The sequence below is a fragment of the Melanerpes formicivorus genome, unplaced genomic scaffold (assembly GCF_026170545.1).
Source record: "Melanerpes formicivorus ecotype bairdi unplaced genomic scaffold, bMelFor1.0.p_v2 SCAF_31, whole genome shotgun sequence".
NCBI lineage: Eukaryota > Metazoa > Chordata > Aves > Piciformes > Picidae > Melanerpes > Melanerpes formicivorus.
Genome location: NW_027142383.1, coordinates 172,475 through 244,563, shown reverse-complemented (window position 1 = coordinate 244,563; position 72,089 = coordinate 172,475).

Genomic DNA, 72,089 nt, shown 5'->3' with positions numbered 1-72,089 from the left:
TGGCCATCTGATCTAACTTCTGGAGACAGTCAAAATGCTCCTTAGAATTCTTCCCTACCTCTTTCCTTGGCCGAGATACATGCATTCATCTACAGCTGCATACAGCACTTCTGAGACAATTCGAATAGAAGCAAAACATTCTTGGGGTAAAACCTAAAAGGAAAAGCCGAGCACCACATTGCATTGGCCATCTGATCTAACTTCTGGAGACAGTCAAAATGGTCCTTGGCATTCTTCCCTACCTCTTTCCTCTGCCGAGATACATGCATTCAGCTACAGCTGCATACAGCACTTCTGAGACAATTCGAATAGAAGCAAAGCATTCTTGGGGTAAAACCTAAAGGGAAAAGCCTAGCACCACATTACATTGGGTATCTGGGCTAACTTCTGGAGACAGTCAAAATGCTTCTTAGAATTCTTCCCTACCTCTTTCCTCGGCCAAGATACATGCATTCATCTACAGCTGCATACAGCACTTGGGAGACAATTCGAATAGAAGCAAAACATTCTTGGGGTAAAACGTAAAGGGAAAACCTTAGCAGCACATTGCATTGGCCATCTAATCTAACTTCTGGAGACGGTCAAAATGCTCCTTAGAATTCTTCCCTACCTCTTTTCTTCGGCCGAGATACATGCATTCATCTTCAGCTGCATACAGCACTTGTGAGACAATTCGAATAGGAGCAAACCATTCTTGGGGTAAAACCTAAAGGGAAAAGCCTAGCACCACATTGCATTGGCCATCTGATCTCACTTCTGGAGACAGTCAAAATGCTCCTTAGAATTCTTCCCTACCTCTTTCCTCGACCGAGATACATGCATTCATCTACAGCTGCATACAGCACTTGTGAGACAATTTGAATAGAAGCAAAACATTCTTCGGGTAAAACCTAAAGGGAAAAGCCTAGCACCACATTGCATTTGCCATCTGATCTAACTTCTGGAGACAGTCAAAATGATCCTTAGAATTCTTCCCTACCTCTTTCCTCTGCCGAGATACCTGCATTCATCTACAGCTGCATACAGCACTTGTGAGACAATTCGAATAGAAGCAAACCATTCTTGGGGTAAAACCTAAAGGGAAAAGCCTAGCACCACATTGCATTGGCCATCTGATCTAACTTCTGGAGACAGTCAAAATGATCCTTAGAATTCTTCCCTACCTCTTTCCTCGACCGAGATACATGCATTCATCTACAGCTGCATACAGCACTTGGGAGACAATTCGAATTGAAGCAAAACATTCTTGGGGTAAAACCTAAAGGGAAAAGCCTAGCACCACATTACATTGGCCATCTGATCTAACTTCTGGAGAAAGTCAAAATGATCCTTAGAATTCTTCCCTACCTCTTTCCTCTGCCAAGATACATGCATTCATCTACAGCTGCATACAGCACTTGGGAGACAATTCGAATTGAAGCAAAACATTCTTGGGGTAATACTTAAAGGGAAAAGCCTAGCACCACATTGCATTGGCCATCTGATTTAACTTCTGGAGACAGTCAAAATGATCCTTAGAATTCTCCCTACCTCTTTCCTCGGCCGAGATACATGCATTCATCTACGGCTGCATACAGCACTTCTGAGACAATTCGAATAGAAGCAAAACATTCTTGGGGTAAATCCTAAAGGGAAAAGCCTAGCACCACATTGCATTGGCCATCTGATTTAACTTCTGGAGACGGTGAAAATGATCCTTGGAATTCTTCCCTACCTCTTTCCTCTGCCGAGATACATGCATTCATCTACTGCTGCATACAGCGCTTCGGAGACAATTCGAATATAAGCAAAACATTCTTGGGATAAAACCTAAAGGGAAAAGCCTAGCAATTCGAATAGGAGCAAAACATTCTTGGGGTAAAACCTAAAAGGAAAAGCCGAGCACCACATTGCATTGGCCATCTGATCTAACTTCTGGAGACAGTCAAAATGGTCCTTAGAATTCTTCTCTACCTCTTTCCTCGGCCGAGATACATGCATTCATCTACAGCTGCATACAGCACTTGGGAGACAATTCTAATAGAAGTAAAACATTCTTGGGGTAAAACCTAAAGGGAAAAGCCTAGCACCACATTGCATTGGCTATCTGAGCTAACTTCTGGAGACAGTCAAAATGCTTCTTAGAATTCTTCCCTACCTCTTTCCTCTGCCAAGATACATGCATTCATATACAGCTGCATACAGCACTTCTGAGACAATTCGAATAGAAGCAAAACATTCTTGGGGTAAAACGTAAAGGGAAAACCCTAGCGCTACGTTGCATTGGCCATCTGATCTAACTTCTGGAGACAGTCAAAATGATCCTTAGAATTCTTCCCTACCTCTTTCCTCTGCTGAAATACCTGCATTCATCTACAGCTGCATACAGCACTTGGTAGACAATTCGAATAGGAGCAAAACATTCTTGGGGTAAAACCTAAAGGAAAAAGCCTTGCACCACATTGCATTGGCCATCTGATCTAACTTCTGGACACAGTCAAAATGGTCCTTGGGATTCTTCCCTACCTCTTTCCTCTGCCGAGATACATGCATTCATCTACAGCTGCATACAGCCCTTGTGAGACAATTCAAATAGAAGCAAAACATTCTTGGGGTAAAACCTAAAGGGAAAAGCCTAGCACCACATTGCATTGGCCATCTGATCTAACTTCTGGAGACAGTCAAAATGATCCTTAGAATTCTTCCCTACCTCATTCCTCTGCTGAGATACCTGCATTCATATACAGCTGCATACAGCACTTCTGAGACAATTCGAATAGAAGCAAACCTTTCTTGGGGTAAAACGTAAAGGGAAAAGCCAAGCAATTCGAATAGGAGCAAAACATCCTAGGGGTAAAACCTAAAGGGAAAAGCCTAGCAATTCGAATAGGAGCAAAACATTCTTGGGGTAAAACCTAAAGGGAAAAGCCTAGCACCACATTGCATTTGCCATCTGATCTAACTTCTGGAGACAGTCAAAATGATCCTTAGAATTCTTCCCTTCCTCTTTCCTCTGCTGAGATACCTGCATTCATCTACAGCTGCATACAGCACTTGGGAGACAATTCGAATAGAAGCAAAACATTCTTGGGGTAAAACCTAAAGGGAAAAGCCTAGTACCACATTGCATTGGCCATCTGATCTAACTTCTGGAGACAGTCAAAATGCTCCTTAGAATTCTTCCCTATCTCTTTCCTCGACCGAGATACATGCATTCATCTACAGCTGCATACAGCACTTGTGAGACAATTCGAATAGGAGCAAACCATTCTTGGCGTAAAACCTAAAGGGAAAAGCCTAGCACCACATTGCATTGGCCATCTGATCTAACTTCTGGAGACAGTCAAAATGCTCCTTAGAATTCTTCCCTATCTCTTTCCTCGACCGAGATTCATGCATTCATCTACAGCTGCATGCAGCACTTGGGAGACAATTCGAATAGAAGCAAAACATTCTGTGGGTAAAACCTAAAGGGAAAAGCCTAGCACCACATTGCATTGGCCATCTGATCTTACTTCTGGAGACAGTCAAAATGATCCTTCGAATTCCTCCCTACCTCTTTCCTCTGCCGAGATACATGCATTCATCTACAGCTGCATACAGCACTTGGGAGACAATTCGAATAGAAGCAAAACATTCTTGGGGTAAAACCTAAAGGGAAAAGCCTAGCACCACATTGCATTGGCCATCTGATCGAACTTCTGGAGACAGTCAAAATGCTCCTCAGAATTCTTCCCAACCTCTTTCCTCAGCCGAGATACCAGCATTCATCTACAGCTCCATACAGCACTTGTGGGAAAATTCGAATAGAAGCAAAACATTCTTGGGGTAAAACCTAAAGGGAAAAGCCTAGCACCACATTGCATTGGCCATCTGATCTAACTTCTGGAGACAGTCAAAATGCTCCTTAGAATTCTTCCCTACCTCTTTCCTCTGCTGAGATACCTGCATTCATCTACAGCTGCATAAAGCACATGGGAGACAATTCGAATAGAAGCAAAACATTCTTGGGGTAAAACCTAAAGGGAAAAGCCTAGCACCACATTGCATTGGCCATCTGATCTAACTTCTGGAGACAGTCAAAATGGTCCTTGGGATTCTTCCCTACCTCTTTCCTCTGCCGAGATACATGCATTCATCTACAGCTGCATACAGCCCTTGTGAGACAATTCAAATAGAAGCAAAACATTCTTGGGGTAAAACCTAAAGGGAAAAGCCTAGCACCACATTGCATTGGCCATCTGATCTAACTTCTGGAGACAGTCAAAATGATCCTTAGAATTCTTCCCTACCTCATTCCTCTCCTGAGATACCTGCATTCATCTACAGCTGCATACAGCACTTGGGAGACAATTCGAATAGAAGCAAACCTTTCTTGGGGTAAAACGTAAAGGGAAAAGCCAAGCAATTCGAATAGGAGCAAAACATTCTTGGGGTAAAACCTAAAGGGAAAAGCCTAGCAATTCGAATAGGAGCACAACATTCTTGGGGTAAAACCTAAAGTGAAAAGCCTAGCACCACATTGCATTTGCCATCTGATCTAACTTCTGGAGGCAGTCAAAATGATCCTTAGAATTCTTCCCTACCTCTTTTCTTCGGCCGAGATACATGCATTCATCTACAGCTGCATACAGCACTTGGGAGACAATTCGAATAGAAGCAAAACATTCTTGGGGTAATACCTAAAGGGAACAGCCTAGCACCACATTGCATTTGCCATCTGATCTAACTTCTGGAGACAGACAAAATGATCCTTAGAATTCTTCCCTACCTCTTTTCTTCGGCCGAGATACATGCATTCATCTACAGCTGCATACAGCACTTGTGAGACAATTCGAATAGGAGCAAACCATTCTTCGGTTAAAACCTAAAGGGAAAAGCCTAGCACCACATTGCATTGGCCATCTGATCTCACTTCTGGAGACAGTCAAAATGCTCCTTAGAATTCTTCCCTACCTCTTTCCTCTGCCGAGATATATGCATTCATCTACAGCTGCATACAGCACTTGGGAGACAATTCGAATAGAAGCAAACCTTTCTTGCGGTAAAACCTAAAGGGAAAAGCCTAGCAATTTGAATAGGAGCAAAACATTCTTGGGGTAAAACCTAAAGGGAAAAGCCTAGCACCACATTGCATTGGCCATCTGATCTAACTTCTGGAGACAGTCAAAATGCTCCTTAGAATTCTTCCCTACCTCTTTCCTCTGCTGACATACCTGCATTCATCTACAGCTCCATACAGCACTTCTGAGACAATTCGAATAGAAGCAAAACATTCTTGGGGTAAAACCTAAAGGGAAAAGCCTAGAACCACATTGCATTGGCCATCTGATCTAACTTCTGGAGACAGTCAAAATGATCCTTAGAATTCTTCCCTACCTCTTTCCTCTGGCAAGATACATGCATTCATCTATAGCTGCATACAGCACTTGGGAGACAATTCGAATAGAAGCAAAACATTCTTGGGGTAAAACCTAAAGGGAAAAGCCTAGCACCACATTACATTGGCTATCTGAGCTAACTTCTGGAGACAGTCAAAATGCTCCTTAGAATTCTTCCCTACCTCTTTCCTCTGCTGACATACCTGCATTCATCTACAGCTGCATACAGCACTTCTGAGACAATTCGAATAGAAGCAAAACATTCTTGGGGTAAAACCTAAAGGGAAAAGCCAAGCACCACATTGCATTGGCCATCTGATCTCACTTCTGGAGACAGTCAAAATGCTCCTTAGAATTCTTCCCTACCTCTTTCCTCGACCGAGATACATGCATTCATCTACAGCTGCATAGAGCACTTCTGAGACAATTCGAATAGAAGCAAAACATTCTGGGGGTAAAACCTAAAGGGAAAAGCCTAGCACCACATTACATTGGCCATCTGATCTAACTTCTGGAGACAGTCAAAATGATCCTTCGAATTCCTCCCTACCTCTTTCCTCTGCCGAGACACATGCATTCATCTACACCTGCATACAGCACTTGGGAGACAATTCGAATAGAAGCAAAACATTCTTGGGGTAAAACCTAAAGGGAAAAGCCTAGCATCACATTGCATTGGCCATCTGATCGAACTTCTGGAGACAGTCAAAATGCTCCTTAGAATTCTACCCAACCTCTTTCCTCGGTCGAGATACCTGCATTCATCTACAGCTGCATACAGCACTTGGGAGACAATACGAATAGAAGCAAACCTTTCTTGGGGTAAAACGTAAAGGGAAAAGCCAAGCAATTCGAATAGGAGCAAAACATTCTTGGGGTAAAACCTAAAGGGAAAAGCCTAGCAATTCGAATAGGAGCACAGCATTCTTGGGGTAAAACCTAAAGGGAAAAGCCTAGCACCACATTGCATTTGCCATCTGATCTAACTTCTGGAGACAGTCAAAATGATCCTTAGAATTCTTCCCTACCTCTTTTCTTCGGCCGAGATACATGCATTCATCTACAGCTGCATACAGCACTTGTGAGACAATTCGAATAGGAGCAAACCATTCGCGGGGTAAAACCTAAAAAGAAAAGCCTAGCACCACATTGCATTTGCCATCTGATCTAACTTCTGGAGACAGTCAAAATGATCCTTAGAATTCTTCCCTACCTCTTTCCTCTGCCGAGATACCTGCATTCATCTACAGCTGCATACAGCACTTGGGAGACAATTCGAATAGAAGCAAAACATTCTTGGGGTAAAACCTAAAGGGAAAAGCCAAGCAATTCGAATAGAAGCAAAACATTCTTGGGGTAAAACCTAAAGGGAAAAGCCTAGCACCACATTGCATTTGCCATGTGATCTAACTTCTGGAGACAGTCAAAATGCTCCTTAGAATTCTTCCCTACCTCTTTCCTAGGCCGAGATACATGCATTCATCTACAGCTGCATACAGCACTTCTGAGACAATTCGAATAGAAGCAAAACATTCTTGGGGTAAAACCTAAAGGGAAAAGCCTAGCACCACATTGCATTGGCCATCTGATCTAACTTCTGGAGACAGTCAAAATGCTCCTTAGAATTCTTCCCTACCTCTTTCCTTGGCCGAGATACATGCATTCATCTACAGCTGCATACAGCACTTCTGAGACAATTCGAATAGAAGCAAACCATTCTTGGGGTAAAACCTAAAGGGAAAAGCCTAGCACCACATTGCATTGGCCATCTGATCTAACTTCTGGAGACAGTCAAAATGGTCCTTGGGATTCTTCCCTACCTCTTTCCTCTGCCGAGATACATGCATTCAGCTACAGCTGCATACAGCACTTCTGAGACAATTCGAATAGAAGCAAAGCATTCTTGGGGTAAAACCTAAAGGGAAAAGCCTAGCACCACATTACATTGGCTATCTGGGCTAACTTCTGGAGACAGTCAAAATGCTTCTTAGAATTCTTCCCTACCTCTTTCCTCTGCCAAGATACATGCATTCATCTACAGCTGCATACAGCACTTGGGAGACAATTCGAATAGAAGCAAAACATTCTTGGGGTAAAAAGTAAAGGGAAAACCCTAGCAGCACATTGCATTGGCCATCTAATCTAACTTCTGGAGACAGTCAAAATGCTCCTTAGAATTCTTCCCTACCTCTTTTCTTCGGCCGAGATACATGCATTCATCTTCAGCTGCATACAGCACTTGTGAGACAATTCGAATAGGAGCAAACCATTCTTGGGGTAAAACCTAAAGGGAAAAGCCTAGCACCACATTGCATTGGCCATCTGATCTCACTTCTGGAGACAGTCAAAATGCTCCTTAGAATTCTTCCCTACCTCTTTCCTCGACCGAGATACATGCATTCATCTACAGCTGCATACAGCACTTGTGAGACAATTTGAATAGAAGCAAAACATTCTTCGGGTAAAACCTAAAGGGGAAAGCCTAGCACCACATTGCATTTGCCATCTGATCTAACTTCTGGAGACAGTCAAAATGATCCTTAGAATTCTTCCCTACCTCTTTCCTCTGCCGAGATACCTGCATTCATCTACAGCTGCATACAGCACTTGTGAGACAATTCGAATAGAAGCAAACCATTCTTGGGGTAAAACCTAAAGGGAAAAGCCTAGCACCACATTGCATTGGCCATCTGATCTAACTTCTGGAGACAGTCAAAATGATCCTTAGAATTCTTCCCTACCTCTTTCCTCGACCGAGATACATGCATTCATCGACAGCTGCATACAGCACTTGGGAGACAATTCGAATTGAAGCAAAACATTCTTGGGGTAAAACCTAAAGGGAAAAGCCTAGCACCACATTACATTGGCCATCTGATCTAACTTCTGGAGACAGTCAAAATGATCCTTAGAATTCTTCCCTACCTCTTTCCTCTGCTGAGATACATGCATTCATCTACAGCTGCATACAGCTCTTGGGAGACAATTCGAATTGAAGCAAAACATTCTTGGGGTAAAACCTAAAGGGAAAAGCCTAGCACCACATTGCATTGGCCATCTGATCGAACTTCTGGAGACAGTCAAAATGATCCTTAGAATTCTTCCCAACCTCTTTCCTCTGCTTCGATACCTGCATTCACCTACAGCTGCATACAGCACTTGTGAGACAATTCGAATAGAAGCAAAATATTCTTGGGGTAAAACCTAAAGGGAAAAGCCTGGCACCACATTGCATTGGCCATCTGATCTGACTTCTGGAGACAGTCAAAATGATCCTTAGAATTCTTCCCTACCTCTTTTCTTCGGCCGAGATACATGCATTCATCTACAGCTGCGTACAGCACTTGGGAGACAATTCGAATAGAAGCAAACCATTCTTGGGGTAAAACCTAAAGGGAAAAGCCTAGCACCACATTGCATTGGCCATCTGATCTAACTTCTAGAGACAGTCAAAATGCTCCTTAGAATTCTTCCCTACCTCGTTCCCCGGCCGAGATACATGCATTCATCTACAGGCTCATAGACCACTTCGGAGACAATTCGAATAGAAGCAAAACATTCTTGGGGTAAAACCTAACGGGAAAAGCCTAGCACCACATTGCATTGGCCATCTGATCTAACTTCTGGACACAGTCAAAATGATCCTTAGAATTCTTCCCTACCTCTTTCCTCAGCCGAGATACCTGCATTCATCTACAGCTGCATACAGCACTTGGGAGACAATTCGAATAGAATCAAAACATTCTTGGGCTAAAACCTAAAGGGAAAAGCCTAGCACCACATTGCATTGGCCATCTGATCTAACTTCTGGAGACAGTCAAAATGGTCCTTGGGATTCTTCCCTACCTCTTTCCTCGGCCGAGATATATGCATTCATCTACAGCTCCATACAGCACTTCTGAGACAATTCGAAAAGAAGCAAACCTTCCTTGGGGCAAAACATAAAGGGAAAAGCCTAGCAATTCGAATAGGAGCAAAACATTCTTGGGGTAAAACCTAAAGGGAAAAGCCTAGCAATTCGAATAGGAGCAAAACATTCTTGGGGTAATACTTAAAGGGAAAAGCCTAGCACCACATTGCATTGGCCATCTGATTTAACTTCTGGAGACAGTCAAAATGATCCTTAGAATTCTCCCTACCTCTTTCCTCGGCCGAGATACATGCATTCATCTACGGCTGCATACAGCACTTCTGAGACAATTCGAATAGAAGCAAAACATTCTTGGGGTAAATCCTAAAGGGAAAAGCCTAGCACCACATTGCATTGGCCATCTGATTTAACTTCTGGAGACGGTCAAAATGATCCTTGGAATTCTTCCCTACCTCTTTCCTCTGCCGAGATACATGCATTCATCTACTGCTGCATACAGCGCTTCGGAGACAATTCGAATATAAGCAAAACATTCTTGGGATAAAACCTAAAGGGAAAAGCCTAGCAATTCGAATAGGAGCAAAACATTCTTGGGGTAAAACCTAAAGGGAAAAGCCTAGCACCACATTGCATTTCCCTTCTGATCTAACTTCTGGAGTCAGTCAAAATGATCCTTTGAATTCTTCCCTACCTCTTTCCTCTCCTGAGATACCTGCATTCATCTACAGCTCCATACAGCACTTCTGAGACAACTCGAATAGAAGCAAAACATTCTTGGGGTAAAACCTAAAGTGAAAAGCCTAGCAATTCGAATAGGTGCAAAACATTTTGGGGTAAAACCTAAAGGGAAAATCCTAGCGCCACATTGCATTGGCCATCTGATTTAACTTCTGGAGACAGTCAAAATGATCCTTAGAATTCTTCCCTACCTCTTTCCTCTGCTGAGACACCTGCATTACTCTACAGATGCATACAGCACTTCTGAGACAATTCGAATAGAAGCAAAACATTATTGGGGTAAAACCTAAAGGGAAAAGCCTAGCACCACATTGCATTGGCCATCTGATCTAACTTCCGGAGACAGTCAAAATGCTCCTTAGAATTCTTCCCTACCTCTTTTCTTCGGCCGAGATACATGCATTCATCTACAGCTGCATACAGCACTTGTGAGACAATTCGAATAGAAGCAAAACATTCTGGGGGTAAAACCTAAAAGGAAAAGCCGAGCACCACATTGCATTGGCCATCTGATCTAACTTCTGGAGACAGTCAAAATGGTCCTTAGAATTCTTCTCTACCTCTTTCCTCGGCCGAGATACATGCATTCATCTACAGCTGCATACAGCACTTCGGAGACAGTATCACAGTATCACTTAGGTTGGAAGGGACCTCGGGGATCATCGAGTCCAACCTATCAACACAGACCCCATGACTAGACCATGGCACCAAGTGCCACGTCCAATCTCCCCTTGAATGCCTCCAGGGTCGATGACTCAACCACCTCCCTGGGCAACCGGTTCCAATGCCGAATGACTCGCTCAGTGAAGAAGTTCCTCCTCACCTTGAGTCTGAACCTCCCCTGGCGCAGCTTGAGACTGTGTCCCCGTGTTCTGGTGCTGGTTGCCTGGGAGAAGAGGCCAACCCCCTCCTGGCTACAACCACCCTTTAGTTAGGTGTAGAGGGCAATGAGGTCACCCCTGAGCCTCCTCCTCTCTAGGCTAAACAATCCCAGCTCCCTCAGCCTCTCCTTATAGGGCTTGTGTTCAAGGCCTCTCACCAGCCTTGTTGCCCTTCTCTGGACACGCACAAGTGTTTTGATGTCCTTCTTAAACTGAGGGGCCCATGCATTCCTCTACAGCTGCATACAGCACTTCTGAGACAATTCGAATAGAAGCAAACCATTCTTGGGGTAAAACCTAAAGGGAAAAGCCTAGCACCGCATTGCATTGGCCATCTGATCTAACTTCTGGAGACACTCAAAATGCTCCTTAGAATTCTCGCTACCTCTTTCGTCGGCCGAGATACATGCATTCATCTACAGCTGCATACAGCTCTTGTGACACAATTCGAATAGAAGCAAACCATTCTTGGGGTAAAACCTAAAGGGAAAAGCCTAGCACCACATTGCATTGGCCATCTGATCTAACTTCTGGAGACACTCAAAATGCTCCTTAGAATTCTTCCCTACCTCTTTCCTCTGCCGAGATACATGCATTCATCTACAGCTGCATACAGCACTTGGGAGACAATTCGAATAGAAGCAAAACATTCTGGGGGTAAAACCTAAAGGGAAAAGCCTAGCACCACATTGCATTGGCCATCTGATCTAACTTCTGGAGACAGTCAAAATGCTCCTTAGAATTCTTCCCTACCTCTTTCCTCGGCCGAGATATATGCATTCATCTACAGCTGCATACAGCACATCTGAGACAAATCGAATAGAAGCAAACCATTCTTGGGGTAAAACCTAAAGGGAAAAGCCTAGCACCACATTGCATTGGCCATCTGATCTAACTTCTGGAGACAGTCAAAAAGAGCCTTAGAATTCTTCCCTACCTCTTTCCTCTGCCGAGATACATGCATTCATCTACAGCTGCATACAGCACTTCTGAGACATTTCGAATAGAAGCAAACCATTCTTGGGGTAACACCTAAAGGGAAAAGCCTAGCACCACATTGCATTGGCCATCTGATCTAACTTCTGGAGACAGTCAAAATGCTCCTTAGAATTCTTCCCTACCTCTTTCCTCTGCCGAGATACATGCATTCATCTACAGCTGAATACAGCACTTCTGAGACATTTCGAATAGAAGCAAACCATTCTTGGGGTAAAACGTAAAGGGAAAAGCCTAGCAACACATTGCATTGGCCATCTGATCTAACTTATGGAGACAGTCAAAATGATCCTTACAATTCTTCCCTACCTCTTTCCTCTGCCGAGATACATGCATTCATCTGCAGCTGCATATAGCACTTGGGAGACAATTCTAATAGAAGCAAAACATTCTTGGGGTAAAACCTAAAGGGAAAAGCCTAGCACCACATTGCATTGGCCATCTGATCTAACTTCTGGAGACAGTCAAAATGCTCCTTAGATTTCTTCCCTACCTCTTTCCTCTGCCGAGATACATGCATTCATCTACAGCTGCATACAGCACTGCTGAGACAATTCGAATAGAAGCAAAACATTCTTGGGGTAAAACCTAAAGGGAAAAGCCTAGCACCACATTGCATTGGCCATCGGATCTAACTTCTGGAGACAGCCAAAATGCTCCTTAGAATTCTTCCCTACCTCTTTCCTCTGCCGAGATACATGCATTCATCTACAGCTGCATACAGCACTGCTGAGACAATTCGAATAGAAGCAAAACATTCTTGGGGTAAAACCTAAAGGGAAAAGCCTAGCACCACATTGCATTGGCCATCTGATCTCACTTCTGGAGACAGTCAAAAAGATCCTTAGAATTCTTCCCTACCTCTTTCCTCTACCGAGATACATGCATTCATCTACAGCTGCATACAGCACTTTTGAGACAATTTGAATAGAAGCAAAACATTCTTGGGGTCAAACCTAAAGGGATAAGCCAAGCACCACATTGCATTGGCCATCTGATCTAACTTCTGGAGACAGTCCAAATGCTCCTTAGAATTCTCCCGATCCTCTTTCCTCGGCCGAGATACATGCATTCATCTACAGCTGCATACAGCACTTCTGAGAAATTCGAATAGAAGCAAAACATTCTTGGGGTAAAACCTAAAGGGAAAAGCCTAGCACCACATTGCATTGGCCATCTGATATAACTTCTGGAGACACTCAAAATGCTCCTTAGAAATCTTCCCTTCCTCTTTCCTCTGCCGAGATACATGCATTCATCTACAGCTGCATACAGCACTTCTGAGAAATTCGAATAGAAGCAAAACATTCTTGGGGTAAAACCTGAAGGGAAACGCGTAGAACCATATTACATTGGCCATCTGATCTAACTTCCGGAGACAGTCAAAATGATCCTTACAATTCTCCCTACCTCTTTCCTCTGCCGAGATACATGGATTCATCTACAGCTGCATACAGCACTTCTGAGACAATTCGAATAGAAGCAAACCATTCTTGGGGTAAAACCTAAAGGGAAAAGCCTAGCACCACATTGCATTGGCCATCTGATCTAACTTCTGGAGAGAGACAAAATGCTCCTTAGAATTCTTCCCTACCTCTTTCCTCGACCGAGATAATTGCATTCATCTACAGCTGCATACAGCACTTCTGAGACAATTCGAATAGAAGCAAAACATTCTTGGGGTAAAACGTAAAGGGAAAAGCCTAGCACCACATTGCATTGGCCATCTGATCGAACTTCTGGAGACAGTCAAAATGCTCCTTAGAATTCTTCCCAACCTCTTTCCTCAGCCGAGATACCTGCATTCATCTACAGCTGCATACAGCACTTGTGGGAAAATTCGAATAGGAGCAAACCATTCGCGGAGTAAAACCTAAAGGGAAAAGCCTAGCAATTCGAAAAGGAGCAAAACATTCTTGAGGTAAAACCTAAAGGGAAAAGCCTAGCACCACATTGCATTGGCCATCTGATCTAACTTCTGGAGACAGTGAAAATGATCCTTAGAATTCTTCCCTACCTCTTTCCTCTGCTGAGATACCGGCATTCATCTACAGCTGCATACAGCACTTGTGAGACAATTCGAATAGGAGCAAACCATTCGCGGAGTAAAACCTAAAGGGAAAAGCCTAGCACCACATTGCATTGGCCATCTGATCTAACTTCTGGAGACAGTCAAAATGCTCCTTAGAATTCTTCCCTACCTCTTTCCTCGACCGAGATACATGCATTCATCTACAGCTGCATACAGCACTTCTGAGACATTTCGAATAGAAGTAAACCATTCTTGGGGTAAAACCTAAAGGGAAAAGCCTAGCACCACATTGCATTGGCCATCTGATCTAACTTCTGGAGACAGTCAAAATGCTCCTTAGAATTCTTCCCTACCTCTTTCCTCTGCTGAGATACCGGCATTCATCTACAGCTGCATACAGCACTTGTGAGACAATTCGAATAGAAGCAAAACATTCTTGGGGTAAAACCTAAAGGGAAAAGCCTAGCGCCACATTGCATTGGCCATCTGATCTAACTTCTGGACACAGTCAAAATGATCCTTAGAATTCTTCCCTACCTCTTTCCTCGGCTGAGATACCGGCATTCATCTACAGCTGCATACAGCACTTGTGAGACAATTCGAATAGGAGCAAACCATTCGCGGGGTAAAACCTAAAGGGAAAAGCCTAGCACCACATTGCATTGGCCATCTGATCTAACTTCTGGAGACAGTCAAAATGCTCCTTAGAATTCTTCCCTACCTCTTTCCTCGACCGAGATACATGCATTCATCTACAGCTGCATACAGCACTTCTGAGACAGTTCGAATAGCAGCAAACCATTCTTGGGGTAAAACCTAAAGGGAAAAGCCTAGCACCACATTGCATTGGCCATCTGATCTAACTTCTGGAGACAGTCAAAATGCTCCTTAGAATTCTTCCCTACCTCTTTCCTCGACCGAGATACTTGCATTCATCTACAGCTGCATACAGCACTTGGGAGACAAGTCGAATTGAAGCAAACCATTCTTGGGGTAAAACCTAAAGGGAAAAGCTTAGCACCACATTACATTGGCCATCTGATCTCACTTCTGGAGACAGTCAAAATGATCCTTTTAATTCTTCCCTACCTCTTTCCTCTGCCGAGATACATGCATTCATCTACAGCTGCATACAGCACTTGGGAGACAAGTCGAATTGAAGCAAAACATTCTTGGGGTAAAACCTAAAGGGAAAAGCCTAGCACCACATTGCATTGGCCATCTGATCGAACTTCTGGAGACAGTCAAAATGCTCCTTAGATTTCTTCCCTACCTCTCTCCGTTGCTGAGATACATGCATTCATCTACAGCTGCATACAGCACTTCTGAGACAATTCGAATAGAAGCAAAACATTCTTGGGGTAAAACCTAAAGGGAAAAGCCTAGCACCACATTGCATTGGCCATCTGATCTAACTTCTGGAGACAGTCAAAATGCTCCTTAGGATTCTTCGCTACCTCTTTCCTCTGCTGAGATAAATGCATTCATCTACAGCTGCATACAGCACTTCTGAGACAATTCGAATAGAAGCAAACCATTTTTGGGGTAAAACCTATAGGGAAAAGCCTAGCACCACATTGCATTGGCCATCTGATCTGACTTCTGGAGACAGTCAAAATGCTCCTTAGAATTCTTTCCTACCTCTTTCCTCTGCCGAGATACATGCATTCATCTACAGCTGCATACAGCACTTGGGAGACAATTCGTAGAGAAGCAAAACATTCTTGGGGTAAAACCTAAAGGGAAAAGCCTAGCACCACATTGCATTGGCCATCGGATCTAACTTCTGGAGACAGCCAAAATGCTCCTTAGAATTCTTCCCTACCTCTTTCCTCTGCCGAGATACATGCATTCATCTACAGCTGCATACAGCACTGCTGAGACAATTCGAATAGAAGCAAAACATTCTTGGGGTAAAACCTAAAGGGAAAAGCCTAGCACCACATTGCATTGGCCATCTGATCTCACTTCTGGAGACAGTCAAAAAGATCCTTAGAATTCTTCCCTACCTCTTTCCTCTACCGAGATACATGCATTCATCTACAGCTGCATACAGCACTTTTGAGACAATTTGAATAGAAGCAAAACATTCTTGGGGTCAAACCTAAAGGGATAAGCCAAGCACCACATTGCATTGGCCATCTGATCTAACTTCTGGAGACAGTCAAAATGATCCTTAGAATTCTCCCGATCCTCTTTCCTCGGCCGAGATACATGCATTCATCTACAGCTGCATACAGCACTTCTGAGAAATTCGAATAGAAGCAAAACATTCTTGGGGTAAAACCTAAAGGGAAAAGCCTAGCACCACATTGCATTGGCCATCTGATATAACTTCTGGAGACACTCAAAATGCTCCTTAGAAATCTTCCCTTCCTCTTTCCTCTGCCGAGATACATGCATTCATCTACAGCTGCATACAGCACTTCTGAGAAATTCGAATAGAAGCAAAACATTCTTGGGGTAAAACCTGAAGGGAAACGCGTAGAACCATATTACATTGGCCATCTGATCTAACTTCCGGAGACAGTCAAAATGATCCTTACAATTCTCCCTACCTCTTTCCTCTGCCGAGATACATGGATTCATCTACAGCTGCATACAGCACTTCTGAGACAATTCGAATAGAAGCAAACCATTCTTGGGGTAAAACCTAAAGGGAAAAGCCTAGCACCACATTGCATTGGCCATCTGATCTAACTTCTGGAGAGAGACAAAATGCTCCTTAGAATTCTTCCCTACCTCTTTCCTCGACCGAGATAATTGCATTCATCTACAGCTGCATACAGCACTTCTGAGACAATTCGAATAGAAGCAAAACATTCTTGGGGTAAAATGTAAAGGGAAAAGCCTAGCACCACATTGCATTGGCCATCTGATCGAACTTCTGGAGACAGTCAAAATGCTCCTTAGAATTCTTCCCAACCTCTTTCCTCAGCCGAGATACCTGCATTCATCTACAGCTGCATACAGCACTTGTGGGAAAATTCGAATAGGAGCAAACCATTCGCGGAGTAAAACCTAAAGGGAAAAGCCTAGCAATTCGAAAAGGAGCAAAACATTCTTGAGGTAAAACCTAAAGGGAAAAGCCTAGCACCACATTGCATTGGCCATCTGATCTAACTTCTGGAGACAGTGAAAATGATCCTTAGAATTCTTCCCTACCTCTTTCCTCTGCTGAGATACCGGCATTCATCTACAGCTGCATACAGCACTTGTGAGACAATTCGAATAGGAGCAAACCATTCGCGGAGTAAAACCTAAAGGGAAAAGCCTAGCACCACATTGCATTGGCCATCTGATCTAACTTCTGGAGACAGTCAAAATGCTCCTTAGAATTCTTCCCTACCTCTTTCCTCGACCGAGATACATGCATTCATCTACAGCTGCATACAGCACTTCTGAGACATTTCGAATAGAAGCAAACCATTCTTGGGGTAAAACCTAAAGGGAAAAGCCTAGCACCACATTGCATTGGCCATCTGATCTAACTTCTGGAGACAGTCAAAATGCTCCTTAGAATTCTTCCCTACCTCTTTCCTCTGCTGAGATACCGGCATTCATCTACAGCTGCATACAGCACTTGTGAGACAATTCGAATAGAAGCAAAACATTCTTGGGGTAAAACCTAAAGGGAAAAGCCTAGCGCCACATTGCATTGGCCATCTGATCTAACTTCTGGACACAGTCAAAATGATCCTTAGAATTCTTCCCTACCTCTTTCCTCGGCTGAGATACCGGCATTCATCTACAGCTGCATACAGCACTTGTGAGACAATTCGAATAGGAGCAAACCATTCGCGGGGTAAAACCTAAAGGGAAAAGCCTAGCACCACATTGCATTGGCCATCTGATCTAACTTCTGGAGACAGTCAAAATGCTCCTTAGAATTCTTCCCTACCTCTTTCCTCGACCGAGATACATGCATTCATCTACAGCTGCATACAGCACTTCTGAGACAGTTCGAATAGAAGCAAACCATTCTTGGGGTAAAACCTAAAGGGAAAAGCCTAGCACCACATTGCATTGGCCATCTGATCTAACTTCTGGAGACAGTCAAAATGCTCCTTAGAATTCTTCCCTACCTCTTTCCTCGACCGAGATACTTGCATTCATCTACAGCTGCATACAGCACTTGGGAGACAAGTCGAATTGAAGCAAACCATTCTTGGGGTAAAACCTAAAGGGAAAAGCTTAGCACCACATTACATTGGCCATCTGATCTCACTTCTGGAGACAGTCAAAATGATCCTTTTAATTCTTCCCTACCTCTTTCCTCTGCCGAGATACATGCATTCATCTACAGCTGCATACAGCACTTGGGAGACAAGTCGAATTGAAGCAAAACATTCTTGGGGTAAAACCTAAAGGGAAAAGCCTAGCACCACATTGCATTGGCCATCTGATCGAACTTCTGGAGACAGTCAAAATGATCCTTAGAATTCTTCCCTACCTCTTTCCTCTGCTTAGATACCTGCATTCATCTACAGCTGCATACAGCACTTGTGAGACAATTCGAATAGAAGCAAAACATTCTTGGGGTAAAACCTAAAGGGAAAAGCCTTGCACCACATTGCATTGGCCATCTGATCTAACTTCTGGAGACAGTCAAAATGATCCTTAAATTCTTCCCTACCTCTTTCCTCTGCCAAGAGACATGCATTCATCTACAGCTGCATACAGCACTTGTGAGATAATTCGAATAGAAGCAAACCTTTCTTGGGGTAAAACGTAAAGGGAAAAGCCAAGCAATTCGAATAGGAGCAAAACATTCTTGGGGTAAAACCTAAAGGGAAAAGCCTAGCAATTCGAATAGGAGCACAACATTGTTGGGGTAAAACCTAAAGGGAAAAGCCTAGCACCACTTTGCATTGGCCATCTGATCTAACTTCTGGAGACAGTCAGAATGATCCTTCGAATTCCTCCCTACCTCTTTCCTCTGCCGAGACACATGCATTCATCTACACCTGCATACAGCACTTGGGAGACAATTCGAATAGAAGCAAAACATTCGTGGGGTAAAACGTAAAGGGAAAAGCCTAGCACCACATTGCATTGGCCATCTGATCGAACTTCTGGAGACAGTCAAAATGCTCCTTAGAATTCTTCCCAACCTCTTTCCTCGGTCGAGATACCTGCATTCATCTACAGCTGCATACAGCTCTTGTGAGAAAATTCGAATAGAAGCAAAACATTCTTGGGGTAAAACCTAAAGGGAAAAGCCTAGCACCACATTGCATTGGCCATCTGATCTAACTTCTGGAGACAGTCAAAATGATCCTTAGAATTCTTCCCTACCTCTTTCCTCTGCCAAGAGACATGCATTCATCTACAGCAGCATACAGGACTTGTGAGATAATTCGAATAGAAGCAAAACATTCTCGGGGTAAAACGTAAAGGGTAAAGCCTAGCACCACATTGCATTGGCCATCTGATTGAACTTCTGGAGACAGTCAAAATGATCCTTAGAATTCTTCCCAACCTCTTTCCTCAGCTTAGATACCTGCACTCATCTACAACTGCATACAGCTCCTGTGAGAAAATTCGAATAGAAGCAAAACATTCTTGGGGTAAAACGTAAAGGGAAAAGCCAAGCAATTCGAATAGGAGCACAACATTCTTGGGGTAAAACCTAAAGGGAAAAGCCTAGCACCACATTGCATTTGCCATCTGATCTAACTTCTGGAGACAGTCAAAATGATCCTTAGAATTCTTCCCTTCCTCTTTCCTCTGCTGAGATACCTGCATTCATCTACAGCTGCATACAGCACTTGGGAGACAATTCGAATAGAAGCAAACCTTTCTTGGGGTAAAACGTAAAGGGAAAAGCCAAGCAATTCGAATAGGAGCAAAACATTCTTGGGGTAAAACCTAAAGGGAAAAGCCTAGCACCACATTGCATTGGCCATCTGATCTAACTTCTGGAGACAGTCAAAATGATCCTTAGAATTCTTCCCTACCTCTTTTCTTCGGCCGAGATACATGCATTCATCTACAGCTGCATACAGCACTTCTGAGACAATTCGAATAGTAGCAAAACATTCTTGGGGTAAAACGTAAAGGGTAAAGCCTAGCACCACATTGCATTGGCCATCTGATTGAACTTCTGGAGACAGTCAAAATGATCCTTAGAATTCTTCCCAACCTCTTTCCTCAGCTTAGATACCTGCACTCATCTACAACTGCATACAGCTCCTGTGAGAAAATTCGAATAGAAGCAAAACATTCTTGGGGTAAAACCTAAAGGGAAAAGCCTAGCACCACATTGCATTGGCCATCTGATCTAACTTCTGGAGACAGTCAAAATGATCCTTAGAATTCTTCCCTACCTCTTTCCTCTGCCGAGATACCTGCATTCATCTACAGCTGCATACAGCACTTGTGAGACAATTCGAATAGAAGCAAACCTTTCTTGGGGTAAAACCTAAAGGGAAAAGCCTAGCACCACATTGCATTGGCCATCTGATCTAACTTCTGGAGACAGTCAAAATGATCCTTAGAATTCTTCCCTACCTCTTTCCTCGACCGAGATACATGCATTCATCTACAGCTGCATACAGCACTTGGGAGACAATTCGAATTGAAGCAAAACATTCTTGGGGTAAAACCTAAAGGGAAAAGCCTAGCACCACATTACATTGGCCATCTAATCTAACTTCTGGAGACAGTCAAAATGATCCTTAGAATTCTTCCCTACCTCTTTCCTCTGCCAAGATACATGCATTCATCTACAGCTGCATACAGCACTTGGGAGACAATTCGAATTGAAGCAAAACATTCTTGGGGTAAAACGTAAAGGGAAAAGCCTAGCACCACATTGCATTGGCCATCTGATCGAACTTCTGGAGACAGTCAAAATGATCCTTAGAATTCTTCCCAACCTCTTTCCTCTGCTTAGATACCTGCATTCACCTACAGCTGCATACAGCACTTGTGAGACAATTCGAATAGAAGCAAAATATTCTTGGGGTAAAACCTAAAGGGAAAAGCCTGGCACCACATTGCATTGGCCATCTGATCTGACTTCTGGAGACAGTCAAAATGATCCTTAGAATTCTTCCCTACCTCTTTTCTTCGGCCGAGATACATGCATTCATCTACAGCTGCGTACAGCACTTGGGAGACATTTCGAATAGAAGCAAAACATTCTTGGGGTAAAACCTAAAGGGAAAAGCCTAGCACCACATTGCATTGGCCATCTGATCTAACTTCTAGAGACAGTCAAAATGCTCCTTAGAATTCTTCCCTACCTCGTTCCCCGGCCGAGATACATGCATTCATCTAAAGGCTCATAGACCACTTCGGAGACAATTCGAATAGAAGCAAAACATTCTTGGGGTAAAACCTAACGGGAAAAGCCTAGCACCACATTGCATTGGCCATCTGATCTAACTTCTGGACACAGTCAAAATGATCCTTAGAATTCTTCCCTACCTCTTTCCTCTGCCGAGATACCTGCATTCATCTACAGCTGCATACAGCACTTGGGAGACAATTCGAATAGAATCAAAACATTCTTGGGCTAAAACCTAAAGGGAAAAGCCTAGCACCACATTGCATTGGCCATCTGATCTAACTTCTGGAGACAGTCAAAATGGTCCTTGGGATTCTTCCCTACCTCTTTCCTCGGCCGAGATATATGCATTCATCTACAGATCCATACAGCACTTCTGAGACAATTTGAATAGAAGCAAACCTTCCTTGGGGCAAAACGTAAAGGGAAAAGCCTAGCAATTCGAATAGGAGCAAAACATTCTTGGGGTAAAACCTAAAGGGAAAAGCCTAGCAATTCGAATAGGAGCAAAACATTCTTGGGGTAATACTTAAAGGGAAAAGCCTAGCACCACATTGCATTGGCCATCTGATTTAACTTCTGGAGACAGTCAAAATGATCCTTAGAATTCTCCCTACCTCTTTCCTCGGCCGAGATACATGCATTCATCTACGGCTGCATACAGCACTTCTGAGACAATTCGAATAGAAGCAAAACATTCTTGGGGTAAATCCTAAAGGGAAAAGCCTAGCACCACATTGCATTGGCCATCTGATTTAACTTCTGGAGACGGTCAAAATGATCCTTGGAATTCTTCCCTACCTCTTTCCTCTGCCGAGATACATGCATTCATCTACTGCTGCATACAGCGCTTCGGAGACAATTCGAATATAAGCAAAACATTCTTGGGATAAAACCTAAAGGGAAAAGCCTAGCAATTCGAATAGGAGCAAAACATTCTTGGGGTAAAACCTAAAGGGAAAAGCCTAGCACCACATTGCATTTCCCTTCTGATCTAACTTCTGGAGTCAGTCAAAATGATCCTTTGAATTCTTCCCTACCTCTTTCCTCTCCTGAGATACCTGCATTCATCTGCAGCTGCATATAGCATTTGGGAGACAATTGTAATAGAAGCAAAACATTCTTGGGGTAAAACCTAAAGGGAAAAGCCTAGCACCACATTGCATTGGCCACCTGATCTAACTTCTGGAGACAGTCAAAATGCTCCTTAGAATTCTTCCCTAGCTCTTTCCGTTGCTGAGATACATGCATTCATCTACAGCTGCATACAGCACTTGGGAGACAATTCGAATAGAAGCAAAACATTCTTGGGGTAAAACCTAAAGGGAAACGCCTAGAACCACATTGCATTGGCCATCTGATCTAACTTCTGGAGTCAGTCAAAATGCTTCTTAGGATTCTTCCCTACCTCTTTCCTCGGCCGAGATACATGCCTTCATCTACACCTGCATACAGCACTTGGGAGACAAATCGAATAGAAGCAAAACATTCTTGGGGTAAAACCTAAAGGGAAAAGCCTAGCACCACATTGCATTGGCCATCTGATCTAACTTCTGGAGACAGTCAAAATGATCCTTACAATTCTTCCCTACCTCTTTCCTCGGCCGAGATACATGCATTCATCTACAGCTGCATACAGCACTTCTGAGACAATTCGAATAGAAGCAAAACATTCTTGGGGTAACACCTAAAGGGAAAAGCCTAGCACCACATTGCATTGGCCATCTGATCTAACTTCTGGAGACACTCAAAATGCTCCTTAGAATTCTTCCCTACCTCTTTCCTCTGCCGAGATACATGCATTCATCGACAGCTGCATACAGCACTTCTGAGACAATTCGAATAGAAGCAAACCATTCTTGGGGTAAAACCTAAAGGGAAAAGCCTAGCACCACATTGCATTGGCCATCTGATCTAACTTCTGGAGAGAGACAAAATGCTCCTTAGAATTCTTCCCTACCTCTTTCCTCGACCGAGATACATGCATTCATCTACAGCTGCATACAGCACTTGTGAGACAATTCGAATAGAAGCAAACCATTCTTGGGGTAACACCTAAAGGGAAAAGCCTAGCACCACATTGCATTGGCCATCGGATCTAACTTCTGGAGACAGTCAAAATGCTCCTTAGAATTCTTCCCTACCTCTTTCCTCTGCCGAGATACATGCATTCATCTACAGCTGAATACAGCACTTCTGAGACATTTCGAATAGAAGCAAACCATTCATGGGGTAAAACGTAAAGGGAAAAGCCTAGCAACACATTGCATTGGCCATCTGATCTAACTTCTGGAGACAGTCAAAATGATCCTTACAATTCTTCCCTACCTCTTTCCTCTGCCGAGATACATGCATTCATCTACAGCTGAATACAGCACTTCTGAGACATTTCGAATAGAAGCAAACCATTCTTGGGGTAAAACGTAAAGGGAAAAGCCTAGCAACACATTGCATTGGCCACCTGATCTAACTTCTGGAGACAGTCAAAATGCTCCTTAGAATTCTTCCCTAGCTCTTTCCGTTGCTGAGATACATGCATTCATCTACAGCTGCATACAGCACTTGGGAGACAATTCGAATAGAAGCAAAACATTCTTGGGGTAAAACCTAAAGGGAAACGCCTAGAACCACATTGCATTGGCCATCTGATCTAACTTCTGGAGTCAGTCAAAATGCTTCTTAGGATTCTTCCCTACCTCTTTCCTCGGCCGAGATACATGCCTTCATCTACACCTGCATACAGCACTTGGGAGACAATTCGAATAGAAGCAAAACATTCTTGGGGTAAAACCTAAAGGGAAAAGCCTAGCACCACATTGCATTGGCCATCTGATCTAACTTCTGGAGACAGTCAAAATGCTCCTTAGAATTCTTCCCTAGCTCTTTCCGTTGCTGAGATACATGCATTCATCTACAGCTGCATACAGCACTTCTGAGACAATTCGAATAGAAGCAAAACATTCTTGGGGTAAAACCTGAAGGGAAACGCCTAGAACCACATTGCATTGGCCATCTGATCTAACTTCTGGAGTCAGTCAAAATGCTTCTTAGGATTCTTCCCTACCTCTTTCCTCGGCCGTGATACATGCCTTCATCTACACCTGCATACAGCACTTGGGAGACAATTCGAATAGAAGCAAAACATTCTTGGGGTAAAACCTAAAGGGAAAAGCCAAGCACCACATTGCATTGGCCATCTGATCTAACTTCTGGAGACAGTCAAAATGCTCCTTAGGATTCTTCCCTACCTCTTTCCTCTGCCGAGATCCATGCATTCATCTACAGCTGCATACAGCACTTCTGAGACAATTCGAATAGAAGCAAAACATTCTTGGGGTAAAACCTAAAGGGAAAAGCCTAGCACCACATTGCATTGGCCATCTGATCTAACTTCTGGAGACAGTCAAAATGATCCTTACAGTTCTTCCCTACCTCTTTCCTCGGCCGAGATACATGCATTCATCTACAGCTGCATACCGCACTTCTGAGACAATTCGAATAGAAGCAAAACATTCTTGGGGTAACACCTAAAGGGAAAAGCCTAGCACCACATTGCATTGGCCATCTGATCTAACTTCTGGAGACACTCAAAATGCTCCTTAGAATTCTTCCCTACCTCTTTCCTCTGCCGAGATACATGCATTCATCTACAGCTGCATACAGCACTTCTGAGACAATTCGAATACAAGCAAACCATTCTTGGGGTAAAACCTAAAGGGAAAAGCCTAGCACCACATTGCAATGGCCATCTGATCTAACTTCTGGAGAGAGACAAAATGCTCCTTAGAATTCTTCCCTACCTCTTTCCTCGACCGAGATACATGCATTCATCTACAGCTGCATACAGCACTTGTGAGACAATTCGAATAGAAGCAAACCATTCTTGGGGTAACACCTAAAGGGAAAAGCCTAGCACCACATTGCATTGGCCATCGGATCTAACTTCTGGAGACAGTCAAAATGCTCCTTAGAATTCTTCCCTACCTCTTTCCTCTGCCGAGACACATGCATTCATCTACAGCTGAATACAGCACTTGGGAGACAATTCGAATAGAAGCAAAACATTCTTGGGGTAAAACCTAAAGGGAAACGCCTAGAACCACATTGCATTGGCCATCTGATCTAACTTCTGGAGTCAGTCAAAATGCTTCTTAGGATTCTTCCCTACCTCTTTCCTCGGCCGAGATACATGCCTTCATCTACACCTGCATACAGCACTTGGGAGACAATTCGAATAGAAGCAAACCATTCTTGGGGTAAAACCTGAAGGGAAACGCCTAGAACCATATTACATTGGCCATCTGATCTGACTTCCGGAGACAGTCAAAATGATCCTTACAATTCTCTCTACCTCTTTCCTCTGCCGAGATACATGGATTCATCTACAGCTGCATACAGCACTTGGGAGACAATTCGAATACAAGCAAACCATTCTTGGGGTAAAACCTATAGGGAAAAGCCTAGCACCACATTGCATTGGCCATCTGATCTAACTTCTGGAGAGAGACAAAATGCTCCTTAGAATTCTTCCCTACCTCTTTCCTCGACCGAGATGCATGCATTCATCTACAGCTGCATACAGCACTTGTGAGACAATTCGAATAGAAGCAAAACATTCTTGGGGTAACACCTAAAGGGAAAAGCCTAGCACCACATTGCATTGGCCATCTGATCTAACTTCTGGAGACAGTCAAAATGCTCCTTAGAATTCTTCCCTACCTCTTTCCTCTGCCGAGATACATGCATTCATCTACAGCTGCATACAGCACTTGTGAGACAATTCGAATAGAAGCAAACCATTCTTGGGGTAACACCTAAAGGGAAAAGCCTAGCACCACATTGCATTGGCCATCTGATCTCACTTCTGGAGACAGTCAAAATGCTCCTTAGGATTCTTCCCTACCTCTTTCCTCTGCCGAGATACATGCATTCATCTGCAGCTGCATACAGCACTTCTGAGACAATTCGAATAGAAGCAAACCATTCTTGGGGTAAAACCTAAAGGGAAAAGCCTAGCACCACATTGCATTGGCCATCTGATCTAACTTCTGGAGACAGTCAAAATGCTCCTTAGAATTCTTCCCTACCTCTTTCCTCTGCCGAGATACATGCATTCATCTACAGCTGCATACAGCACTTCTGAGACTATTCGAATAGAAGCAAACCATTCTTGGGGTAAAAAATAAAGGGAAAAGCCTAGCACCACATTGCATTGGCCATCTGATCTCACTTCTGGAGACAGTCAAAATGCTCCTTAGAATTCTTCCCTACCTCTTTCCTCTGCCGAGATACATGCATTCATCTACAGCTGCATACAGCACTTCGGAGACAATTCGAATAGAAGCAAAACATTCTTGGGGTAAAACCTAAAGGGAAAAGCCTAGCACCACATTGCATTGGCCATCTGATCTAACTTCTGGAGACAGTCAAAATGATCCTTAGAATTCTTCCCTACCTCTTTCCTCGGCCGAGATACATGCATTCATCTACAGCTGCATACAGCACTTCTGAGACTATTCGAATAGAAGCAAACCATTCTTGGGGTAAAAAATAAAGGGAAAAGCCTAGCACCACATTGCATTGGCCATCTGATCTCACTTCTGGAGACAGTCAAAATGCTCCTTAGAATTCTTCCCTACCTCTTTCCTCTGCCGAGAGACATGCATTCATCTACAGCTGCATACAGCACTTCTGAGACAATTCGAATAGAAGCAAGACATTCTTGGGTAAAACCTAAAGGGAAAAGCCTAGCACCACATTGCATTGGCCATCTGATCTAACTTCTGGAGACAGTCAAAATGATCCTTAGAATTCTTCCCTACCTCTTTCCTCTGCTTAGATACCTGCATTCATCTACAGCTGCATACAGCACTTGTGAGACAATTTGAATAGAAGCAAAACATTCTTCGGGTAAAACCTAAAGGGAAAAGCCTAGCACCACATTGCATTTGCCATCTGATCTAACTTCTGGAGACAGTCAAAATGATCCTTAGAATTCTTCCCTACCTCTTTCCTCTGCCGAGATACCTGCATTCATCTACAGCTGCATACAGCACTTGTGAGACAATTCGAATAGAAGCAAACCTTTCTTGGGGTAAAACCTAAAGGGAAAAGCCTAGCACCACATTGCATTGGCCATCTGATCTAACTTCTGGAGACAGTCAAAATGATCCTTAGAATTCTTCCCTACCTCTTTCCTCGACCGAGATACATGCATTCATCTACAGCTGCATACAGCACTTGGGAGACAATTCGAATTGAAGCAAAACATTCTTGGGGTAAAACCTAAAGGGAAAAGCCTAGCACCACATAACATTGGCCATCTAATCTAACTTCTGGAGACAGTCAAAATGATCGTTAGAATTCTTCCCTACCTCTTTCCTCTGCCAAGATACATGCATTCATCTACAGCTGCATACAGCACTTGGGAGACAATTCGAATTGAAGCAAAACATTCTTGGGGAAAAACGTAAAGGGAAAAGCCTAGCACCACATTGCATTGGCCATCTGATCGAACTTCTGGAGACAGTCAAAATGATCCTTAGAATTCTTCCCAACCTCTTTTCTCTGCTTAGATACCTGCCTTCACCTACAGCTGCATACAGCACTTGTGAGACAATTCGAATAGAAGCAAAATATTCTTGGGGTAAAACCTAAAGGGAAAAGCCTGGCACCACATTGCATTGGCCATCTGATCTGACTTCTGGAGACAGTCAAAATGATCCTTAGAATTCTTCCCTGCCTCTTTTCTTCGGCCGAGATACATGCATTCATCTACAGCTGCGTACAGCACTTGGGAGACAATTCGAATAGAAGCAAACCATTCTTGGGGTAAAACCTAAAGGGAAAAGCCTAGCACCACATTGCATTGGCCATCTGATCTAACTTCTGGAGACAGTCAAAATGCTCCTTAGAATTCTTCCCTACCTCTTTCCTCTGCTGACATACCTGCATTCATCTACAGCTGCATACAGCACTTCTGAGACAATTCGAATAGAAGCAAAACATTCTTGGGGTAAAACCTAACGGGAAAAGCCTAGCACCACATTGCATTGGCCATCTGATCTAACCTCTGGACACAGTCAAAATGATCCTTAGAATTCTTCCCTACCTCTTTCCTCTGCCGTGATACCTGCATTCATCTACAGCTGCATACAGCACTTGGGAGACAATTCGAATAGAATCAAAACATTCTTGGGCTAAAACCTAAAGGGAAAAGCCTAGCACCACATTGCATTGGCCATCTGATCTAACTTCTGGAGACAGTCAAAATGGTCCTTGGGATTCTTCCCAACCTCTTTCCTCGGCCGAGATATATGCATTCATCTACAGATCCATACAGCACTTCTGAGACAATTCGAATAGAAGCAAACCTTCCTTGGGGCAAAACGTAAAGGGAAAAGCCTAGCAATTCGAATAGGAGCAAAACATTCTTGGGGTAAAACCTAAAGGGAAAAGCCTAGCAATTCGAATAGGAGCAAAACATTCTTGGGGTAATACTTAAAGGGAAAAGCCTAGCACCACATTGCATTGGCCATCTGATTTAACTTCTGGAGACAGTCAAAATGATCCTTAGAATTCTCCCTACCTCTTTCCTCGGCCGAGATACATGCATTCATCTACGGCTGCATACAGCACTTCTGAGACAATTCGAATAGAAGCAAAACATTCTTGGGGTAAATCCTAAAGGGAAAAGCCTAGCACCACATTGCATTGGCCATCTGATTTAACTTCTGGAGACGGTCAAAATGATCCTTGGAATTCTTCCCTACCTCTTTCCTCTGCCGAGATACATGCATTCATCTACTGCTGCATACAGCGCTTCGGAGACAATTCGAATATAAGCAAAACATTCTTGGGATAAAACCTAAAGGGAAAAGCCTAGCAATTCGAATAGGAGCAAAACATTCTTGGGGTAAAACCTAAAGGGAAAAGCCTAGCACCACATTGCATTTCCCTTCTGATCTAACTTCTGGAGTCAGTCAAAATGATCCTTTGAATTCTTCCCTACCTCTTTCCTCTCCTGAGATACCTGCATTCATCTACAGCTCCATACAGCACTTCTGAGACAATTCGAATAGAAGCAAAACATTCTTGGGGTAAAACCTAAAGTGAAAAGCCTAGCAATTCGAATAGGTGCAAAACATTTTGGGGTAAAACCTAAAGGGAAAATCCTAGCACCACATTGCATTGGCCATCTGATTTAACTTCTGGAGACAGTCAAAATGATCCTTAGAATTCTTCCCTACCTCTTTCCTCTGCTGAGACACCTGCATTCATCTACAGCTGCATACAGCACTTGTGAGACAATTCGAATAGAAGCAAAACATTCTGGGGGTAAAACCTAAAAGGAAAAGCCGAGCACCACATTGCATTGGCCATCTGATCTAACTTCTGGAGACAGTCAAAATGGTCCTTAGAATTATTCTCTACCTCTTTCCTCGGCCGAGATACATGCATTCATCTACAGCTGCATACAGCACTTCGGAGACAGTATCACAGTATCACTTAGGTTGGAAGGGACCTCGGGGATCATCGAGTCCAACCTATCAACACAGACCCCATGACTAGACCATGGCACCAAGTGCCACGTCCAATCTCCCCTTGAATGCCTCCAGGGTCGATGACTCAACCACCTCCCTGGGCAACCGGTTCCAATGCCGAATGACTCGCTCAGTGAAGAACTTCCTCCTCACCTCGAGTCTGAACCTCCCCTGGCGCAGCTTGAGACTGTGTCCCCGTGTTCTGGTGCTGGTTGCCTGGGAGAAGAGGCCAACCCCCTCCTGGCTACAACCACCCTTTAGTTAGGTGTAGAGGGCAATGAGGTCACCCCTGAGCCTCCTCCTCTCTAGGCTAAACAATCCCAGCTCCCTCAGCCTCTCCTTATAGGGCTTGTGTTCAAGGCCTCTCACCAGCCTTGTTGCCCTTCTCCGGACACGCACAAGTGTTTTGATGTCCTTCTTAAACTGAGGGGCCCATGCATTCCTCTACAGCTGCATACAGCACTTCTGAGACAATTCGAATGGAAGCAAACCATTCTTGGGGTAAAACCTAAAGGGAAAAGCCTAGCACCGCATTGCATTGGCCATCTGATCTAACTTCTGGAGACACTCAAAATGCTCCTTAGAATGCTCCCTACCTCTTTCGTCGGCCGAGATACATGCATTCATCTACAGCTGCATACAGCTCTTGTGACACAATTCGAATAGAAGCAAACCATTCTTGGGGTAAAACCTAAAGGGAAAAGCCTAGCACCACATTGCATTGGCCATCTGATCTAACTTCTGGAGACAGTCAAAATGCTCCTTAGAATTCTCCCGATCCTCTTTCCTCGGGCGAGATACATGCATTCATCTACAGCTGCATATAGCACTTGGGAGACAATACTAATAGAAGCAAAACATTCTTGGGGTAAAACCTAAAGGGAAAAGCCTAGCACCACATTGCATTGGCCACCTGATCTAACTTCTGGAGACAGTCAAAATGCTCCTTAGAATTCTTCCCTACCTCTTTCCGTTGCTGAGATACATGCATTCATCTACAGCTGCATGCAGCACTTGGGAGACAATTCGAATAGAAGCAAAACATTCTTGGGGTAAAACCTGAAGGGAAACGCCTAGAACCACATTGCATTGGCCATCAGATCTAACTTCTGGAGTCAGTCAAAATGCTTCCTAGGATTCTTCCCTACCTCTTTCCGCGGCCGAGATACATGCCTTCATCTACACCTGCATACAGCACTTGGGAGACAATTCGAATAGAAGCAAAACATTCTTGGGGTAAAACCTAAAGGGAAAAGCCTAGCACCACATTGCATTGGCCATCTGATCTAACTTCTGGAGACAGTCAAAATGCTCCTTAGGATTCTTCCCTTCCTCTTTCCTCTGCCGAGATACATGCATTCATCTACAGCTGCATACAGCACTTCTGAGACAATTCGAATAGAAGCAAAACATTCTTGGGGTAAAACCTGAAGGGAAACGCCTAGAACCATATTACATTGGCCATCTGATCTAACTTCCGGAGACAGTCAAAATGATCCTTACAATTCTCCCTACCTCTTTCCTCTGCCGAGATACATGGATTCATCTACAGCTGCATACAGCACTTCTGAGACAATTCGAATAGAAGCAAACCATTCTTGGGGTAAAACCTAAAGGGAAAAGCCTAGCACCACATTGCATTGGCCATCTGATCTCACTTCTGGAGACTGTCAAAATGCTCCTTAGAATTCTCCCTACCTCTTTCCTCGGCCGAGATACATGCATTCATCTACAGCTGCATATAGCACTTGGGAGACAATTCAAATAGAAGCAAACCATTCTTGGGGTAAAACCTAAAGGGAAAAGCCTGGCACAACATTGCATGGGCCATCTGATCTAACTTCTGGAGACAGTCAAAATGCTCCTTAGAATTCTTCCCTACCTCTTTCCGCTGCCGAGATACATGCATTCATCTACAGCTGCATACAGAACTTGGGAGACAATTCGAATAGAAGCAAAACATTCTTGGGGTAAAACCTAAAGGGAAAAACCTAGCACCACATTGCATTGGCCATCTGATCTAACTTCTGGAGACAGTCAAAATGCTCCTTAGAATTCTTCCCTACCTCTTTCCTCTGACGAGATACATGCATTCATCTACAGCTGAATACAGCACTTCTGAGACATTTCGAATAGAAGCAAACCATTCTTGGGGTAAAACGTAAAGGGAAAAGCCTAGCAACACATTGCATTGGCCATCTGATCTAACTTCTGGAGACAGTCAAAATGATCCTTACAATTCTTCCCTACCTCTTTCCTCTGCCGAGATACATGCATTCATCTGCAGCTGCATATAGCATTTGGGAGACAATTGTAATAGAAGCAAAACCTTCTTGGGGTAAAACCTAAAGGGAAAAGCCTAGCACCACATTGCATTGGCCACCTGATCTAACTTCTGGAGACAGTCAAAATGCTCCTTAGAATTCTTCCCTAGCTCTTTCCGTTGCTGAGATACATGCATTCATCTACAGCTGCATACAGCACTTCTGAGACAATTCGAATAGAAGCAAAACATTCTTGGGGTAAAACCTGAAGGGAAACGCCTAGAACCACATTGCATTGGCCATCTGATCTAACTTCTGGAGTCAGTCAAAATGCTTCTTAGGATTCTTCCCTACCTCTTTCCTCGGCCGTGATACATGCCTTCATCTACACCTGCATACAGCACTTGGGAGACAATTCGAATAGAAGCAAAACATTCTTGGGGTAAAACCTAAAGGGAAAAGCCTAGCACCACATTGCATTGGCCATCTGATCTAACTTCCGGAGACAGTCAAAATGCTCCTTAGAATTCTTCCCTACCTCTTTTCTTCGGCCGAGATACATGCATTCATCTACAGCTGCATACAGCACTTGTGAGACAATTCGAATAGAAGCAAAACATTCTGGGGGTAAAACCTAAAAGGAAAAGCCGAGCACCACATTGCATTGGCCATCTGATCTAACTTCTGGAGACAGTCAAAATGGTCCTTAGAATTCTTCTCTACCTCTTTCCTCGGCCGAGATACATGCATTCATCTACAGCTGCATACAGCACTTCGGAGACAGTATCACAGTATCACTTAGGTTGGAAGGGACCTCGGGGATCATCGAGTCCAACCTATCAACACAGACCCCATGACTAGACCATGGCACCAAGTGCCACGTCCAATCTCCCCTTGAATGCCTCCAGGGTCGATGACTCAACCACCTCCCTGGGCAACCGGTTCCAATGCCGAATGACTCGCTCAGTGAAGAAGTTCCTCCTCACCTTGAGTCTGAACCTCCCCTGGCGCAGCTTGAGACTGTGTCCCCGTGTTCTGGTGCTGGTTGCCTGGGAGAAGAGGCCAACCCCCTCCTGGCTACAACCACCCTTTAGTTAGGTGTAGAGGGCAATGAGGTCACCCCTGAGCCTCCTCCTCTCTAGGCTAAACAATCCCAGCTCCCTCAGCCTCTCCTTATAGGGCTTGTGTTCAAGGCCTCTCACCAGCCTTGTTGCCCTTCTCTGGACACGCACAAGTGTTTTGATGTCCTTCTTAAACTGAGGGGCCCATGCATTCCTCTACAGCTGCATACAGCACTTCTGAGACAATTCGAATAGAAGCAAACCATTCTTGGGGTAAAACCTAAAGGGAAAAGCCTAGCACCGCATTGCATTGGCCATCTGATCTAACTTCTGGAGACACTCAAAATGCTCCTTAGAATTCTCCCTACCTCTTTCGTCGGCCGAGATACATGCATTCATCTACAGCTGCATACAGCTCTTGTGACACAATTCGAATAGAAGCAAACCATTCTTGGGGTAAAACCTAAAGGGAAAAGCCTAGCACCACATTGCATTGGCCACCTGATCTAACTTCTGGAGACAGTCAAAATGCTCCTTAGATTTCTTCCCTACCTCTCTCCGTTGCTGAGATACATGCATTCATCTACAGCTGCATACAGCACTTCTGAGACAATTCGAATAGAAGCAAACCATTCTTGGGGTAAAACCTAAAGGGAAAAGCCTAGCACCGCATTGCATTGGCCATCTGATCTAACTTCTGGAGACAGACAAAATGCCCCTTAGAATTCTTCCCTACCTCTTTCCTCTGCCGAGATACATGCATTCATCTACAGCTGCATACAGCACTTCTGAGACAATTCGAATAGAAGCAAACCATTCCAGGGGTAAAACCTAAAGGGAAAAGCCTAGCACCACATTGCATTGGCCATCTGATCTAACTTCTGGAGACACGCAAAATGCTCCTTAGAATTCTTCCCTACCTCTTTCCTCGGCCGAGATACATGCATTCATCTACAGCTGCATACAGCACTTGGGAGACAATTCGAATAGAAGCAAAACATTCTTGGGGTAAAACCTAAAGGGAAAAGCCTAGCACCACATTGCATTGGCCATCTGATCTAACTTCTGGAGACAGTCAAAATGATCCTTAGGATTCTTCGCTACCTCTTTCCTCTGCTGAGATAAATGCATTCATCTACAGCTGCATACAGCACTTCTGAGACAATTCGAATAGAAGCAAAACATTCTTGGGGTAAAACCTAAAGGGAAAAGCCTAGCACCACATTGCATTGGCCATCTGATCTAACTTCTGGAGACAGTCAAAATGCTCCTTAGAATTCTTCCCTACCTCTTTCCTCTGCCGAGATACATGCATTCATCTACAGCTGCATACAGCACTTGGGAGACAATTCGAATAGAAGCAAACTATTCTTGGGGTAAAACCTATAGGGAAAAGCCTAGCACCACATTGCATTTGCCATCTGATCTAACTTCTGGAGACAGTCAAAATGCTCCTTAGAATTCTTCCCTACCTCTTTCCTCGGCCAAGATGCATGCATTCATCTACAGCTGCATACAGCACTTCTGAGACAATTCGAATAGAAGCAAAACATTCTTGGGGTAAAACCTAAAGGGAAAAGCCTAGCACCACATTGCATTGGCCATCTGATCTAACTTCTGGAGACAGTCAAAATGATCCTTAGAATTCTTCCCTACCTCTTTCCTCTGCCGAGATACATGCATTCATCTACAGCTGCATACAGCACTGCTGAGACAATTCGAATAGAAGCAAAACATTCTTGGGGTAAAACCTAAAGGGAAAAGCCTAGCACCACATTGCATTGGCCATCAGATCTAACTTCTGGAGTCAGTCAAAATGCTTCCTAGGATTCTTCCCTACCTCTTTCCTCGGCCGAGATACATGCCTTCATCTACACCTGCATACAGCACTTGGGAGACAATTCGAATAGAAGCAAAACATTCTTGGGGTAAAACCTAAAGGGAAAAGCCTAGCACCACATTGCATTGGCCATCTGATCTAACTTCTGGAGACAGTCAAAATGCTCCTTAGGATTCTTCCCTTCCTCTTTCCTCTGCCGAGATACATGCATTCATCTACAGCTGCATACAGCACTTCTGAGACAATTCGAATAGAAGCAAAACATTCTTGGGGTAAAACCTGAAGGGAAACGCCTAGAACCATATTACATTGGCCATCTGATCTAACTTCCGGAGACAGTCAAAATGATCCTTACAATTCTCCCTACCTCTTTCCTCTGCCGAGATACATGCATTCATCTACAGCTGCATACAGCACTTCTGAGACAATTCGAATAGAAGCAAACCATTCTTGGGGTAAAACCTAAAGGGAAAAGCCTAGCACCACATTGCATTAGCCATCTGATCTAACTTCTGGAGAGAGACAAAATGCTCCTTAGAATTCTTCCCTACCTCTTTCCTCGACCGAGATAATTGCATTCATCTACAGCTGCATACAGCACTTCTGAGACAATTCGAATAGAAGCAAAACATTCTTGGGGTAAAACCTAAAGGGAAAAGCCTTGCACCACATTGCATTGGCCATCTGATCTAACTTCTGGAGTCAGTCAAAATGTTTCTTAGGATTCTTCCCTTCCTCTTTCCTTGGCCGAGATACATGCCTTCATCTACACCTGCATACAGCACTTGGGAGACAGTTCGAATAGGAGCAAAACATTCTTGGGGTAAAACCTAAAGGGAAAAGCCTAGCACCACATTGCATTGGCCATGTGATCTAACTTCTGGAGACAGTCAAAATGCTCCTTAGGATTCTTCCCTACCTCTTTCCTCTGCCGAGATACATGCATTCATCTACAGCTGCATACAGCACTTCTGAGACGATTCGAATAGAAGCAAAACATTCTTGGGGTAAAACCTAAAGGGAAAAGCCTAGCACCACATTGCATTGGCCATCTGATCTCGCTTCTGGAGACAGTCAAAATGCTCCTTAGAATTCTTCCCTACCTCTTTCCTCTGCCGAGATACATGCATTCATCTACAGCTGCATACAGCACTTCTGAGACAATTCGAATAGAAGCAAACCATTCTTGGGGTAAAAAATAAAGGGAAAAGCCTAGCACCACATTGCATTGGCCATCTGATCTCACTTCTGGAGACAGTCAAAATGCTCCTTAGAATTCTTCCCTACCTCTTTCCTCTGCCGAGATACATGCATTCATCTACAGCTGCATACAGCACTTGTGAGACAATTCGAATAGAAGCAAACCATTCTTGGGGTAACACCTAAAGGGAAAAGCCTAGCACCACATTGCATTGGCCATCTGATCTCACTTCTGGAGACTGTCAAAATGCTCCTTAGAATTCTCCCTACCTCTTTCCTCGGCCGAGATACATGCATTCATCTACAGCTGCATATAGCACTTGGGAGACAATTCGAATAGAAGCAAACCATTCTTGGGGTAAAACCTAAAGGGAAAAGCCTGGCACCACATTGCATTGGCCACCTGATCTAACTTCTGGAGACAGTCAAAATGCTCCTTAGGATTCTTCCCTACCTCTTTCCTCTGCCGAGATACATGCATTCATCTACAGCTGCATACAGCACTTCTGAGACAATTCGAATAGAAGCAAAACATTCTTGGGGTAAAACCTAAAGGGAAAAGCCTAGCACCACATTGCATTGGCCATCTGATCTAACTTCTGGAGACAGTCAAAATGATCCTTACAATTCTTCCCTACCTCTTTCCTCGGCCGAGATACATGCATTCATCTACAGCTGCATACAGCACTTCTGAGACAATTCGAATAGAAGCAAAACATTCTTGGGGTAACACCTAAAGGGAAAAGCCTAGCACCACATTGCATTGGCCATCTGATCTAACTTCTGGAGACACTCAAAATGCTCCTTAGAATTCTTCCCTACCTCTTTCCTCGACCGAGATACATGCATTCATCTACAGCTGCATACAGCACTTGTGAGACAATTCGAATAGAAGCAAACCATTCTTGGGGTAACACCTAAAGGGAAAAGCCTAGCACCACATTGCATTGGCCATCGGATCTAACTTCTGGAGACAGTCAAAATGCTCCTTAGAATTCTTCCCTACCTCTTTCCTCTGCCGAGATACATGCATTCATCTACAGCTGAATACAGCACTTCTGAGACATTTCGAATAGAAGCAAACCATTCTTGGGGTAAAACGTAAAGGGAAAAGCCTAGCAACACATTGCATTGGCCATCTGATCTAACTTCTGGAGACAGTCAAAATGCTCCTTAGAATTCTTCCCTACCTCTTTCCTCTGCCGAGATACATGCATTCATCTACAGCTGCATACAGCACTTGTGAGACAATTCGAATAGAAGCAAACCATTCTTGGGGTAACACCTAAAGGGAAAAGCCTAGCACCACATTGCATTGGCCATCTGATCTCACTTCTGGAGACTGTCAAAATGCTCCTTAGAATTCTCCCTACCTCTTTCCTCGGCCGAGATACATGCATTCATCTACAGCTGCATATAGCACTTGGGAGACAATTCGAATAGAAGCAAACCATTCTTGGGGTAAAACCTAAAGGGAAAAGCCTGGCACCACATTGCATTGGCCACCTGATCTAACTTCTGGAGACAGTCAAAATGCTCCTTAGGATTCTTCCCTACCTCTTTCCTCTGCCGAGATACATGCATTCATCTACAGCTGCATACAGCACTTCTGAGACAATTCGAATAGAAGCAAAACATTCTTGGGGTAAAACCTAAAGGGAAAAGCCTAGCACCACATTGCATTGGCCATCTGATCTAACTTCTGGAGACAGTCAAAATGATCCTTACAATTCTTCCCTACCTCTTTCCTCGGCCGAGATACATGCATTCATCTACAGCTGCATACAGCACTTCTGAGACAATTCGAATAGAAGCAAAACATTCTTGGGGTAACACCTAAAGGGAAAAGCCTAGCACCACATTGCATTGGCCATCTGATCTAACTTCTGGAGACACTCAAAATGCTCCTTAGAATTCTTCCCTACCTCTTTCCTCGACCGAGATACATGCATTCATCTACAGCTGCATACAGCACTTGTGAGACAATTCGAATAGAAGCAAACCATTCTTGGGGTAACACCTAAAGGGAAAAGCCTAGCACCACATTGCATTGGCCATCGGATCTAACTTCTGGAGACAGTCAAAATGCTCCTTAGAATTCTTCCCTACCTCTTTCCTCTGCCGAGATACATGCATTCATCTACAGCTGAATACAGCACTTCTGAGACATTTCGAATAGAAGCAAACCATTCTTGGGGTAAAACGTAAAGGGAAAAGCCTAGCAACACATTGCATTGGCCATCTGATCTAACTTCTGGAGACAGTCAAAATGATCCTTACAATTCTTCCCTACCTCTTTCCTCTGCCGAGATACATGCATTCATCTGCAGCTGCATATAGCATTTGGGAGACAATTGTAATAGAAGCAAAACATTCTTGGGGTAAAACCTAAAGGGAAAAGCCTAGCACCACATTGCATTGGCCACCTGATCTAACTTCTGGAGACAGTCAAAATGCTCCTTAGAATTCTTCCCTACCTCTTTCCTCTGCCGAGATACATGCATTCATCTACAGCTGCATACAGCACTTCTGAGACTATTCGAATAGAAGCAAACCATTCTTGGGGTAAAAAATAAAGGGAAAAGCCTAGCACCACATTGCACTGGCCATCTGATCTCACTTCTGGAGACAGTCAAAATGCTCCTTAGAATTCTTCCCTACCTCTTTCCTCTGCCGAGATACATGCATTCATCTACAGCTGCATACAGCACTTCTGAGACAATTCGAGTAGAAGCAAACCATTCTTGGGGTAAAAAATAAAGGGAAAAGCCTAGCACCACATTGCATTGGCCATCTGATCTCACTTCTGGAGACAGTCAAAATGCTCCTTAGAATTCTTCCCTACCTCTTTCCTCTGCCGAGAGACATGCATTCATCTACAGCTGCATACAGCACTTCTGAGACAATTCGAATAGAAGCAAAACATTCTTGGGGTAAAACCTAAAGGGAAAAGCCTAGCACCACATTGCATTGGCCATCTGATCTATCTTCTGGAGACAGTCAAAATGCTCCTCCGAATTCTTCCCTACCTCTTTCCTCTGCTGAGATACCTGCATTCATCTACAGCTGCATACAGCACTTCTGAGACGATTCGAATAGAAGCAAAACATTCTTGGGGTAAAACCTAAAGGGAAAAGCCTAGCACCACATTGCATTGGCCATCTGATCTAACTTCTGGAGACAGTGAAAATGCTCTTTGGGATTCTTCCCTACCTCTTTCCTCTGCCGAGATACATGCGTTCATCTACAGCTGCATACAGCACTTGTGAGAAAATTCGAATAGAAGCAAAACATACTTGGGGTAAAACCTAAAGGGAAAAGCCTAGCAGCACTTTGCATTGGCCATCTGATCTAACTTCTGGAGACAGTCAAAATGCTCCTTAGAATTCCACCCTACCTCTTTCCTCGGCCGAGATACTTGCATTCATCTGCAGCTGCATACAGAACTTGTCAGACAATTCGAATAGATGCAAAATATTCTTGCGGCAAAACCTAAAGGAAAAAGCCTAGCACCACATTGCATTGGCCATCTGATCTAACTTCTGGAGACAGTCAAAATGCTCCTTAGAATTCTTCCGTACCTCTTTTCTTCGGCCGAGATTCATGCATTCATCTACTGCTGCATACAGCACTTGTGAGACAAATCGAATAGAAGCAAAACAATCTGGGGGTAAAACCTAAAAGGAAAAGCCTAGCACCACATTGCATTGGCCATCTGATCTCACTTCTGGAGTCAGTCAAAATGATCCTTAGAATTCTCCCTACCTCTTTCCTCGGCCGAGATACATGCATTCATCTACAGCCTCATACACCACTTCTGCGACAATTCGAATAGAAGCAAAACATTCTTGGGGTAAAACCTAAAGGGAAAAGCCTAGCACCACATTGCATTGGCCATCTGATCTCACTTCTGGAGACAGTCAAAATGCTCCTTAGAATTCTTCCCTACCTCTTTCCTCGGCCGAGATACATGCATTCATCTACAGCTGCATACAGCACTTGGGAGACAATTCGAATAGAAGCAAAACATACTTGGGGTAAAACCTAAAGGGAAAAGCCTAGCACCACATTGCATTGGCCATCTGATCTAACTTCTGGAGACAGTCAAAATGCTCCTTAGAATTCTTCCCTACCTCTTTCCACGGCCGAGATACATGTATTCATCTACAGCTGCATGCAGCACTTCTGAGACAATTCAAATAGAAGCAAAACATTCTTGGGATAAAACCTAAAGGGAAAAGCCTAGCACCACATTGCATTGGCCATCTGATCTAACTTCTGAACACAGTCAAAATGATCCTTAGAATTCTACCCTACATCTTTCCTCTGCCGAGATACATGCATTCATCTACAGCTGCATACAGCACTTCTGAGACAATTCGAATAGAAGCAAAACATTCTTGGGGTAAAACCTAAAGGGAAAAGCCTAGCACCACACTGCATTGGCCATCTGATCTAACTTCTGGAGACAGTCAAAATACTCCTTGGGATTCTTCCCTACCTCTTTCCTCTGCCGAGATACATGCGTTCATCTACAGCTGCATACAGCACTTCTGAGACAATTTGAATAGAAGCAAAACATTCTTGGGGTAAAACCTAAAGGGAAAAGCCTAGCACCACATTGCATTGGCCATCTGATCTAACTTCTGGAGACAGTCAAAATGCTCCTTGGGATTCTTCCCTACCTCTTTCCTCTGCAGAGATACATGCATTCATCTACAGCTGCATACAGCACTTCTGAGACAATTCGAATAGAAGCAAAACATTCTTGGGGTAAAACCTAAAGGGAAAAGCCTAGCACCACATTGCATTGGCCATCTGATCTAACTTCTGGACACAGTCAAAATGCTCCGTGGGATTCTTCCCTACCTCTTTCCTCTGCAGAGATACATGCATTCATCTACAGCTGCATACAGCACTTCTGAGACAATTCGAATAGAAGCAAAACATTCTTGGGGTAAAACCTAAAGGGAAAAGCCTAGCACCACATTGCATTGGCCATCTGATCTAACTTCTGGACACAGTCAAAATGCTCCGTGGGATTCTTCCCTACCTCTTTCCTCTGCAGAGATACATGCATTCATCTACAGCTGCATACAGCACTTCTGAGACAATTCAAATAGAAGCAAAACATTCTTGGGGTAAAACCTAAAGGGAAAAGCCTAGCACCACATTGCATTGGCCATCTGATCTAACTTCTGGAGACAGTCAAAATGATCCTTACAATTCTTCCCTACCTCTTTCCTCTGCCGAGATACATGCATTGAGCTACAGCTGCATACAGCACTTGGGAGACAATACGAATAGAAGCAAAACATTCTTGTGGTAAAACCTAAAGGGAAAAGCCTAGCACCACATTGCATTGGCCATCTGATCTAACTTCTGGAGACAGTCACAATGCTCCTTAGAATTCTTCCCTACATCTTTCCTCTGCCGAGATACATGCATTCATCTACAGCTGCATACACCACTTCGGAGACAATTCGAATAGAAGCAAAACATTCTTGGGGTAAAACCTAAAGGGAAAAGCCTAGCACCACATTGCATTGGCCATCTGATCTAACTTCTGGAGACAGACAAAATGATCCTTACAATTCTTCCCTACCTCTTTCCTCTGCCGACATACATGCATTGATCTACAGCTGCATACAGCACTTGGGAGACAATTCGAATAGAAGCAAAACATTCTTGTGGTAAAACCTAAAGGGAAAAGCCTAGCACCACATTGCATTGGCCATCTGATCTAACTTCTGGATACAGTCAAAATGCTCCTTAGAATTCTTCCCTACATCTTTCCTCTGCCGAGATACATGCATTCATCTCCAGCTGCATACACCACTTCGGAGACAATTCGAATAGAAGCAAAACATTCTTGGGGTAAAACCTAAAGGGAAAAGCCTAGCACCACATTGCATTGGCCATCTGATCTAACTTCTGGACACAGTCAAAATGATCCTTAGAATTCTTCCCTACCTCTTTCCTCTGCAGAGATACATGCATTCATCTACAGCTGCATACAGCACTTGGGAGACAATTCGAATAGAAGCAAAACATTCTTGGGGTAAAACCTAAAGGGAAAAGCCTAGCACCACATTGCATTGGCCATCTGATCTAACTTCTGGAGACAGTCAAAATGATCCTTACAATTCTTCCCTACCTCTTTCCTCTGCCGAGATACATGCATTGAGCTACAGCTGCATACAGCACTTGGGAGACAATACGAATAGAAGCAAAACATTCTTGTGGTAAAACCTGAAGGGAAAAGCCTAGCACCACATAGCATTGGCCATCTGATCTAACTTCTGGAGACAGTCACAATGCTCCTTAGAATTCTTCCCTACATCTTTCCTCTGCCGAGATACCTGCATTCATCTACAGCTGCATACAGCACTTCTGAGACAATTCGAATAGAAGCAAAACATTCTTGGGGTAAAACCTAAAGGGAAAAGCCTAGCACCACATTGCATTGGCCATCTGATCTAACTTCTGGAGACAGTCAAAATGCTCCTTGGGATTCTTCCCTACCTCTTACCTCTGCCGAGATACATGCGTTCATCTACAGCTGCATACAGCACTTCTGAGACAATTCGAATAGAAGCAAAACATTCTTGGGGTAAAACCTAAAGGGAAAAGCCTAGCACCACATTGCATTGGCCATCTGATCTAACTTCTGGAGACAGTGAAAATGCTCTTTGGGATTCTTCCCTACCTCTTTCCTCTGCCGAGATACATGCGTTCATCTACAGCTGCATACAGCACTTGTGAGAAAATTCGAATAGAAGCAAAACATACTTGGGGTAAAACCTAAAGGGAAAAGCCTAGCAGCACTTTGCATTGGCCATCTGATCTAACTTCTGGAGACAGTCAAAATGCTCCTTAGAATTCCACGCTACCTCTTTCCTCGGCCGAGATACTTGCATTCATCTACAGCTGCATACAGAACTTGTCAGACAATTCGAATAGATGCAAAATATTCTTGCGGCAAAACCTAAAGGAAAAAGCCTAGCACCACATTGCATTGGCCATCTGATCTAACTTCTGGAGACAGTCAAAATGCTCCTGAGAATTCTTCCCTACCTCTTTTCTTCGGCCGAGATTCATGCATTCATCTACTGCTGCATACAGCACTTGTGAGACAATTCGAATAGAAGCAAAACATTCTGGGGGTAAAACCTAAAAGGAAAAGCCTAGCACCACATTGCATTGGCCATCTGATCTCACTTCTGGAGTCAGTCAAAATGATCCTTAGAATTCTCCCTACCTCTTTCCTCGGCCGAGATACATGCATTCATCTACAGCCTCATACACCACTTCTGCGACAATTCGAATAGAAGCAAAACATTCTTGGGGTAAAACCTAAAGGGAAAAGCCTAGCACCACATTGCATTGGCCATCTGATCTCACTTCTGGAGACAGTCAAAATGCTCCTTAGAATTCATCCCTACCTCTTTCCTCGGCCGAGATACATGCATTCATCTACAGCTGCATACAGCACTTGGGAGACAATTCGAATAGAAGCAAAACATTCTTGGGGTAAAACCTAAAGGGAAAAGCCTAGCACCACATTGCATTGGCCATCTGATCTAACTTCTGGAGACAGTCAAAATGCTCCTTAGAATTCTTCCCTACCTCTTTCCACGGCCGAGATACATGTATTCATCTACAGCTGCATGCAGCACTTCTGAGACAATTCAAATAGAAGCAAAACATTCTTGGGATAAAACCTAAAGGGAAAAGCCTAGCACCACATTGCATTGGCCATCTGATCTAACTTCTGAACACAGTCAAAATGATCCTTAGAATTCTACCCTACATCTTTCCTCTGCCGAGATACATGCATTCATCTACAGCTGCATACAGCACTTCTGAGACAATTCGAATAGAAGCAAAACATTCTTGGGGTAAAACCTAAAGGGAAAAGCCTAGCACCACATTGCATTGGCCATCTGATCTAACTTCTGGAGACAGTCAAAATACTCCTTGGGATTCTTCCCTACCTCTTTCCTCTGCCGAGATACATGCGTTCATCTACAGCTGCATACAGCACTTCTGAGACAATTTGAATAGAAGCAAAACATTCTTGGGGTAAAACCTAAAGGGAAAAGCCTAGCACCACATTGCATTGGCCATCTGATCTAACTTCTGGAGACAGTCAAAATGCTCCTTGGGATTCTTCCCTACCTCTTTCCTCTGCAGAGATACATGCATTCATCTACAGCTGCATACAGCACTTCTGAGACAATTCGAATAGAAGCAAAACATTCTTGGGGTAAAACCTAAAGGGAAAAGCCTAGCACCACATTGCATTGGCCATCAGATCTAACTTCTGGAGACAGTCAAAATGCTCCGTGGGATTCTTCCCTACCTCTTTCCTCTGCAGAGATACATGCATTCATCTACAGCTGCATACAGCACTTCTGAGACAATTCAAATAGAAGCAAAACATTCTTGGGGTAAAACCTAAAGGGAAAAGCCTAGCACCACATTGCATTGGCCATCTGATCTAACTTCTGGAGACAGTCAAAATGATCCTTACAATTCTTCCCTACCTCTTTCCTCTGCCGAGATACATGCATTGAGCTACAGCTGCATACAGCACTTGGGAGACAATACGAATAGAAGCAAAACATTCTTGTGGTAAAACCTAAAGGGAAAAGCCTAGCACCACATTGCATTGGCCATCTGATCTAACTTCTGGAGACAGTCACAATGCTCCTTAGAATTCTTCCCTACATCTTTCCTCTGCCGAGATACATGCATTCATCTACAGCTGCATACACCACTTGGGAGACAATTCGAATAGAAGCAAAACATTCTTGGGGTAAAACCTAAAGGGAAAAGCCTAGCACCACATTGCATTGGCCATCTGATCTAACTTCTGGAGACAGACAAAATGATCCTTACAATTCTTCCCTACCTCTTTCCTCTGCCGACATACATGCATTGATCTACAGCTGCATACAGCACTTGGGAGACAATTCGAATAGAAGCAAAACATTCTTGTGGTAAAACCTAAAGGGAAAAGCCTAGCACCACATTGCATTGGCCATCTGATCTAACTTCTGGATACAGTCAAAATGCTCCTTAGAATTCTTCCCTACATCTTTCCTCTGCCGAGATACATGCATTCACCTCCAGCTGCATACACCACTTCGGAGACAATTCGAATAGAAGCAAAACATTCTTGGGGTAAAACCTAAAGGGAAAAGCCTAGCACCACATTGCATTGGCCATCTGATCTCACTTCTGGAGACAGTCAAAATGCTCCTTAGAATTCTTCCCTACCTCTTTCCTCTGCCGAGATACATGCATTGAGCTACAGCTGCATACAGCACTTGGGAGACAATTCGAATAGAAGCAAAACATTCTTGGGGTAAAACCTAAAGGGAAAAGCCTAGCACCACATTGCATTGGATATCTGATCTAACTTCTGGAGACAGTCAAAATGCTCCTTAGAATTCTTCCCTACCTCTTTCCACGGCCGAGATAAATGGATTCATCTACAGCTGCATACAGCACTTCTGAGACAATTCAAATAGAAGCAAAATATTATTGGGGTAAAACCTAAAGGGAAAAGCCTAGCACCACATTGCATTGGCCATCTGATCTAACTTCTGGAGACAGTCACAATGCTCCTTAGAATTCTTCCCTACATCTTTCCTCTGCCGAGATACCTGCATTCATCTACAGCTGCATACAGCACTTCTGAGACAATTTGAATAGAAGCAAAACATTCTTGGGGTAAAACCTAAAGGGAAAAGCCTAGCACCACATTGCATTGGCCATCTGATCTAACTTCTGGAGACAGTCAAAATGCTCCTTGGGATTCTTCCCTACCTCTTTCCTCTGCAGAGATACATGCATTCATCTACAGCTGCATACAGCACTTCTGAGACAATTCGAATAGAAGCAAAACATTCTTGGGGTAAAACCTAAAGGGAAAAGCCTAGCACCACATTGCATTGGCCATCTGATCTAACTTCTGGACACAGTCAAAATGCTCCGTGGGATTCTTCCCTACCTCTTTCCTCTGCAGAGATACATGCATTCATCTACAGCTGCATACAGCACTTCTGAGACAATTCGAATAGAAGCAAAACATTCTTGGGGTAAAACCTAAAGGGAAAAGCCTAGCACCACATTGCATTGGCCATCTGATCTAACTTCTGGACACAGTCAAAATGCTCCGTGGGATTCTTCCCTACCTCTTTCCTCTGCAGAGATACATGCATTCATCTACAGCTGCATACAGCACTTCTGAGACAATTCAAATAGAAGCAAAACATTCTTGGGGTAAAACCTAAAGGGAAAAGCCTAGCACCACATTGCATTGGCCATCTGATCTAACTTCTGGAGACAGTCAAAATGATCCTTACAATTCTTCCCTACCTCTTTCCTCTGCCGAGATACATGCATTGAGCTACAGCTGCATACAGCACTTGGGAGACAATACGAATAGAAGCAAAACATTCTTGTGGTAAAACCTAAAGGGAAAAGCCTAGCACCACATTGCATTGGCCATCTGATCTAACTTCTGGAGACAGTCACAATGCTCCTTAGAATTCTTCCCTACATCTTTCCTCTGCCGAGATACATGCATTCATCTACAGCTGCATACACCACTTCGGAGACAATTCGAATAGAAGCAAAACATTCTTGGGGTAAAACCTAAAGGGAAAAGCCTAGCACCACATTGCATTGGCCATCTGATCTAACTTCTGGAGACAGACAAAATGATCCTTACAATTCTTCCCTACCTCTTTCCTCTGCCGACATACATGCATTGATCTACAGCTGCATACAGCACTTGGGAGACAATTCGAATAGAAGCAAAACATTCTTGTGGTAAAACCTAAAGGGAAAAGCCTAGCACCACATTGCATTGGCCATCTGATCTAACTTCTGGATACAGTCAAAATGCTCCTTAGAATTCTTCCCTACATCTTTCCTCTGCCGAGATACATGCATTCATCTCCAGCTGCATACACCACTTCGGAGACAATTCGAATAGAAGCAAAACATTCTTGGGGTAAAACCTAAAGGGAAAAGCCTAGCACCACATTGCATTGGCCATCTGATCTAACTTCTGGACACAGTCAAAATGATCCTTAGAATTCTTCCCTACCTCTTTCCTCTGCAGAGATACATGCATTCATCTACAGCTGCATACAGCACTTGGGAGACAATTCGAATAGAAGCAAAACATTCTTGGGGTAAAACCTAAAGGGAAAAGCCTAGCACCACATTGCATTGGCCATCTGATCTAACTTCTGGAGACAGTCAAAATGATCCTTACAATTCTTCCCTACCTCTTTCCTCTGCCGAGATACATGCATTGAGCTACAGCTGCATACAGCACTTGGGAGACAATACGAATAGAAGCAAAACATTCTTGTGGTAAAACCTGAAGGGAAAAGCCTAGCACCACATAGCATTGGCCATCTGATCTAACTTCTGGAGACAGTCACAATGCTCCTTAGAATTCTTCCCTACATCTTTCCTCTGCCGAGATACCTGCATTCATCTACAGCTGCATACAGCACTTCTGAGACAATTCGAATAGAAGCAAAACATTCTTGGGGTAAAACCTAAAGGGAAAAGCCTAGCACCACATTGCATTGGCCATCTGATCTAACTTCTGGAGACAGTCAAAATGCTCCTTGGGATTCTTCCCTACCTCTTACCTCTGCCGAGATACATGCGTTCATCTACAGCTGCATACAGCACTTCTGAGACAATTCGAATAGAAGCAAAACATTCTTGGGGTAAAACCTAAAGGGAAAAGCCTAGCACCACATTGCATTGGCCATCTGATCTAACTTCTGGAGACAGTGAAAATGCTCTTTGGGATTCTTCCCTACCTCTTTCCTCTGCCGAGATACATGCGTTCATCTACAGCTGCATACAGCACTTGTGAGAAAATTCGAATAGAAGCAAAACATACTTGGGGTAAAACCTAAAGGGAAAAGCCTAGCAGCACTTTGCATTGGCCATCTGATCTAACTTCTGGAGACAGTCAAAATGCTCCTTAGAATTCCACGCTACCTCTTTCCTCGGCCGAGATACTTGCATTCATCTACAGCTGCATACAGAACTTGTCAGACAATTCGAATAGATGCAAAATATTCTTGCGGCAAAACCTAAAGGAAAAAGCCTAGCACCACATTGCATTGGCCATCTGATCTAACTTCTGGAGACAGTCAAAATGCTCCTGAGAATTCTTCCCTACCTCTTTTCTTCGGCCGAGATTCATGCATTCATCTACTGCTGCATACAGCACTTGTGAGACAATTCGAATAGAAGCAAAACATTCTGGGGGTAAAACCTAAAAGGAAAAGCCTAGCACCACATTGCATTGGCCATCTGATCTCACTTCTGGAGTCAGTCAAAATGATCCTTAGAATTCTCCCTACCTCTTTCCTCGGCCGAGATACATGCATTCATCTACAGCCTCATACACCACTTCTGCGACAATTCGAATAGAAGCAAAACATTCTTGGGGTAAAACCTAAAGGGAAAAGCCTAGCACCACATTGCATTGGCCATCTGATCTCACTTCTGGAGACAGTCAAAATGCTCCTTAGAATTCATCCCTACCTCTTTCCTCGGCCGAGATACATGCATTCATCTACAGCTGCATACAGCACTTGGGAGACAATTCGAATAGAAGCAAAACATTCTTGGGGTAAAACCTAAAGGGAAAAGCCTAGCACCACATTGCATTGGCCATCTGATCTAACTTCTGGAGACAGTCAAAATGCTCCTTAGAATTCTTCCCTACCTCTTTCCACGGCCGAGATACATGTATTCATCTACAGCTGCATGCAGCACTTCTGAGACAATTCAAATAGAAGCAAAACATTCTTGGGATAAAACCTAAAGGGAAAAGCCTAGCACCACATTGCATTGGCCATCTGATCTAACTTCTGAACACAGTCAAAATGATCCTTAGAATTCTACCCTACATCTTTCCTCTGCCGAGATACATGCATTCATCTACAGCTGCATACAGCACTTCTGAGACAATTCGAATAGAAGCAAAACATTCTTGGGGTAAAACCTAAAGGGAAAAGCCTAGCACCACATTGCATTGGCCATCTGATCTAACTTCTGGAGACAGTCAAAATACTCCTTGGGATTCTTCCCTACCTCTTTCCTCTGCCGAGATACATGCGTTCATCTACAGCTGCATACAGCACTTCTGAGACAATTTGAATAGAAGCAAAACATTCTTGGGGTAAAACCTAAAGGGAAAAGCCTAGCACCACATTGCATTGGCCATCTGATCTAACTTCTGGAGACAGTCAAAATACTCCTTGGGATTCTTCCCTACCTCTTTCCTCTGCCGAGATACATGCGTTCATCTACAGCTGCATACAGCACTTCTGAGACAATTCGAATAGAAGCAAAACATTCTTGGGGTAAAACCTAAAGGGAAAAGCCTAGCACCACATTGCATTGGCCATCAGATCTAACTTCTGGAGACAGTCAAAATGCTCCGTGGGATTCTTCCCTACCTCTTTCCTCTGCAGAGATACATGCATTCATCTACAGCTGCATACAGCACTTCTGAGACAATTCAAATAGAAGCAAAACATTCTTGGGGTAAAACCTAAAGGGAAAAGCCTAGCACCACATTGCATTGGCCATCTGATCTAACTTCTGGAGACAGTCAAAATGATCCTTACAATTCTTCCCTACCTCTTTCCTCTGCCGAGATACATGCATTGAGCTACAGCTGCATACAGCACTTGGGAGACAATACGAATAGAAGCAAAACATTCTTGTGGTAAAACCTAAAGGGAAAAGCCTAGCACCACATTGCATTGGCCATCTGATCTAACTTCTGGAGACAGTCACAATGCTCCTTAGAATTCTTCCCTACATCTTTCCTCTGCCGAGATACATGCATTCATCTACAGCTGCATACACCACTTGGGAGACAATTCGAATAGAAGCAAAACATTCTTGGGGTAAAACCTAAAGGGAAAAGCCTAGCACCACATTGCATTGGCCATCTGATCTAACTTCTGGAGACAGACAAAATGATCCTTACAATTCTTCCCTACCTCTTTCCTCTGCCGACATACATGCATTGATCTACAGCTGCATACAGCACTTGGGAGACAATTCGAATAGAAGCAAAACATTCTTGTGGTAAAACCTAAAGGGAAAAGCCTAGCACCACATTGCATTGGCCATCTGATCTAACTTCTGGATACAGTCAAAATGCTCCTTAGAATTCTTCCCTACATCTTTCCTCTGCCGAGATACATGCATTCACCTCCAGCTGCATACACCACTTCGGAGACAATTCGAATAGAAGCAAAACATTCTTGGGGTAAAACCTAAAGGGAAAAGCCTAGCACCACATTGCATTGGCCATCTGATCTCACTTCTGGAGACAGTCAAAATGCTCCTTAGAATTCTTCCCTACCTCTTTCCTCTGCCGAGATACATGCATTGAGCTACAGCTGCATACAGCACTTGGGAGACAATTCGAATAGAAGCAAAACATTCTTGGGGTAAAACCTAAAGGGAAAAGCCTAGCACCACATTGCATTGGATATCTGATCTAACTTCTGGAGACAGTCAAAATGCTCCTTAGAATTCTTCCCTACCTCTTTCCACGGCCGAGATAAATGGATTCATCTACAGCTGCATACAGCACTTCTGAGACAATTCAAATAGAAGCAAAACATTATTGGGGTAAAACCTAAAGGGAAAAGCCTAGCACCACATTGCATTGGCCATCTGATCTAACTTCTGGAGACAGTCAAAATGATCCTTACAATTCTTCCCTACCTCTTTCCTCTGCCGAGATACATGCATTGAGCTACAGCTGCATACAGCACTTGGGAGACAATACGAACAGAAGCAAAACATTCTTGTGGTAAAACCTGAAGGGAAAAGCCGAGCACCACATTGCATTGGCCATCTGATCTAACTTCTGGAGACAGTCACAATGCTCCTTAGAATTCTTCCCTACATCTTTCCTCTGCCGAGATACCTGCATTCATCTACAGCTGCATACAGCACTTCTGAGACAATTCGAATAGAAGCAAACCATTCTTGGGGTAAAACCTAAAGGGAAAAGCCTAGCACCACATTGCATTGGCCATCTGATCTCACTTCTGGAGACAGTCAAAATGCTCCTTAGAATTCTTCCCTACCTCTTTCCTCTGCCGAGATACATGGATTCATCTACAGCTGCATACAGCACTTCTGAGACAATTCGAATACAAGCAAACCATTCTTAGGGTAAAACCTAAAGGGAAAAGCCTAGCACCACATTGCATTGGCCATCTGATCTAACTTCTGGAGAGAGACAAAATGCTCCTTAGAATTCTTCCCTACCTCTTTCCTCTGCCGAGATGCATGCATTCATCTACAGCTGCATACAGCACTTGTGAGACAATTCGAATAGAAGCAAACCATTCTTGGGGTAACACCTAAAGGGAAAAGCCTAGCACCACATTGCATTGGCCATCTGATCTAACTTCTGGAGACAGTCAAAATGCTCCTTAGAATTCTTCCCTACCTCTTTCCTCTGCCGAGATACATACATTCATCTACAGCTGCATACAGCACTTGTGAGACAATTCGAATAGAAGCAAACCATTCTTGGGGTAACACCTAAAGGGAAAAGCCTAGCACCACATTGCATTGGCCATCTGATCTCACTTCTGGAGACAGTCAAAATGCTCCTTAGGATTCTTCCCTACCTGTTTCCTCTGCCGAGATACATGCATTCATCTGCAGCTGCATACAGCACTTCTGAGACAATTCGAATAGAAGCAAACCATTCTTGGGGTAAAAAATAAAGGGAAAAGCCTAGCACCACATTGCATTGGCCATCTGATCTCACTTCTGGAGACAGTCAAAATGCTACTTAGAATTCTTCCCTACCTCTTTCCTCTGCCGAGATACATGCATTCATCTACAGCTGCATACAGCACTTCTGAGACAATTCGAATAGAAGCAAACCATTCTTGGGGTAAAAAATAAAGGGAAAAGCCTAGCACCACATTGCATTGGCCATCTGATCTCACTTCTGGAGACAGTCAAAATGCTCCTTAGAATTTTTCCCTACCTCTTTCCTCTGCCGAGAGACATGCATTCATCTACAGCTGCATACAGCACTTGGGAGACAATTCGAATAGAAGCAAAACATTCTTGGGGTAAAACCTAAAGGGAAAAGCCTAGCACCACATTGCATTGGCCATCTGATCTATCTTCTGGAGACAGTCAAAATGCTCCTCCGAATTCTTCCCTACCTCTTTCCTCTGCTGAGATACCTGCATTCATCTACAGCTGCATACAGCACTTCTGAGACGATTCGAATAGAAGCAAAACATTCTTGGGGTAAAACCTAAAGGGAAAAGCCTAGCACCACATTGCATTGGCCATCTGATCTAACTTCTGGAGACAGTGAAAATGCTCTTTGGGATTCTTCCCTACCTCTTTCCTCTGCCGAGATACATGCGTTCATCTACAGCTGCATACAGCACTTGTGAGAAAATTCGAATAGAAGCAAAACATACTTGGGGTAAAACCTAAAGGGAAAAGCCTAGCAGCACTTTGCATTGGCCATCTGATCTAACTTCTGGAGACAGTCAAAATGCTCCTTAGAATTCCACCCTACCTCTTTCCTCGGCCGACATACTTGCATTCATCTACAGCTGCATACAGAACTTGTCAGACAATTCGAATAGATGCAAAATATTCTTGCGGCAAAACCTAAAGGAAAAAGCCTAGCACCACATTGCATTGGCCATCTGATCTAACTTCTGGAGACAGTCAAAATGCTCCTTAGAATTCTTCCCTACCTCTTTTCTTCGGCCGAGATTCATGCATTCATCTACTGCTGCATACAGCACTTGTGAGACAATTCGAATAGAAGCAAAACATTCTGGGGGTAAAACCTAAAAGGAAAAGCCTAGCACCACATTGCATTGGCCATCTGATCTCACTTCTGGAGTCAGTCAAAATGATCCTTAGAATTCTCCCTACCTCTTTCCTCGGCCGAGATACATGCATTCTTCTACAGCCTCATACACCACTTCTGCGACAATTCGAATAGAAGCAAAACATTCTTGGGGTAAAACCTAAAGGGAAAAGCCTAGCACCACATTGCATTGGCCATCTGATCTCACTTCTGGAGACAGTCAAAATGCTCCTTAGAATTCTTCCCTACCTCTTTCCTCGGCCGAGATACATGCATTCATCTACAGCTGCATACAGCACTTGGGAGACAATTCGAATAGAAGCAAAACATTCTTGGGGTAAAACCTAAAGGGAAAAGCCTAGCACCACATTGCATTGGCCATCTGATCTAACTTCTGGAGACAGTCAAAATGCTCCTTAGAATTCTTCCCTACCTCTTTCCACGGCCGAGATACATGTATTCATCTACAGCTGCATGCAGCACTTCTGAGACAATTCAAATAGAAGCAAAACATTCTTGGGATAAAACCTAAAGGGAAAAGCCTAGCACCACATTGCATTGGCCATCTGATCTAACTTCTGAACACAGTCAAAATGATCCTTAGAATTCTACCCTACATCTTTCCTCTGCCGAGATACATGCATTCATCTACAGCTGCATACAGCACTTCTGAGACAATTCGAATAGAAGCAAAACATTCTTGGGGTAAAACCTAAAGGGAAAAGCCTAGCACCACATTGCATTGGCCATCAGATCTAACTTCTGGAGACAGTCAAAATGCTCCGTGGGATTCTTCCCTACCTCTTTCCTCTGCAGAGATACATGCATTCATCTACAGCTGCATACAGCACTTCTGAGACAATTCAAATAGAAGCAAAACATTCTTGGGGTAAAACCTAAAGGGAAAAGCCTAGCACCACATTGCATTGGCCATCTGATCTAACTTCTGGAGACAGTCAAAATGATCCTTACAATTCCACCCTACCTCTTTCCTCTGCCGAGATACATGCATTGAGCTACCGCTGCATACAGCACTTGGGAGACAATACGAATAGAAGCAAAACATTCTTGTGGTAAAACCTAAAGGGAAAAGCCTAGCACCACATTGCATTGGCCATCTGATCTAACTTCTGGAGACAGTCACAATGCTCCTTAGAATTCTTCCCTACATCTTTCCTCTGCCGAGATACATGCATTCATCTACAGCTGCATACACCACTTCGGAGACAATTCGAATAGAAGCAAAACATTCTTGGGGTAAAACCTAAAGGGAAAAGCCTAGCACCACATTGCATTGGCCATCTGATCTAACTTCTGGAGACAGACAAAATGATCCTTACAATTCTTCCCTACCTCTTTCCTCTGCCGACATACATGCATTGATCTACAGCTGCATACAGCACTTGGGAGACAATTCGAATAGAAGCAAAACATTCTTGTGGTAAAACCTAAAGGGAAAAGCCTAGCACCACATTGCATTGGCCATCTGATCTAACTTCTGGATACAGTCAAAATGCTCCTTATAATTCTTCCCTACATCTTTCCTCTGCCGAGATACATGCATTCATCTCCAGCTGCATACACCACTTCGGAGACAATTCGAATAGAAGCAAAACATTCTTGGGGTAAAACCTAAAGGGAAAAGCCTAGCACCACATTGCATTGGCCATCTGATCTAACTTCTGGACACAGTCAAAATGATCCTTAGAATTCTTCCCTACCTCTTTCCTCTGCAGAGATACATGCATTCATCTACAGCTGCATACAGCAATTCTGAGACAATTCGAATACAAGCAAAACATTCTTGGGGTAAAACCTAAAGGGAAAAGCCTAGCACCACATTGCATTGGCCATCTGATCTCACTTCTGGAGACAGTCAAAATGCTCCTTAAAATTCCACCCTACCTCTTTCCTCGGCCGAGATACTTGCATTCATCTACAGCTGCATACAGCACTTGGGAGACAATTTGAATAGAAGCAAAACATTCTTGGGGTAAAACCTAAAGGGAAAAGCCTAGCACCACATTGCATTGGCCATCTGATCTAACTTCTGGAGACAGTCAAAATGCTCCTTAGAATTCTTCCCTACCTCTTTCCACGGCTGAGATACATGGATTCATCTACAGCTGCATACAGCACTTCTGAGACAATTCAAATAGAAGCAAAACATTCTTGGGGTAAAACCTAAAGGGAAAAGCCTAGCACCACATTGCATTGGCCATCTGATCTAACTTCTGGAGACAGTCAAAATGATCCTTACAATTCTTCCCTACCTCTTTCCTCTGCCGAGATACATGCATTGAGCTACAGCTGCATACAGCACTTGGGAGACAATACGAATAGAAGCAAAACATTCTTGGGGTAAAACCTAAAGGGAAAAGCCTAGCACCACATTGCATTGGCCATCTGATCTAACTTCTGGAGACAGTCAAAATGCTCCTTAGAATTCTTCCCTACATCTTTCCTCTGCCGAGATACATGCATTCATCTACAGCTGCATACACCACTTCGGAGACAATTCGAATAGAAGCAAAACATTCTTGGGGTCAAACCTAAAGGGAAAAGCCTAGCACCACATTGCATTGGCTATCTGATCTAACTTCTGGAGACAGTCAAAATGCTCCTTAGAATTCTCCCTACCTCTTTCCTCGGCCGAGATACATGCCTTCATCTACAGCTGCATAGAGCACTTGGGAGACAATTCGAATAGAAGCAAAACATTCTTGGGGTAAAACCTAAAGGGAAAAGCCTAGCACCACATTGCATTGGCCATCTGATCTATCTTCTGGAGACAGTCAAAATGCTCCTCCGAATTCTTCCCTACCTCTTTCCTCTGCAGAGATACATGCATTCATCTACAGCTGCATACAGCACTTGGGAGACAATTCGAATAGAAGCAAAACATTCTTGGGGTAAAACCTAAAGGGAAATGCCTAGCACCACATTGCATTGGCCATCTGATCTAACTTCTGGAGACAGTCAAAATGCTCCTTAGAATTCTACCCTACCTCTTTCCTCGGCCGAGATACTTGCATTCATCTACAGCTGCATACAGAACTTGTGAGACAATTCGAATAGAAGCAAAATATTCTTGCGGCAAAACCTAAAGGAAAAAGCCTAGCACCACATTGCATTGGCCATCTGATCTAACTTCTGGAGACAGTCAAAATGCTCCTTAAAATTCCACCCTACCTCTTTTCTTCGGCCGAGATACATGCATTCATCTACAGCTGCATACAGCACTTGTGAGGCAATTCGAATAGAAACAAAACATTCTGGGGGTAAAACCTAAAAGGAAAAGCCTAGCACCACATTGCATTGGCCATCTGATCTGACTTCTGGAGACAGTCAAAATGATCCTTAGAATTCTCCCTACCTCTTTCCTCGGCCGAGATACGTGCATTCATCTACAGCCTCATACACCACTTCTGAGACAATTCGAATAGAAGCAAAACATTCTTGGGGTAAAACCTAAAAGGAAAAGCCTAGCACCACATTGCATTGGCCATCGGATCTAACTTCTGGAGACAGTCCAAATGCTTCTTAGAATTCTTCCCTACCTCTTTCCTCTGCAGAGATACATGTATTCATCTACAGCTGCATACAGTACTACGGAGACAATTCGAATAGAGGCAAAACATTCTTGGGGTAAAACCTAAAGGGAAAAGCCTAGCACCACATTGCATTGGCCATCTGATCTCACTTCTGGAGACAGTCAAAATGATCCTTAGAATTCTTCCCTACCTCTTTCCTCTGCAGAGATACATGCATTCATCTACAGCTGCATACAGCACTTCTGACACAAATCGAATAGAAGCAAAACATTCTTGGGGTAAAACCTAAAGGGAAAAGCCTAGCACCACATTGCATTGGCCATCTGATCTAACTTCTGGAGACAGTCAAAATGCTCCTTAGAATTCTTCCCTACCTCTTTCCTCTGCCGAGATACATGCATTGAGCTACAGCTGCATACAGCACTTCTGAGACAATTCGAATAGAAGCAAAACATTCTTGGGGTAAATCCTAAAGGGAAAAGCCTAGCACCACATTGCATTGGCCATCTGATCTAACATCTGGAGACAGTCAAAATGTTCCTTAGAATTCTCCCTACCTCTTTCCTCTGCCGAGATACATGCATTCATCTACAGCTGCATACAGTACTACGGCGACAATTCGAATAGAAGCAAAACATTCTTGGGGTAAAACCTAAAGGGAAAAGCCTAGCACCACATTGCATTGGCCATCTGATCTAACTTCTGGAGACAGTCAAAATGATCCTTAGAATTCTTCCCTACATCTTTCCTCTGCCGAGATACATGCATTCATCTACAGCTGCATACACCACTTCTTAGACAATTCGAATAGAAGCAAAACATTCTCGGGGTAAAACCTAAAGGGAAAAGCCTAGCACCACATTGCATTGGCCATCTGATCTCACTTCGGGAGACAGTCAAAATGATCCTTACAATTCTTCCCTACCTCTTTCCTCTGCCGAGATACATGCATTCATCTACAGCTGCATACAGCACTTCTTAGACAATTCGAATAGAAGCAAAACATTCTTGGGGTAAAACCTAAAGGGAAAAGCCAAGCACCACATTGCATTGGCCATCTGATCTCACTTCTGGAGACAGTCAAAATGCTCCTTCGAATTCTCCCTACCTCTTTCCACGGCCGAGATACATGCATTCATCTACAGCTGATTACAGTACTTCTTAGACAATTCTAATAGAAGCAAAACAGTCTTGGGGTAAAACCTAACAGGAAAAGCCTAGCACCACATTGCATTGGCCATCTGATCTAACTTCTGGAGTCAGTCAAAATGATCCTTACAATTCTTCCCTACCTCTTTCCTCTGCTGAGATACATGCATTCATCTACAGCTGCATACAGCACTTGGGAGACAATTCGAATAGAAACAAAACATTCTTGGGGTAAAACCTAACAGGAAAAGCCTAGCACCACATTGCATTGGCCATCTGATCTAACTTCTGGAGACAGTCAAAATGATCCTTACAATTCTTCCCTACCTCTTTCCTCGGCCGAGATACATGCATTCATCTACAGCTGCATACAGCACTTCTGAGACAATTCGAATAGAAGCAAAACATTCTTGGGGTAAAACCTAAAGGGAAAAGCCTAGCACCACATTGCATTGGCCATCTGATCTAACATCTGGAGACAGTCAAAATGTTCCTTAGAATTCTTCCCTACCTCTTTCCTCTGCCGAGATACATGCATTCATCTACAGCTGCATACAGTACTACGGAGACAATTCGAATAGAAGCAAAACATTCTTGGGGTAAAACCTAAAGGGAAACGCCTAGCACCACATTGCATTGGCCATATGATCTCACTTCTGGAGACAGTCAAAATGCTCCTCCGAATTCTTCCCTACCTCTTTCCTCTGCCGAGAGACATGCATTCATCTACAGCTGCATACAGCACTTGGGAGACAATTCGAATAGAAGCAAAACATTCTTGGGGTAAAACCTAAAGGGAAAAGCCTAGCACCACATTGCATTGGCCATCTGATCTAACTTCTGGAGACAGTCAAAATGCTCCTTAGAATTCTTCCCTACATCTTTCCTCTGCCGAGATACATGCATTCATCTACAGCTGCATACACCACTTCGGAGACAATTCGAATAGAAGCAAAACATTCTTGGGGTAAAACCTAAAGGGAAAAGCCTAGCACCACATTGCATTGGCCATCTGATCTAACTTCTGGAGACAGTCAAAAAGATCCTTAGAATTCTTCCCTACCTCTTTCCTCTGCAGAGATACATGCATTCATCTACAGCTGCATACAGCACTTGTGAGACAATTTGAATAGAAGCAAAACATTCTTGGGGTAAAACCTAAAGGGAAAAGCCTAGCACCACATTGCATTGGCCATCTGATCTATCTTCTGGTGACAGTCAAAATGCTCCTCCGAATTCTTCCCTACCTCTTTCCTCTGCTGAGATACCTGCATTCATCTACAGCTGCATACAGCACTTCTGAGACAATTCGAATAGAAGCAAAACATTCTTGGGGTAAAACCTAAAGGGAAAAGCCAAGCACCACATTGCATTGGCCATCTGATCTAACTTCTGGAGACAGTCAAAATGATCCTTACAATTCTTCCCTACCTCTTTCCTCTGCCGAGATACATCCATTGAGCTACAGCTGCATACAGCACTTCTGAGACAATTCGAATAGAAGCAAAACATTCTTGGGGTAAAACCTAACAGGAAAAGCCAAGCACCACATTGCATTGGCCATCTGATCTAACTTCTGGAGACAGTCAAAATGCTCCTCCGAATTCTTCCCTACCTCTTTCCTCTGCCGAGATACATGCATTGAGCTACAGCTGCATACAGCACTTCTGAGACAATTCGAATAGAAGCAAAACATTCTTGGGGTAAAACCTAAAGGGAAAAGCCTAGCACCACATTGCGTGGGCCCTCTGATCTAACTTCTGGAGACAGTCAAAATGCTCCTTAGAATTCTTCCCTTCCTCTTTCCTCTGCTGAGATACATGCATTCATCTACAGCTGCATACAGCACTTGGGAGACAATTCAAATAGAAGCAAAACATTCTTGGGGTAAAACCTAAAGGGAAAAGCCTAGCACCACATTGCATTGGCCATCTGATCTAACTTCTGGAGACAGTCAAAATGCTCCTTAGAATTCTTCCCTTCCTCTTTCCTCTGCTGAGATACATGCATTCATCTACAGCTGCATACAGCACTTAGGAGACAATTCAAATAGAAGCAAAACATTCTTGGGGTAAAACCTAAAGGGAAAAGCCTAGCACCACATTGCATTGGCCATCTGATCTAACTTCTGGAGACAGTCAAAATGCTCCTTAGGATTCTTCCCTACCTCTTTCCTCGGCCGAGATACATGCATTCATCTACAGCTGCATACAGCACTTCTGAGACAATTCGAATAGAAGCAAAACATTCTTGGGGTAAAACCTAAAGGGAAAAGCCTAGCACCACATTGCATTGGCCATCTGATCTAATTTCTGGAGACAGTCAAAATGCTCCTTAGAATTCTCCCTACCTCTTTCCTCGGCCGAGATACATGCATTCATCTACAGCTGCATATAGCACTTGGGAGACAATTCGAATAGAAGCAAAACATTCTTGGGGTAAAACCTAAAAGGAAAAGCCTAGCACCACGTTGCATTGGCCATCTGATCTAACTTCTGGAGACAGTCAAAATGCTCCTTAGAATTCCCCCAACCTCTTTCCACGGCCGTGATACATGCATTCATCTACAGCTGCTTACAGTACTTCTGAGACAATTCGATTAGAAGCAAAGCATTCTTGGGGTAAAACCTAAAGGGAAAAGCCTAGCACCACATTGCATGGGCCCACTGATCTAACATCTGGAGACAGTCAAAATGTTCCTTAGAATTCTCCCTACCTCTTTCCTCGGCCGAGATACATGCATTCATCTACAGCTGCATACAGTACTATGGAGACAATTCGAATAGAAGCAAAACATTCTTGGGGTAAAACCTAAAGGGAAAAGCCTAGCACCACATTGCACCGGCCATCTGATCTAACTTCTGGAGACAGTCAAAATGCTCCTTAGAATTCTCCTTACCTCTTTCCTCTGCCGAGACACATGCATTCATCTACAGCTGCATACACCACTTCGGAGACAATTCGAATAGAAGCAAAACATTCTTGGGGTAAAACCTAAAGGGAAAAGCCTAGCACCACATTGCATTGGCCATCTGATCTAACTTCTGGAGACAGTCAAAATGATCCTTAGAATTCTTCCCTACCTCTTTCCTCTGCAGAGATACATGCATTCATCTACAGCTGCATACAGCATTTCTGAGACAATTCGAATACAAGCAAAACATTCTTGGGGTAAAACCTAAAGGGAAAAGCCTAGCACCACATTGCATTGGCCATCTGATCTATCTTCTGGAGACAGTCAAAATGCTCCTTAGAATTCTCCCTACCTCTTTCCTCGGCCGAGATACATGCATTCATCTACAGCTGATTACAGTACTTCTTAGACAATTCTAATAGAAGCAAAACATTCTTGAAGTAAAACCTAAAGGGAAAAGCCTAGCACCACATTGCATTGGCCATCTGATCTATCTTCTGGAGACAGTCAAAATGCTCCTCCGAATTCTTCCCTACCTCTTTCCTCAGCAGAGATACATGCATTCATCTACAGCTGCATACAGCACTTGGGAGACAATTCGAATAGAAGCAAAACATTCTTGGGGTAAAACCTAAAGGGAAATGCCTAGCACCACATTGCATTGGCCATCTGATCTAACTTCTGGAGACAGTCAAAATGCTCCTTAGAATTCTACCCTACCTCTTTCCTCGGCCGAGATACTTGCATTCATCTACAGCTGCATACAGAACTTGTGAGACAATTCGAATAGAAGCAAAATATTCTTGCGGCAAAACCTAAAGGAAAAAGCCTAGCACCACATTGCATTGGCCATCTGATCTAACTTCTGGAGACAGTCAAAATGCTCCTTAGAATTCTTCCCTACCTCTTTTCTTCGGCCGAGATACATGCATTCATCTACAGCTGCATACAGCACTTGGGAGGCAATTCGAATAGAAACAAAACATTCTGGGGGTAAAACCTAAAAGGAAAAGCCTAGCACCACATTGCATTGGCCATCTGATCTCACTTCTGGAGACAGTCAAAATGATCCTTAGAATTCTCCCTACCTCTTTCCTCGGCCGAGATACATGCATTCATCTACAGCCTCATACACCACTTCTGAGACAATTCGAATAGAAGCAAAACATTCTTGGGGTAAAATCTAAAAGGAAAAGCCTAGCACCACATTGCATTGGCCATCTGATCTATCTTCTGGTGACAGTCAAAATGCTCCTCCGAATTCTTCCCTACCTCTTTCCTCTGCTGAGATACCTGCATTCATCTACAGCTGCATACAGCACTTCTGAGACAATTCGAATAGAAGCAAAACATTCTTGGGGTAAAACCTAAAGGGAAAAGCCAAGCACCACATTGCATTGGCCATCTGATCTAACTTCTGGAGACAGTCAAAATGATCCTTACAATTCTTCCCTACCTCTTTCCTCTGCCGAGATACATCCATTGAGCTACAGCTGCATACAGCACTTCTGAGACAATTCGAATAGAAGCAAAACATTCTTGGGGTAAAACCTAACAGGAAAAACCAAGCACCACATTGCATTGGCCATCTGATCTAACTTCTGGAGACAGTCAAAATGATCCTTACAATTCTTCCCTACCTCTTTCCTCTGCCGAGATACATGCATTGAGCTACAGCTGCATACAGCACTTCTGAGACAATTCGAATAGAAGCAAAACATTCTTGGGGTAAAACCTAAAGGGAAAAGCCTAGCACCACATTGCGTGGGCCCTCTGATCTAACTTCTGGAGACAGTCAAAATGCTCCTTAGAATTCTTCCCTTCCTCTTTCCTCTGCTGAGATACATGCATTCATCTACAGCTGCATACAGCACTTGGGAGACAATTCAAATAGAAGCAAAACATTCTTGGGGTAAAACCTAAAGGGAAAAGCCTAGCACCACATTGCATTGGCCATCTGATCTAACTTCTGGAGACAGTCAAAATGCTCCTTAGAATTCTTCCCTTCCTCTTTCCTCTGCTGAGATACATGCATTCATCTACAGCTGCATACAGCACTTAGGAGACAATTCAAATAGAAGCAAAACATTCTTGGGGTAAAACCTAAAGGGAAAAGCCTAGCACCACATTGCATTGGCCATCTGATCTAACTTCTGGAGACAGTCAAAATGCTCCTTAGGATTCTTCCCTACCTCTTTCGTCTGCCGAGATACATGCATTCATCTACAGCTGCATACAGCACTTCTGAGACAATTCGAATAGAAGCAAAACATTCTTGGGGTAAAACCTAAAGGGAAAAGCCTAGCACCACATTGCATTGGCCATCTGATCTAATTTCTGGAGACAGTCAAAATGCTCCTTAGAATTCTCCCTACCTCTTTCCTCGGCCGAGATACATGCATTCATCTACAGCTGCATATAGCACTTGGGAGACAATTCGAATAGAAGCAAAACATTCTTGGGGTAAAACCTAAAAGGAAAAGCCTAGCACCACATTGCATGGGCCCTCTGATCTAACTTCTGGAGACAGTCAAAATGCTCCTTAGAATTCTCCTTACCTCTTTCCTCTGCCGAGATACATGCATTCATCTACAGCTGCATACACCACTTGGGAGACAATTTGAATAGAAGCAAAACATTCTTGGGGTAAAACCTAAAGGGAAAAGCCTAGCACCACAATGCATTGGCCATCTGATCTAACTTCTGGAGACCGTCAAAATGATCCTTAGAATTCTTCCCAACCTCTTCCATCTGCTGAGATACATGCATTCATCTACAGCTGCATACAGCACTTGTGAGGCAATTCGAATAGAAACAAAACATTCTGGGGGTAAAACCTAAAAGGAAAAGCCTAGCACCACATTGCATTGGCCATCTGATCTCACTTCTGGAGACAGTCAAAATGATCCTTAGAATTCTCCCTACCTCTTTCCTCGGCCGAGATACATGCATTCATCTACAGCCTCATACACCACTTCTGAGACAATTCGAATAGAAGCAAAACATTCTTGGGGTAAAACCTAAAAGGAAAAGCCTAGCACCACATTACATTGGCCATCGGATCTAACTTCTGGAGACAGTCCAAATGCTCCTTAGAATTCTTCCCTACCTCTTTCCTCTGCAGAGATACATGTATTCATCTACAGCTGCATACAGTACTACGGAGACAATTCGAATAGAGGCAAAACATTCTTGGGGTAAAACCTAAAGGGAAAAGCCTAGCACCACATTGCATTGGCCATATGATCTCACTTCTGGAGACAGTCAAAATGCTCCTCCGAATTCTTCCCTACCTCTTTCCTCTGCCGACATACATGCATTCATCTACAGCTGCATACAGCACTTGGAAGACAATTCGAATAGAAGCAAAACATTCTTGGGGTAAAACCTAAAGGGAAAAGCCTAGCACCACATTGCATTGGCCATCTGATCTCACTTCTGGAGACAGTCAAAATGATCCTTAGAATTCTTCCCTACCTCTTTCCTCTGCAGAGATACATGCATTCATCTACAGCTGCATACAGCACTTCTGACACAATTCGAATAGAAGCAAAACATTCTTGGGGTAAAACCTAAAGGGAAAAGCCTAGCACCACATTGCATTGGCCATCTGATCTAACTTCTGGAGACAGTCAAAATGCTCCTTAGAATTCTTCCCTACCTCTTTCCTCTGCCGAGATACATGCATTGAGCTACAGCTGCATACAGCACTTCTGAGACAATTCGAATAGAAGCAAAACATTCTTGGGGTAAAACCTAAAGGGAAAAGCCTAGCACCACATTGCATTGGCCATCTGATCTAACATCTGGAGACAGTCAAAATGTTCCTTAGAATTCTCCCTACCTCTTTCCTCTGCCGAGATACATGCATTCATCTACAGCTGCATACAATACTACGGCGACAATTCGAATAGAAGCAAAACATTCTTGGGGTAAAACCTAAAGGGAAAAGCCTAGCACCACATTGCATTGGCCATCTGATCTAACTTCTGGAGACAGTCAAAATGATCCTTAGAATTCTTCCCTACATCTTTCCTCTGCCGAGATACATGCATTCATCTACAGCTGCATACACCACTTCTTAGACAATTCGAATAGAAGCAAAACATTCTTGGGGTAAAACCTAAAGGGAAAAGCCTAGCACCACATTGCATTGGCCATCTGATCTCACTTCGGGAGACAGTCAAAATGATCCTTACAATTCTTCCCTACCTCTTTCCTCTGCCGAGATACATGCATTCATCTACAGCTGCATACAGCACTTCTTAGACAATTCGAATAGAAGCAAAACATTCTTGGGGTAAAACCTAAAGGGAAAAGCCTAGCACCACATTGCATTGGCCATCTGATCTATCTTCTGGAGACAGTCAAAATGCTCCTTAGGATTCTCCCTACCTCTTTCCACGGCCGAGATACATGCATTCATCTACAGCTGATTACAGTACTTCTTAGACAATTCTAATAGAAGCAAAACAGTCTTGGGGTAAAACCTAACAGGAAAAGCCTAGCACCACATTGCATTGGCCATCTGATCTAACTTCTGGAGACAGTCAAAATGATCCTTACAATTCTTCCCTACCTCTTTCCTCTGCTGAGATACATGCATTCATCTACAGCTGCATACAGCACTTGGGAGACAATTCGAATAGAAGCAAAACATTCTTGGGGTAAAACCTAACAGGAAAAGCCTAGCACCACATTGCATTGGCCATCTGATCTAACTTCTGGAGACAGTCAAAATGATCCTTACAATTCTTCCCTACCTCTTTCCTCGGCCGAGATACATGCATTCATCTACAGCTGCATACAGCACTTCTGAGACAATTCGAATAGAAGCAAAACATTCTTGGGGTAAAACCTAAAGGGAAAAGCCTAGCACCACATTGCATTGGCCATCTGATCTAACATCTGGAGACAGTCAAAATGTTCCTTAGAATTCTTCCCTACCTCTTTCCTCTGCCGAGATACATGCATTCATCTACAGCTGCATACAGTACTACGGAGACAATTCGAATAGAAGCAAAACATTCTTGGGGTAAAACCTAAAGGGAAACGCCTAGCACCACATTGCATTGGCCATATGATCTCACTTCTGGAGACAGTCAAAATGCTCCTCCGAATTCTTCCCTACCTCTTTCCTCTGCCGAGAGACATGCATTCATCTACAGCTGCATACAGCACTTGGGAGACAATTCGAATAGAAGCAAAACATTCTTGGGGTAAAACCTAAAGGGAAAAGCCTAGCACCACATTGCATTGGCCATCTGATCTAACTTCTGGAGACAGTCAAAATGCTCCTTAGAATTCTTCCCTACATCTTTCCTCTGCCGAGATACATGCATTCATCTACAGCTGCATACACCACTTCGGAGACAATTCGAATAGAAGCAAAACATTCTTGGGGTAAAACCTAAAGGGAAAAGCCTAGCACCACATTGCATTGGCCATCTGATCTAACTTCTGGAGACAGTCAAAAAGATCCTTAGAATTCTTCCCTACCTCTTTCCTCTGCAGAGATACATGCATTCATCTACAGCTGCATACAGCACTTGTGAGACAATTTGAATAGAAGCAAAACATTCTTGGGGTAAAACCTAAAGGGAAAAGCCTAGCACCACATTGCATTGGCCATCTGATCTATCTTCTGGTGACAGTCAAAATGCTCCTCCGAATTCTTCCCTACCTCTTTCCTCTGCTGAGATACCTGCATTCATCTACAGCTGCATACAGCACTTCTGAGACAATTCGAATAGAAGCAAAACATTCTTGGGGTAAAACCTAAAGGGAAAAGCCAAGCACCACATTGCATTGGCCATCTGATCTAACTTCTGGAGACAGTCAAAATGATCCTTACAATTCTTCCCTACCTCTTTCCTCTGCCGAGATACATCCATTGAGCTACAGCTGCATACAGCACTTCTGAGACAATTCGAATAGAAGCAAAACATTCTTGGGGTAAAACCTAACAGGAAAAGCCAAGCACCACATTGCATTGGCCATCTGATCTAACTTCTGGAGACAGTCAAAATGATCCTTAGGATTCTTCCCTACCTCTTTCCTCTGCCGAGATACATGCATTGACCTACAGCTGCATACAGCACTTCTGAGACAATTCGAATAGAAGCAAAACATTCTTGGGGTAAAACCTAAAGGGAAAAGCCTAGCACCACATTGCGTGGGCCCTCTGATCTAACTTCTGGAGACAGTCAAAATGCTCCTTAGAATTCTTCCCTTCCTCTTTCCTCTGCTGAGATACATGCATTCATCTACAGCTGCATACAGCACTTGGGAGACAATTCAAATAGAAGCAAAACATTCTTGGGGTAAAACCTAAAGGGAAAAGCCTAGCACCACATTGCATTGGCCATCTGATCTAACTTCTGGAGACAGTCAAAATGCTCCTTAGAATTCTTCCCTTCCTCTTTCCTCTGCTGAGATACATGCATTCATCTACAGCTGCATACAGCACTTAGGAGACAATTCAAATAGAAGCAAAACATTCTTGGGGTAAAACCTAAAGGGAAAAGCCTAGCACCACATTGCATTGGCCATCTGATCTAACTTCTGGAGACAGTCAAAATGCTCCTTAGGATTCTTCCCTACCTCTTTCGTCTGCCGAGATACATGCATTCATCTACAGCTGCATACAGCACTTCTGAGACAATTCGAATAGAAGCAAAACATTCTTGGGGTAAAACCTAAAGGGAAAAGCCTAGCACCACATTGCATTGGCCATCTGATCTAATTTCTGGAGACAGTCAAAATGCTCCTTAGAATTCTCCCTACCTCTTTCCTCGGCCGAGATACATGCATTCATCTACAGCTGCATATAGCACTTGGGAGACAATTCGAATAGAAGCAAAACATTCTTGGGGTAAAACCTAAAAGGAAAAGCCTAGCATCACGTTGCATTGGCCATCTGATCTAACTTCTGGAGACAGTCAAAATGCTCCTTAGAATTCCCCCAACCTCTTTCCACGGCCGAGATACATGCATTCATCTACAGCTGCTTACAGTACTTCTGAGACAATTCGATTAGAAGCAAAGCATTCTTGGGGTAAAACCTAAAGGGAAAAGCCTAGCACCACATTGCATGGGCCCTCTGATCTAACTTCTGGAGACAGTCAAAATGCTCCTTAGAATTCTCCTTACCTCTTTCCTCTGCCGAGATACATGCATTCATCTACAGCTGCATACACCACTTCGGAGACAATTCGAATAGAAGCAAAACATTCTTGGGGTAAAACCTAAAGGGAAAAGCCTAGCACCACAATGCATTGGCCATCTGATCTAACTTCTGGAGACCGTCAAAATGATCCTTAGAATTCTTCCCAACCTCTTCCATCTGCTGAGATACATGCATTCATCTACAGCTGCATACAGCACTTCTGAGACAATTCGAATAGAAGCAAAACATTCTTGGGGTAAAACCTAAAGGGAAAAGCCTAGCACCACATTGCATTGGCCATCTGATCTATCTTCTGGAGACAGTCAAAATGCTCCTTAGGATTCTTCCCTACCTCTTTCCTCGGCCGAGATACATGCATTCATCTACAGCTGCATATAGCGCTTGGGAGACAATTCGAATAGAAGCAAAACATTCTTGGGGTAAAACCTAAAGGGAAAAGCCTAGCACCACATTGCACTGGCCATCTGATCTAACTTCTGGAGACAGTCAAAATGCTCCTTAGAATTCTCCTTACCTCTTTCCACGGCCAAGATACATGCATTCATCTACAGCTGTTTACAGTGCTTCTTAGACAATTCGAATAGAAGCAAGCCATATTTGGGGTAAAACCTAAAGGGAAAAGCCTAGCACCACATTGCATGGGCCCTCTGATCTAACTTCTGGAGACAGTCAAAATGCTCCTTTGAATTCTTCCCTACCTCTTTCCTCTGCTGAGATACATGCATTCATCTACAGCTGCATACAGCACTTGGGAGACAAATCGAATTGAAGCAAAACATTCTTGGGGTAAAACATAAAGGGAAAAGCCTAGCACCACATTGCATTGGCCATCTGATCGAACTTCTGGAGACAGTGAAAATGATCCTTAGAATTCTCCCTACCTCTTTCCTCGGCCGAGATACATGCATTCATCTACAGCTGCATACAGTACTACGGAGACAATTCGAATAGAAGCAAAACATTCTTGGGGTAAAACCTAAAGGGAAAAGCCTAGCACCACATTGCATTGGCCATATGATCTCACTTCTGGAGACAGTCCAAATGCTCCTTAGAATTCTTCCCTACCTCTTTACTCGGACGAGATACATGCATTCATCTACAGCTGCATACAGCACTTGGGAGACAATTCGAATAGAAGCAAAACATTCTAGGGGTAAAACCTAAAGGGAAAAGCCTAGCACCACGTTGCATTGGCCATCTGATCTAACTTCTGGAGACAGTCAAAATGCTCCTTAGAATTCTCCCTACCTCTTTCCTCGGACGAGATACATGCATTCATCTACAACTGCATATAGCTCTTGGGAGACAATTCAAATAGAAGCAAAACATTCTTGGGGTAAAACCTAAAAAGAAAAGCCTAGCACCACATGGCACTGGCCATCTGATCTAACTTCTGGAGACAGTCAAAATGCTCCTTAGGATTCTTGCCTACCTCTTTCCTCTGCCGAGATACATGCATTCATCTACAGCTGAATACAGCACTTCTGAGACAATTCGAGTAGAAACAAACCTTTTTTGGGGTAAAACCTAAAGGGAAAAGCCTAGCACCACATTGCATTGGCCATCTGATCTAACTTCTGGAGACAGTCAAAATGCTCCTTAGGATTCTTCCCTACCTCTTTCCTCGGCCGACATACATGCATTCATGTACAGCTGCATACAGCACTTCTGAGACAATTCGAATAGAAGCAAAACATTCTTGGGGTAAAACCTATAGGGAAAAGCCTAGCACCACATTGCATTGGCCATCTGATCTAACTTCTGGAGACAGTCAAAATGATCCTTAGAATTCTTCCCTACCTCTTTCCTCTGCCGAGATACATGCATTCATCTACAGCTGCATACAGCACTTCTGAGACAATTCGAATAGAAGCAAAACATTCTTGGGGTAAAAGCTAAAGGGAAAAGCCTAGCACCACATTGCATTGGCCATCTGATCTAACTTCTGGAGACACTCAAAATGATCCTTAGAATTCTTCCCTACCTCTTTCCTCTGCCGAGATACATGCATTCATCCACAGCTGCATACAGTACTACGGAGACAATTCGAATAGAAGCAAAACATTCTTGGGGTAAAACCTAAAGGGAAAAGCCTAGCACCACATTGCATTGGCCATCTGATCTAACATCTGGAGACAGTCAAAATGTTCCTTAGAATTCTCCCTACCTCTTTCCTCGGCCGAGATACATGCATTCATCTACAGCTGCATACAGTACTACGGAGACAATTCGAATAGAAGCAAAACATTCTTGGGGTAAAACCTAAAGGGAAAAGCCTAGCACCACATTGCATTGGCCATCTGATCTAACTTCTGGAGACAGTCCGAATGCTCCTTAGAATTCTTCCCTACCTCTTTCCTCGGCCGACATACATGCATTCATCTACAGCTGCATACAGCACTTGTGAGACAATTCGAATAGAAGCAAAACAATCTAGGGGTAAAACCTAAAGGGAAAAGCCTAGCACCACATTGCATTGGCCATCTGATCTAACTTCTGGAGACAGTCAAAATGCTCCTTAGAATTCTTCCCTACCTCTTTCCTCTGCTGAGATACATGCATTCATCTACACCTGCATACAGCACTTGGGAGACAATTCGAATAGAAGCAAAACATTCTTGGGGTAAAACCTAAAGGGAAAAGCCTAGCACCACATTGCATTGGCCATCTGATCTAACTTCTGGAGACAGTCAAAATGCTCCTTAGAATTCTTCCCTACCTCTTTCCTCGGCCGACATACATGCATTCATCTACAGCCTCATACACCACTTCTGAGACAATTCGAATAGAAGCAAAACATTCTAGGGGTAAAACCTAAAGGGAAAAGCCTAGCACCACATTGCATTGGCCATCTGATCTAACTTCTGGAGACAGTCAAAATGCTCCTTAGAATTCTTCCCTACCTCTTTCCTCTGCTGAGATACATGCATTCATCTACAGCTGCATACAGCACTTGGGAGACAATTCGAATAGAAGCAAAACATTCTTGGGGTAAAACCTAAAGGGAAAAGCCTTGCACCAAATTGCATTGGCCATCTGATCTAACTTCTGGAGACAGTCAAAATGCTCCTTAGAATTCTTCCCTACCTCTTTCCTCGGCCGAGATACATGCATTCATCTACAGCCTCATACACCAGTTCTGAGACAACTGGAAGAGAAGCAAAACATTCTTGGGGTAAAACCTAAAGGGAAAAGCCTAGCACCACATTGCATTGGCCATCTGATCTAACTTCCGGAGACAGTCAAAATGCTCCTTAGAATTCTCCCCTACCTCTTTCCACGGCCGAGATACATGCATTCATCTACAGCTGCATACAGTACTACGGAGACAATTCGAATAGAAGCAAAACATTCTTGGGGTAAAACCTAAAGGCAAAAGCCTAGCACCACATTGCATTGGCCATCTGATCTATCTTCTGGAGACAGTCAAAAAGCTCCTTAGAATTCTCCCTACCTCATTCCACGGCCGAGATACATGCATTCATCTACTGCTGCTTACAGTACTTCTTAGACAATTCGAATAGAAGCAAAACATTCTTGGGGTAAAACCTAAAGGGAAAAGCCTAGCACCACATTGCATGGGCCCTCTGATCTAACTTCTGGAGACAGTCAAAATGATCCATAGAATTCTTCCCTACCTCTTTCCTCTGCCGAGATACATGCATTCATCTACAGCTGCATACAGCACTTGTGAGAAAATTCGAGTAGAAACAAAACATTCTTGGGGTAAAACCTAAAGTGAAAAGCCTAGCACCACATTGCATTGGCCATCTGATCTAACTTCTGGAGACAGTCCAAATGCTCCTTAGAGTTCTTCCCTACCTCTTTCCTCGGCCGAGATACATGCATTCATCTACAGATGCATACAGCACTTGGGAGACAATACGAATAGAAGCAGAACATTCTTGGGGTAAAACCTAAATGGAAAAGCCTAGCACCACATTGCATTGGCCATCTGATCTAACTTCTGGAGACAGTCCAAATGCTCCTTAGAGTTCTTCCCTACCTCTTTCCTCGGCCGAGATACATGCATTCATCTACAGATGCATACAGCACTTGTGAGACAATTCGAATAGAAGCAAAACATTCTTGGGGCAAAACCTAAAGGGAAAAGCCTAGCACCACATTGCATTGGCCATCTGATCTAACTTCTGGAGACAGTCAAAATGATCCTTAGAATTCTTCCCTACCTCTTTCCTCTGCCGAGATACATGCATTCATCTACAGCTGCATACAGCACTTCTGAGACAATTCG